At 40.1% G+C, this 60,700-nt stretch overlaps 2 protein-coding genes across 2 annotated transcripts; one reads left to right on the top strand and one right to left on the bottom strand.

The window, feature by feature from the left end:
* The first annotated feature begins 6,584 nt into the window (after positions 1 to 6,584).
* LOC134646711 (plexin-C1-like) lies at positions 6,585 to 41,513 on the top strand. Its single transcript, XM_063500567.2, has 25 exons — positions 6,585 to 7,589; positions 7,988 to 8,110; positions 11,436 to 11,570; positions 11,645 to 11,745; positions 11,822 to 11,927; positions 12,008 to 12,170; positions 12,314 to 12,416; positions 12,605 to 12,680; positions 13,068 to 13,109; positions 13,229 to 13,362; positions 13,879 to 14,058; positions 14,812 to 14,920; positions 15,535 to 15,714; positions 15,799 to 15,966; positions 21,104 to 21,200; positions 21,812 to 21,860; positions 30,164 to 30,270; positions 30,369 to 30,439; positions 30,602 to 30,623; positions 30,717 to 30,793; positions 31,048 to 31,162; positions 31,300 to 31,408; positions 39,858 to 39,985; positions 40,060 to 40,137; positions 41,506 to 41,513. The coding sequence occupies exons 1-25, from the start codon at positions 6,585 to 6,587 to the stop codon at positions 41,511 to 41,513; spliced, it is 3,486 nt and encodes a 1,161-aa protein (XP_063356637.1).
* Positions 41,514 to 50,963: 9,450 nt separating this feature from the next.
* On the bottom strand, positions 50,964 to 56,179 carry LOC134646713 (NXPE family member 3-like). The gene is made up of 5 exons (XM_063500568.1): positions 55,793 to 56,179; positions 54,081 to 54,373; positions 53,735 to 53,805; positions 51,608 to 51,814; positions 50,964 to 51,520 (listed from the first exon to the last, which is right to left on the bottom strand). Exons 1-5 carry the CDS (start codon positions 56,177 to 56,179, stop codon positions 50,964 to 50,966), a joined length of 1,515 nt encoding a protein of 504 aa, XP_063356638.1.
* Positions 56,180 to 60,700: the final 4,521 nt, after the last annotated feature.

Here is a 60,700-nt window from a genome sequence, read left to right on the forward strand (position 1 = left end):
CTCTAAGTGTGTCCTTAGCTGAGAGTTTCCATTACATTCCTAAACTCAGGACTGAATGGCTTTTGTGTCCGAATTATTTCTCATTTCATCAAGGGCGTAGATTTGGTTTTGGCATTGGTGGGGACGGATGATTCAACCACCGAACCAAGCCCTGTTTCTTTTTTTTCCCCTTTTTGTCTTTGCTTCTTGATAACAAAAGGAGAAATATACTTGCCTGCATATGCTATTCTACATGCTTTTAAACTATTTAAAATCACAATTCATAGTTTTATATGTGAATTATATAATGTTAAATTACTATCAAACAAATGACTGACTAAAGTATTTTAGACTTTAGTTTACTTCAGCCATATTCCATATAAATCAGGTATCATACAAAAATAAAAATAGTTTCAAATAGAGACATGACAATAAAAGAATATGACTTTAAGGATTTAACCACATTACTTCAGTTATAGTACACCAACATCTCTTATACATTAGCACTAAGGGAACACTCAGTGACCTGGTGGTTTTTGTCCATAAAACTACTCATCTAAGATTACCACAAAGTAAAAGATCTCTCAGCAAAATTCTGCAACATTTTAGGCACCCTATTGCCCCGATCAAATCAGTCAGCTGGGATTTTTTATTCTAAACATGAACTACTGTTACAGTAACAGACATGAACTACTGGTGCCCCACACAATAACTTAATGTCCGGTATGTGAAGCAGCCAAACACATGCCTTCTCCTCTTGTTAACCGAGATAAACTGCTGGCATATTTGTTTTACATCTATACTGTCCAGTCTCTCCTTGTGGACATAGCAACACGTTGTTCATGGTTACATACAATTTGTGACAAAAAGTGATTGTCTGCCAAAAACTGATTGCTTGTATTTAAACTGCTATAAATAACTTGTTGGTCTATAATATGTGAAACATTTGTCAAATGTGTCCCTCGTGAATGATATCAAGTCATCTTGTGCAACAAACAACATTCCTGTAACAAGGTAGAAGCCGCAATCAGTTTTTGGCAGTGACTTTTATGTATCCTTTATTTATGCAGTTAAAAAAAAATTTCTTGTTGACTTTAAAAATGTCTCTCTTAAGAGTAATCTGGCCAAGATGACAGCTGAAATTGCAACCAATGCAAAAATAGTTCTGTAAACATATTTTAAGTGGACAAAAGGAAGCTGATTGATTATAATGTAGGTACAATAAAACAGTTACAAAGATACTTGAGAAACAGGTAATTTTTTAATTTTATATATAACCCCTTTGTAATACCTGTTCACAGAAGTCTATTTAGCATCACACGTAACAATATTACACATAAAAAACACACGGAAACATTGGAAATCACTTTTTGGCACAACACCGGCTCAGATATTTGAAGTTTACACAGCTACATTCTCGCCTGAAAATATGTTTAAAGTTTATTTTGCGACCCAGAAAGAGTAATAAGAGTAATATTAAAACTAAGTAGCTGCAGTGGTAGCTAGTAGTCATTGTTGGAAACTGGAATTGGTTGGGCCAAGCTGGGATATGGTTTTTCAATTTTGTTGTCCGGGTGGAAAATCGGGAGAAATTGGGGAGAATGGTGGCTCCGGGAGATTTTTGGGAGGGCCACTGAAATTCGGGATTCTCCCGGAAAAATCGGGAGTGTTGGCATGTATGGCGTAGCATAGCCTGTAACGTTATTTTGACGGACACATTTTATGAGTGGACTTGACTTTAAGTGACTTACAGGCAATGTTCCCTCTAAGCTGCGCACGTGCGCAATTGCGCACTGCTGGCACGGTCTCTGCGCACAGAAAATCTGCATTGCGCACAAAAAAAATCTAACCTGAATTGAAATTAAAATTAAAACTTTAACAATTCTGTTTTGCAGTGTTAGTCAGTAAGTGACTGGCTGCTCCCGTATGGGATTAGAACGATGCCACCTTATCCCATAGTCCAGCCAATAATGTGATTCACATTCGTATATACACAGCTAATCAACGTGGTTGACAGGCTCTGACAGCGTCCTTATGTGCCGACACCGGTCTTTTAGCTAGCAAAGCGGCGTGGCTGATGTGGAGTGAAGCCACGTTAATGACACCGTGTACAACCATTGGAGATGTGAGCAGGACAGACGGAACAACTGATGGGAAAAGTGTGGACTTTATACCAGTTTTTCAATTGTGTTGATAGGCCACGTAAAACCAGAGTTGTGATAAAAAAATATGCAATGTTTGGTTTTCTTCCTGAATACCAACGTTGTTTATATTTACTGCGGGAAGAAACGATAAAAAACGGCGTTTTAAGGAAAACGCTCGAAAGCACTCTCCGTCTGTGAGCAAAAAAGGCTCGAAAGCCTGTGAGCAAAAACAAACTCCACCCACCTCTCCCTTTCCCATTCGTCCAAAAAAGTACCATGCCGACCAATCAAAAAATGATATGGCAACGTGGCATCTAGTTGTTAAGAAACGGGGGGAAGTTTTAGGAGTGACGCGGTGTTTTGACATGTGAGAGATTTGCGACGTTTAGCGCAAATCTTGTGTAGTTAGTGTGTAGTCAGTAGTTTTGTTGTGTGTGTCAGAACAATGAGGCGACTGCTGAATGTTACAGGTGTTACAGGAGTGATACTTCTCCTGTTGTCAGGCCTGCAGGTATCAGGCTGTTGTTCTCCTTTATCTCATAGTGGACAGAAATGATTTTTTGGAGTGGCACAAATAATTTGTGTGGCATCAAATTTGATGCAGAACAGCTGATTGTTCTGTAAATAGTTTGAAATGTTTGTTTTAAAAAAAAACACATTGGCTGCATTTTTAGGTAAACAGCTGCAAAAAACTTTATTGTTTGCAAAACTCAGTTACTTTTTTGAAGAACTATATAATTAATTGCCCAACATTGGTCATTATATACTATATTTCGCAGACAGAGAGTTTCAGGACTCTCTCCCAGACCACAGACTCATAATACAAGTCAGAGCTTAATAATAAATAAATAAATAAAGTTGTGTTTTCAAAATTGGAGTTCAAGTTATTTTTACTTCCAATAGTGTTAACTGGATTTCGGGTGAACCACAGCACAGAGACCGCTCTCCTAAAGGTTTTAAATGATATTAGATGTAACTGGGACTCCCAAAAGCTCACAGTCCTGGTACTACTGGATCTAAGCGCAGCTTTTGATACAGTAGACCACGCTATACTTTTAAACAGACTGAAACACATGGTGGGCCTCTCTGGTACTGTACACAACTGGTTCACTTCCTATCTCTCAGACAGAACTTTTATGGTGAGTATGGATACATGCTCCTCTAAGATCCATAAAATGACATGTGGTGTGCCTCAAGGGTCGGTTTTAGGCCCTGTACTTTTTAATTTATATATGCTCCCTCTTGGCGGCGTCATCAGGAGGCATGGAGTGAACTTCCACAGTTACGCTGATGATACTCAGCTGTATATCTCCGTGTCTCCTGATGACACCAGACCAATGGATGCCCTTTTTAACTGTATTGTAGATATAAAATCTTGGATGGCAGAAAACTTTTTACAGCTTAACCAGGACAAAACTGAAGTTTTAATCATCGGTCCTGAGGCTCAGAGAGAGAAACTCTTGTCTAAATTACAGGCATTTTCACTATGCCCTTCACTACAAGTGAAAAACCTGGGTGTTATTTTTGACTCTGAGCTTGGTTTTATCCCACATATTAAACATGTAACCAAAATTGGATTTTATCATCTAAAAAATATAGCCAGAGTCCGCCCTATTCTCTCTCGGGCCAACACGGAGATGCTGATGCATGCTTTTATTACCAGTCGCATTTATTACTGTAATGCCCTGCTCTCTGGTCTCCCCAAAAAGAATATTTCACCTTTGCAACTTTTGCAAAACTCTGCAGCTCGTGTGCTGACGAAGACCAGAGGGCGGGCCCACATTACACCGGTTTTACAATCGCTGCATTGGCTCCCCGTGTGTTTCAGGATCGATTTTAAAGTTCTTTTATTGGTTTTTAAATGTCTTAATGGTCTTGGGCCTTCTTATCTTTCAGATCTGCTTTTACCATATGAACCCTCGCGGACCCTGAGGTCCTCTGGTACTGGCCTTTTGATTGTCCCTAAAGTCAGGACACATACTCACGGAGAGGCAGCTTTTCAGTGGTATGGTCCTCGACTGTGGAACAGCCTGCCGGAGGAGCTCAGGGCCGCAGAGAACGTTCATGTTTTTAAGAACAGGCTCAAGACCCACCTTTTTAATTTAGCTTTTAACTAACGTTATTTATTTTATGCTTATTTATTCTATCCTGTTATTCTATTTATATTATTCATTTAGTTTTACCTAATATTTACTGATTTTATTCTTATTCATTTTTTATCTTCTTACTCTGTTTATACTTATATTTATATTATATCCCACTCTTATTTATTTTATCTTTTTATCCTGTTTATATTCTTATTAGGTCATATCTCCAGTGTTTCCTCGGAGGGGGTTCTCTGCACCGGGGCTGTGATCGACCGTGGCTGCTGGGGCCCTGTGGGTCCTCTGAGCCTGGCTGGGGGGCTTCTTAGCCTCCCTCCTGCTGTGTGCCCAGCCTGGAGGCTGCGGTCTGTGACCGGCTCCCGGTGCAGACAGCTCCCTGTGATAGTGTTTCCTCACTTGGCTAATACGTACCCAGCCCAATTTTACTCTTTAGGTGTGTGTGTGTGTATGTGTGTACGTGTGTGTGTGGGGGTGGGGGGGTGGGGGGATGTGTGTATCATGACCGCTTCTGTTAATGACAGTGCGGGGAATGAGTGGGAGGGTGAGGTGGGCTGCTTTTAACCATGTAAAGCACTTTGTGCTACAGTTTGTATGAAAAGTGCTTTATAAATAAAGATTGATTGATTGATTGATTGATTGAACATACTACACAGGTCATGAACAAGATTTGTTTTAATTTTCATTGTAAGTGGGCTAAAGCAGTTAATTAAAAGTAGTCTAACATAAATGTAAATGCTGTAATTTGATTATTTTAATAAACCATGTAACTTGGATGGATTAGATGCCGGCGCGACCACAGTGCACACGTCTGATGTTACTCACAGTGGTCCAAGGGACCGCTCAGGGAGTTTGTGTGTTCGCTCAGACACGTGAAAAATTAGAGGGAACATTGCTTACAGGTTTCTTTGAAAAATACTTTCTTATATCCAGGTTCTTCCTTTTTGCTGCCGTCCTCCTCTCCTCCTTGCAGGTCCTCGCAGCGCAGGCTTGCCGCTGCTAAAACTAAACAGAGCTCCCTGAAAGGCACAGCCAATCACATTGGCCATATTTGTCACACGAGTAGGACTCCAGTAGAAAACATAATTTAACTCTTTCTGCACCGCGGGGCGAATGAGATGTTGACGGACCTTTTTTTTCTTTTTTTCGGTTTTGTTTTTCTTTACTCGAAGAGATCAAATTATTGGTGGGGACAATTCAATAATCGCTGGATATTGGTGGGGACATGTCCCTTCCGTCCATGCCAAATCTATGCCCTTGCATTTCATATATTTCCATTGATTTAGGTCAAATCTGGCTTTACACTAACACCAAATCGCCTCTTATGACATCCCACATATATTTATGTCCACAGTTCAATTTCCTTATTTGTTAAAGGGGAAAGGAAAATACATCAAACTCAGTTTCACTGTTTGTTTTTATTTGATATTCACTGACAGACAGATGTTAATAAGTACAGCATTAAACAGATTGTAACAAACATGTTATCGATTAGTGAATTGCTTCATGACTTTTGATTGAATAGTACCCATACTACATGACATGGACTGGGAATTCAGTTGAGAAATGATTGTAATTGAAATGCTTCCATACACTCTGGATTCTGTTTCTTGTTGAGATGGATATCATCGTATGACTTGCAAGGTTGTTATAGTTAACTAAAGCTAAACTAAAAACTAAAATGTGATAAAAAAAGAAGAAGAACAAAACAAAACAAACAAAAACATTTTAGTTAACTAAAACAAAACTTGACCAAACTGAAAACTAACTGAATCAATCTTACGATGCTAGAAAACTAACAAACTAAAATGAACATATGAAAATATGCACTTAGTGTTTGTTAGTTTGGTACATTTGTATCTGAACTTGCTTTATGAGGCTTTGATGCACATATTTTTTGAGATTTCTACAACAACTATTTCAACAGTGTGTGCTTTTATTGTAATACTGTACTGATTTTGCTGATTGTTGCCTCTAACATAAGACCTCCATACAATAATAACTAAAAAATTACCAAAACTAAGACTGAAACTAAAACTAAACATGTTTTGAACAGTAAGAACTAAACCGTAGTGAGCAAACTTGCTGCAGAAAGTAACTGACTAAGGGACACATCTGGGTTCCTTTGGCCTGTACAGAGGTACGGGGTGGAAATGAGACGAAAGCAGCTGAGTGAAAATGTTCAAATATTTTCACTTTCGCTTGGCACGCTCCAGCCCTCCTGCTTCCAGCAGTTCTCTTTTCAGCTGTGCGCGCTGCGCTTTACACACAAGTATAGAGACACAGTGTCAGAGAGCAGAGTGCCACGCAGAGCATCGCTGTGTGAGCGTGTCCCAGTTAGAATTATTGTTATTCTAAGATGATCCTGCTGCTCACTCTGCTTTCTGCTCTCTCTGGAGAACTGGGTCTGTGCCAGAAGGAGGATGGAGGCTTCACCTTTGATGGAGACATCCTCCAATTTGCCATGACCTCAAACACGCTTTACATCGCCACAGAGGAGAGGCTGTACCAGCTGAGCCACGACCTGACTCTGATCAACAGTCTGACCCAGAGAGGAATCTTAAAGACCGAAAACCAGCAGGATGATGTGCAGTTTTATCGGGTTTCTGACACAGCTGAGTGGAACGCAACTTTCAGCATCAACGTGTTGTTGCCTTTCACAAGGAATGACTCTCTGATCAGCTGCGGTGTGACTGACGATGACTGCGGCCACTGCGAGATTCTGGACCTGAAGAACATCTCCAAGCTTCTGCACAGAGAACAGATCCAGGTGGGGCCTCTGAAAAGCAGCAGCAGGTCAGTCAGCTTTCTGGTGGATGTAAAGAAGAAAACTCAGGCTGACACTTACATTCTGACCGCGATCCAACAAAACAAAGAAAAGTATGAAAACGACAAGTGTGGTATTAATCAGCAGACTGTCAACCTTCAAGATACAGATGACAAACAGGGTGGAGGTATATTTTCTCTAACTGATGGAGCTTCAGGCACACCTGGGATCAAAAGTAAAGGTGATGTGGAGTTTGTTGACGCGTTTCAGATTAAATCAACCATCTATCTGTTCTCCAACATGCTCTCAGCTCAAACAAACAGAGTCCGTCTCATTTGGCTCGAAGGCGAAAAAAGCAAAACTGACACACTCAAGTCTCTGCGGGGCGCGACTCTCAGTGTCTCTGACAGTGAAAGCAGCAGACTCGTGGCCTCCTCGGTCATCCCGGGGGAGCAGCCGGTGCTTTGGAGCGGCGTGTTCAGTGTGGATGGAGGAGACACCGACACCCAGCTGATGGTGTTTGACATCAGCCCTGATTACAGCAGGAACACCGACAGAGATCCAGACTTCTACACCTCTGTGCCATCAGAAGTGATGGTGAGAGCTTTTTAAACTCTGATTTAATGGTTGTACTGTTGATATCGTTCCCACCTGTGGCTCCAGTATCTTCTCTGGTCAGTGATGCAAGTAAAAATTTAACATAAAGATATATCCCCTTAAAAGAGGATTGAAACAACTATAACGGAAATTAACAGCAACTATATACACACACACACACACACACATATATATATTATGTATATATATATATAGCAGCACTTCATTGTTGAACCTTAGATTTTTAAGATAACATCAATGAACTTGGGTCAGTTTGATAATAATGCAGCAAAATGCTTCAATAAGGCTTTAAGTAGTATGATGCAAATTCTTTTTTAGGTTCGTTCAGTACCTCTAGCGTTCAGGTCTTCTGGTTTCTCATGTTTTGTTTGCGTCAGCCAAAGATCCTGAAACCAAAGGCAGTCCTCTTCAGGCAAAGCTACATGACCTCAGTGCTGGCAGTGAGGCAGAATGCCTGGATGGTTTTCTACATTTGGACAGAAGATGGGCTGCTCATTAAGGTTTGTATCAACTAATATACATCAGGTACTCGTCATAGAAAACATGCTTGTGTTTACTTTTTCCTGTTTCTCACTCACGTTATTGAAGAACATTGCTATTTTGTCTGCATTTCACAATATGTATTTTTCTACTACATTTCATTCATAATACTAGCTTCAATGTGTGTGTGTGTGTGTATATATATGTATATATATAAAAACACCCATCTCGCCCCTGCGGGCGGTTTATCCTTCAAGCTCGGGTCCTCTACCAGAGGCCTGGGAGCTTGAGGGTCCTGCGCAGTATCTTAGCTGTTCCCAGGACTGCGCTCTTCTGGACAGAGATCTCCGATGTTGTTCCCGGGATCTGCTGGAGCCACTCGCCTAGCTTGGGAGTCACCACACCTAGTGCTCCGATTACCACGGGGACCACCGTTACCTTCACCCTCCACATCCTCTCGAGCTCTTCTCTGAGCCCTTGGTATTTCTCCAGCTTCTCGTGTTCCTTCCTCCTGATGTTGCTGTCATTCGGAACCGCTACATCGATCACTACAGCCGTCTTCTTCTGTTTGTCTACCACCACTATGTCCGGTTGGTTAGCCACCACCATTTTGTCCGTCTGTATCTGGAAGTCCCACAGGATCTTAGCTCGGTCATTCTCCATCACCCTTGGGGGCATCTCCCATTTTGACCTCGGGACTTCCAGGTTATACTCGGCACAGATGTTCCTGTACACTATGCCGGCCACTTGGTTATGGCGTTCCATGTATGCCTTGCCTGCTAGCATCTTGTACCCTGCTGTTATGTGCTGGATTGTCTCTGGGGCATCTTTACACAGCCTGCACCTGGGGTCTTGCCTGGTGTGATAGACCCCAGCCTCTATGGATCTTGTACTCAGAGCTTGTTCTTGTGCTGCCATGATTAGTGCCTCTGTGCTGTCTTTCAGTCCAGCTTTGTCCAGCCACTGGTAGGATTTCTGGATATCAGCCACCTCCTCTATCTGCCGGTGGTACATACCGTGCAGGGGCCTGTCCTTCCATGATGGTTCCTCGCCTTCCTCCTCTTTCTTGGGTTTCTGCTGCCTGAGGTATTCACTGAGCACGCTGTCAGTTGGGGCCATCTTCGTGATGTATTTGTGGATGTTTCTTGTCTCATCCTGGACTGTGGTGCTGACTTCCTTCCACTTAGCGTACAGCCTCAGGGTGCTGGACTTGGGGTGAAACCCTCCATGCATGGTCAGGAGCTTTCTTGTCTTTATGTCAGTGGCTTCTATCTCCTCCTTTGGCCAGCCTACTACCCCAGCAGGGTACCTGATCACGGGCAGGGCGTAGGTGTTGATGGCCCGGATCTTGTTCTTACCGTTCAGCTGACTCCTCAGGACTTGCCTGACCCTCTGCAGGTACTTGGTGGTTGCAGCTTTCCTAGCGGCCTCTTCATGGTTCCCATTTGCCTGCGGGATCCCCAGGTACTTGTAACTGTCCTCTATGTCTGCAATGTTGCCTTCTGGTAGTTCAATCCATACATATACGTATACATATGTATATATACGTATACATATGTATGTATATATACACATATATATACGTATATATATGTGTATATATACATATATATACATACGTATATATACATATATATACGTATATATATGTATATATTAGGGGTGCAACGATACACAAAATTCACGGTTCGGTTCGATACTTTGGTGTCACGGTTCGATATTTTTTCGATACAAAAAAATGTTCATGCTTTTTTAATTTGTCATTTATTAAAATTATAAATATATATTTTAACTCAAAAGTACAGTTTTTAAATTTAATGTTGCTGAAACGACAAAGTAATAAAAAAATAAATATCTGATGGAGAAATCCCTCATCTTTGGAAAAGAGAGTTTATTACTGAGAAATGGCTCTTTCCAAAATAAAAGCTATACTATACGCTTCTTCTGGGGTATACTCTCAGCAGCATATTAAACATATCAGGTCCCCATAAGGAGAATCATGTGCTAACGGCTGTCTAAATGACACGGGTAAAGTTTGTAGCATGCGTGCTTGTTGTTTTTGTCTGCTTCCACTTGTCTTTGCACTAGGATGATGTCGGAGTAAATGTGCAGTCATATTCGTTGTGTTCCCACTAGTGCTGTCAGCTTTAATCTGAAATGACGTTAACGCCACAACAGGGCAAATCTCCGTTAACGAGCTACCGCGGATCGCCCCGTGCGTGGGGCTGGACGGCGTCAACAGGTTAACAAGCTAACTGCGCTAACGCACTAGTTCCCACCAATTGAGCATTGCGTGGCACATCCGACATACTGTTTTACTTTTGTCCATGACGCGCTTACCATCAGGGTCATACTTCACATGAAGACCAAAATAGTTCCAAAGGCCAGATCTGAATGAGGGTGGGGGAGGTTCAATTTGCCATGTTGCAACGAGCTTAGCTTCTGTCTTGCTAGCTTGCTCAGTGGATCTGGGCTGGACAGTGCAGCCTAGGCGGAGTAGTCGAACGCAGATCCACTGAGCGCTCAACACAGACAGCATCGTCAGAAGAAAAGTTGATTAGTACAGCAAGCTGTTCATACCTGAGTGTTCCAAGCAAAGACTCACAGCTTTGGCCAGCCACTTGAATGAGGTATACCAGAGAGATAGAAGCCAGTCCTGAACCATCAAAGGTGTACTCTCAGAGGCAGGGAAACAGTATAAGAATAATGAGTGGGGAATTCTTTATTTAGCTATTTACTGGAATATATTATAACCTGTTTACTGGAACTCAGCATTTGGTCTCCAAAGAGATGTACGTGCAAGTGAAGAAGGTCATTACAGTGGATAATCTCTGCATTGTTTCATTGGTTAGTCTTGAACTAACCTGTCTTGAACCTCTCTTTATCAAACTCTAAAATCAAGAGATGCCTTCAAGAATGTAAATACAAAAACCATTTTTGCACTTATTGACAGGAAGGACACGAGACCTCAAACAGTTGGCTTTAACCTGAAAAATATTCTTTGGAAAGATGAAACAAAGATTAACTTGATGATGATGGGGATGTAGAAGCTGTATGGTTTTTCTGAATGCAAGTTGTAACATTTAACATTTGATATATTGTCTCTGCATGATTTTTGATTAAATATTGCTCGATACTGTATATCCAATTTGCAGATGATTTAAATTCTGCTTACTGTCCCATGAAACAAGGTATAACCAGATTAATCACTCTTCTGATGCTTCTGATTTGAGAAAAAACAAACAAATAAACAAAGCACATTTTTTTAAAAATAAATGAAGAAAAAACATTGAGTACAGAAACAATAGTACAGTGTCTCAGAAATAATCACCTTCTTGTTGTCAGCTGTCTGTGGACAGGAACTTTCACGCTGCCTGTCCCACGGTGCTCTACAGGACCAGTGATGACCACAAAGTGTTTCTCAATTTACATCTGGATCCAGTGGATCGTAAACATGCGTATGTGCCATTTAGAAACCAGGTACTTATAATATTTACTGATTATCTTAACGTCACATGTACCTGTGCTGCATTTTAAAGTGTTTGTTGTTCTAGATGAAGCGAGTTCCTGTGTCAAACTGCAGCACGTACACAAATGTGCAGGAGTGTTGGTCTGCACAGGATCCATACTGTGGTTGGTGTGGCTCTAAAAGCAGGTGAGAAAAACAACATGTGCAGCTGACGTCTCCAAACAATTCTGAACTTGGTGATCATTTCTTCTTCTTCTCCTAGCTGCACATTTGAAGATGACTGCACAGATTCAGACTGGCTGTCCATTCCTGATGAGTCCCAACACAAAATGATTTCCCACAAAGTTGAAAAGGACACAAATGGACAGGTACAGCTTCACAAACACACTCGGGACTGTAATCATTTCTGGTTTTCATTTATTGTTCAGTTATATCCTTCCGATTTTAGATCTCACTGAAAATCCACACACACCTGACTTTGGGCCAGAAAGTGTCGTCTGACTTCACCTGCCAGTTCTCTGCAATTTCTGGCCACCTTTGTATTGGGAATAACCCTCCACGGTTCCCCCAGTGCACCTGCTACCTGTCTGATCACACACTTCCTCCTGATGGTTTGTCACTTTTGATAAATAATCCCAGGAATGTATTGATTTGAAGCATTTGACAAATTGAGTTTAATCTTTTGTTGTTTATTATTATATATTGGTTGAACTCATTTGACATTTATCATTTAATATATATATTTATTTTACAGGCCTGCATGTCACAGTAAAGTTTAGGTTTGGAAAAATACTCCTGTCAGAACAAGTGAAATTAACCAACTGCTCTGACATCAGTGGACCTCCAACTTCTATCTTGTAAGTCAAGTCAGATTATAAAGATATTAAATAATCATAGACGAAAACCATCATTCCCATGACTTATAAAATAACCATGTCCTAGTCATACAAAATAAATATGATCAAATAAAATAAGTGAATCTTATGAGTAGTTGTATTTAGCACATTCAAAGTCCTCTGATCCTATATGATTGTTTTCTGTTCAGGTGTCAGCAGTGTATCAAGGCTGGTTGTGGTTGGAGCAGAAACAGCTGTTCCTGGGCTAACCAAGGAGAGACTGATGTAATAATGAAACTATCGTATTTTTATAGATTTATGTAGCAGTTTTTCACATTTCATGTTGTACATTTGTTGTATGGAACATTTCCAATCCAACAATATTGCGTTAATTTGTAGAAAGTGAGACTTAAACTCTGCTTAAAAATTCAGATTTTCTTCTGTGTCATTTGCAGTAGGTTATGAGGCTAGACTAGCTGATGAATAGAGTTTAGATTTCCCTCATTGTAAAATGATTCACTTCAGTTTCTAAATGGAAATACTCAAGTTAGTTGTTTCCTACCATTTAAACTTTTTGAACAAAGCTAATGTTAGCCACAACATGTCTGAGATCAGCTCTAATAGCATCTGCACAGTCTTGTGATCCAAGGCTAAATTCATTCTCTGCTACAGGAAAGTGTTTGCCAAACGTTGGAGTCTGGGAAGAACTTTTCTGTGAGTGTAATGCTCTTTTTTATTGTTCTTCTGATACTTTATCTACATCCGGTAGAGATTTTAATGGCAAAAGAAGGAAATTATTTTAATCTGATTATTTTTTTTTGTTTCACTGTCAGATCCCAGAGATCTTCTCCATCACTCCCAATGTGGTGTCGTTGTATGGCACAAACCATGCTGTGTTATTAGGTCATAACCTTGGTGATGTGTCAGGAGTGAGGATCCAGACGCACACTGACTGTGCTCCAAAAGAGTGAGTCACTTTACAGATAACTAAGATGATTCCTGGACTAGAAAGAATTTATTAAAGTGTAGAAACAATTCCAAACAGGGACACGTATTTAAAACTGAATATTCTACAATTTAATTTTGACAGTTGAAAAAAAAACTTTAGCTTTACAGCTTTTAGCTTTGGAAAAGGCTGCAGAAAGTTCAGGTACAAGTGATGCACTATTTGCCTCTCAGTGTCGGTGCTCAGAGAGACTGTTTGGTATCAGAGTGTAAAACTGAAACTCAGGCCGTGTTTCCTGTGCTTTTGGTTTGAAGAAGTCCATTGCTGTCAGTTGCTGTGTTAAAAGGATTCCTCAGGATATTTTATAATCACAGTAGATGCGTTAAGTTTGGAAAACACATTTCTTCATACAAACAAATCTTTAATTATACTGTGGAAGATTTTACTGATCAGTTTTTGTCTGTGTTCAGTTTTTCTGCATAATATGATGATCTTAGTGATGACTTTTCTCGCTCTGTGTGTGTGTGTTCTGGTCAGGTCTCCTGTTTGGGACAACACTGGGGTCAGTGTGACGTTCCACATTCCCAGCACAGATATCAAAGGTGTGGTCAATGTATGTGTTCTCCTCCCAGATGGTAGTTGCCACGGCGAAGCTAACATCACATACTTGTCATCACCATCCTGTACAAACGCTACTCCAAGCAGCAGCTGGATAAGGTACACTTAATTTAACTGAAACCACCTAACAAAGCCGAGATGTTATGAAAACAGATAATGTTAATTTCTTCGAATGATTAAGAGGAACTCGTGTTGAACTTGTGTTTTTGGGAAACAGGTCACCTGAAAAAATACCCAAGTTCACTTTAGTTATTAGTACCAAACTATGAAGCAGAGGAACTGAAACTTTCACAGAAGCTGTAGCACACCTAAAGTGACACAAGCAGTGCACCGCCTGTAACATATTGTCTTCTGAAACTAGAACTTGTTTGTTTATCACAAATATACCACTGTGATAAAGAAAAGGGATCTAAAATCTGCTCTTTTTTCTCAGCTTTTTTCTCAAACACTAAACCTTCTCGTTCTACAGAGGTCACACATACTGGTATTGCATAGGAAGTCTTCTTTTTTATCTTGCATTTTCTTCTTCCATTAAGAAATGATCCACCACGTTGGTTTGGTACTTAAACTCCCCAATAATACTACTGTGATCTATTAATGCTTTGTTTCAGTCCATCAGACACTTTGGTCTGCAGCACAATATCTAAACACCTACGCAGTCCCAACATTTGCTCTGAAAATTCATTATCCTCAGGTTGCTCTTATATATACTCAAATACATATAAGAGTAACCTACTTGAGTCTATATAATATATAGACTATTGTTTTGCTGTCAAATTAGAGTCACTGTAATCAAAATTCTTTTGAAAGGTTCTCTGCTGTGACTAAAATGCTGCTCTCTGTGTCCTGCAGTGGGAACAGGAAGATCACAGTCAGGGGGTCCCACTTGAAGTTTGTTGAAGGCATTGTACACAGCCATGCCATGCAGGAAGTTACACTTCCCAAAAACAGCAGCTACCAGGTGGGTCTGTACACACACACACACAGTGTCCAGTACAGTTATTATGACATACACGCTCTCACTGCATGCCAAAGCTCTTAAGTAATCTTCTTACAGTATGTCATCTGTACATATGCACAGACTTGCAGCTTGAAGCTTACCCTTAACCGATAACACAACAATAAAAGTACCATCCTCTTTTTGTGCCACCAAAACAGCTCTGAACCCCACACTCTATGCTGTGTTAGCATGTACTGTCTAAAAATCAAATGAAAAAAACAACAACAATAAACATATTGTAGTTTTCCTGTAGTGTATCAAGTTGAATTGTTTCAGAATACAACGATATTACAAAAATGCAGTAATCAGAAAAATCACTTACATTTTGTTGGGAGTCAAATTAAAATAAAAAGGCAAGGTTAAAATAAACACCTTGTTGAAGACTGAGGGTAACCGGTAAGATTATTTGGCACAAAACAAGTTCTGGAGAGAAGCTGAATCATTGGAAATAAAGATGTTGAGGCGCTTCTGAGTCTGTGATTGACATTACTAAGTTTATCATGTCACCATCATGACCATACCATGCTAGCTATATAAAGAGTCTATGATTTATATAAAAATTCAATTTATTGCAGACTCTCACCTATGACTCACCTTCAGCTGAAAACAGTCCTGGGATTTCTAGCAGCACTGTGTTTTTGAAAGTAGCTAATCAAACCTTGGCCTGCTCCACAAACATGTCCTACTATCCAGACCCTGAGTTTATCAGCTTCACAGCCACAAGGACAGGAAACAGTGTTCGCATCACTATACGGGTAATGCATGTTTTTAATCGCACATTCAAAAACATGTGACATCAGCTCGTAGAGCATCAGTCTTTGTTTGTGTTGTTGTTTTAGAAAAAGGCAGACAAACTGGAGATGACAACAGCAGAGTTATCAGTGTGGGGCGTTCAAGACAGTAAGGAATACCGCTGCGTCATGGAAACAAACAAAACCAGTGATGAGACTCACTCTTTCACTTGTGAGGTTAAAAACCCACCCAACGTGGAATTTCAGCTGTTGTTGGTAAATCTTTCTTTCATACTAACACGAGGCACTGTTTATGAACAGACAAACACCTATCCGGTCTTTAAGTCTGACATCATTAGCCATTTCCAGGTCCAAACTCTGCTTCAGGTCCCAAAGTCAAACATAACACTGCGGCATCACTGAGAGTTAAAAGCTGTCTAAAATCTTTCATCGTTAATAAAATGATCAGCGTTGCTGCTTTACCAGGTGTAAAAAATTAAGTTTAACATCCAGGCATCCATGAAAACAGAATTTGTGAAATTTAACAGAGTTAGACGTTAGCATGAAGTTAGCTCGCTAGTTTCCATCTAAAGATAGTATGTTCTAACTGAAAGATTTCTGAAAAAATAAAAACGTACAGCTCTGCTATCACTTCCAACATCAATGAAGACAGAAAGTAAACGGTGACATTTGGAGGGTTACTGAAGTTGTACAAGCAGGTTATACAGTGATGTGCTACGTGACCGTTAGCGACATAGCTATGTTAGCATAACACAAACACATTAGCACAGTGAAGCTGGAGGATGAATGCTTTTTTCCACTCAATAAAAGTTAATATGAGAGTTCCCGATGGTTAGGGACAAATGCAATCGCATGGCAGGATGCTGTAAACGGACCAAACTTAAGTCAGAAGAACAACTGAGATAATCCATCCAAAATACGAGGTTAGTCATTAATGTACTGCTGCATGGGCTGGGCTGTAGTTACATGGTAACGTTTTGAAAACTGACCTTTAAAATGAATAGTGGTAACAAAAACCGAGAGAGGCCGACAGTGATCACTGAATGTTTTTAGAAGCTTGTTCAGATTAAGTAGAACAAGATTTCAACTACTCCCCACTTAAAAAAGATATTATGGTAGATGTTAGCAGATGGTCATTAACTCCTTATCTAAGCATCTCTCCTAGAGTAGACACCATAAAAATGAATATGCTCCCAAGGATATTGTACTTGTTCCAGTCTGTTTCTATAGAAAGCCCTGATAGATACTTTGCAGAATGGCATAGGATCCTCTCCAGATTTATATGGGTGGGTGAAAAGCCAAGAGTTAAGTTTAAAACACTTCAGCTTCCCAAGGATAAAGGAGGACTAGGCCTCCCTTGCCTACATGACTATTATAGGGCAACCCAAATAAAGACTCTGGTGGGCTGGTGTAAACCTGGATATTGTTCAAGGTGGAAGTGTCATGATTCGGCTGTGTGGCAGGCAGGAAGTGGACCCAAACGCAAGCTCACGGAGGCAGGAATGAACTCAAAACACAGCTTTATTGCTGGAGAGAAATGGCGAAACAAACTGATAAGAAACTAAACTGGGAAACAATACACTAGTACACAGAGAAACACACGGCCATGAATGAGGGATAACGCGACACCGAACAGAGGGAGACTCGGACATAAATACACAGAGGGTTAACGAGGGAAGAGGGGGCACACAGGGAACACAGGTGACACTAATAATAATAACAACGAGACACGGCAGGAAAAACACAACACTGACAGGAGACTGTCAAAGTAAAAACAGGAAGTACACAGAGGAGCAGACAGGAGGAGAGAGAGAGAGCACGGGGAGAGCACAGACATAACGGGCTGGGGAAAACATTGAATAAAACACAAGGAGGGGAGACGAGGGGTTACATATACACAGAGGGGCGCACAGAGGGTAAAGTCACAAAGGGATATCAAAAGCAACATATAACTAGGGATGGATATCGAAAACCGGTTCTTGTTGAGAACCGGTTCCCACTGTTTCAATTCCTTGGAATTGTTTGCCATTTTTGCAAACGATTCCCTTATCGATTCCAGTCGCCCCGAATGACGTCACCACGTTGCGGAGCGTCATTTACCTGGCAGGAAACATGGCGCCTAAGCGGGTCAAACGCTCAAAAGTTTGGTCATACTTTACGAGAACGGATGACAACAGGGCAACTTGCAATACTTGCAAAGTACAGGGCTCGCAAAATCGCTAGCCCGACGTCCCGGAGCTAGCAGATCGCGCTAATACAATATGCACTGTTAGTTGATTATTTACCTGCCGCATTAACGGGAGAGGACGGGCAAACGTTACCACTGCTGCTAGGTTGAGATTCACGAGTCCGGAGCGGAATTAAAAACACGACATTCATTTAAGGTTATCGCGTGTTTTGTGAGCAAATGCTTTTGCATATTCGTAGTTTTTCCTTCATTTAAGGGAGGAAACACTACTAATACACTAATACACTACTAATACACACTAATAATTAACTAAAACACGCGATAACCTTAAATGAATGTCGTGTTTTTAATTCCGCTCCGGACTCGTGAATCTCAACCCAGCAGCAGCGGTAACGTTTGCCCGTCCTCTCCCGTTAATGCGGCAGGTAAATAATTAACTAACAGTGCATATTATGTGAGCGCGATCTGCTTTATTACAAAACCTGCCATTACTGTGCGCTGCATTTAGGTGACCATGATGAGAGAGACAGACCGAGTCTGGCTGGCTCAGATGCTGGCAGTTGTCGCTGCAGTCTACCGGTAGCGTCTCCTTTTAGGCCAGGATAGACGAATGTCACCGAGCAGTGACTAAGTTTGTGGTCAAAGGCTTGCACCCATTTGCCATAGCAGATGCCCCCAATTTTCGGTAAGTGAATGTGTTCAATTGTAGGCAGGGACATTACTGGATATTCTTGTGTAATTGCTACAGAATAATTTATGTTATACTACAGAATGCTACAGAAGAATATTTATTTTATTATTTTACATTCACAATTTTTTTTCCCGGGGACCCTGTGACACCCCATTGAAAAGCCGTAGGCTGTGGATCTCTTAAGATCTCACTGTTGGGTTTGTAAGGCCATGTTACTCCTAAATTTCTATCTTGTTCAAAGAGAAGATATAAAACAAAGTTCTAAGCTAATCGACCTTAGTGTTCTCCTTTTTTAAAAAGAATCGATAAGAGAATCGATAAAGAATCGAATCGTTAAACAGGATCGAAAATGGAATCGGAATCGTGAAAATCTTATCAATACCCATCCCTACATATAACAGAACAACCTAGGAACCGTGGCATAAATAAAGAACAAAATACAAAACACACGAAAACTAAGAATGCTGGGCCAACATGGCCCAGGATCATGACAGGAAGGAAGTGGAATTTTCCTTGGGAGGTAACTTCCCTGTCGGGGCACTGATAGGAGATCCCTCAAAGTTACGTCTCCTGGGAGACCCGGGCAACCCTTGGATAGTAAGCTCAATAAAGACATAGAAAAGAGTACTTAAAAAGTATCAATTAAATCAGAGGGCCGGATTCCTTAGGTGGTTTGCATATGACCCAGAATTTTTGCCTAGTAAGACCGACTCAACATTTAAAACATGGGCTAATAAAAGTCTCACCACATACAGTACCTTGTTGAAAGACGGAAAAGTGATGAGTTTCCAGGACCTTAAGAATAAGTTTTGTGTTGCAAAATCAAGACTTTTTTTAGATATTTGTGATGGGTCTGTCTAGCACAGACCCGCCGCTGGAATGAGAGAATTTTAATACAACAGCAAAAAGCATTAGACACCAAGCTGGCAAGGTTCTTTGTGTTACTCGTATACGAGGGAGGACCGAGCCAAGTGTCGTTCCTTCCACTTGACTGCAGTTGCTCTCATCTGCTCCCTCGTAACACTGCTCTTTTATTGAGGTTACATGAATATGCATAGGCCCGTTAACACATGACGTCTTACATAGGTATACATGTGAACAAAGAGTACCGTCTGTGTGTGTGTGTAGGTATGTGTGTGTGTGTGTGTGTGTGTGTGTGTGTGTGGGGGGGGGGGGGGGGGGGGGGGGGGGGGGGGTCAGAATGTGACCCCATAAACGACTTCCCTAAACCTGCTGGTCTGGAAGTCCAGCAGTTCATCTAAAGGCATTTAGACTAAAACAGATATAGATGTGTTTGCTATACCATATATCAGTAAGAGAAGATATAACCTCTTCCCATGACCCAAGGATCTGAGTGTGTATGCCAGAACACTCTGGAATGCACACAAAGTCTTTGCAGACTGCTAAGGATCACACATCCTATCACTACACAATCGATTATACACCTCTAAGCATATATGGTTAAATATTTCTAAGCATAAATGACAATCAACAATCTAAACCTGACAATTTGCAACTGAGGGACTTCTTGAATAAAAAGCTAAAACAATCCCCAGTTATCGACTGGGAATGAAGAAATTATTTACATATTTGAGAAAGCATATAGAGATGCACCCTATCAAAAAATTATTCCCAAATTATATCGTTCACTGACCAACCTAAGGGGTCATGATACAAGATATGTTAAAGCAAGATGGGAAACAGAGGGTAATCTATCCCTAAAAGAAGAGGAATGGGATGGGATCTGTAGGCAGCAGTGGTCGGTAACAAGCTCCCCCTCATGGAGGGAATTGAGTTGGAAGAATCTAATTTGTTATTTTAATACCCCGGCTCAAAAATCCAATTATTCCCATAAGACAACATACTGGAGGCAGTGTGGACATGCAGCAGCAAATCATTTCCACATCTTTTGGGAATGTCCTTGTGTGGCTCCATTTTTGAAGGAAATACATAAGGTCCTGGAAACAATCTTCCAAAAGAAAATACAATTTCATTTTGCAGTATTGTACCTAGGTAACTTGGAGAGTCTTAATCTATGTAAACCGGATAAAAAAAAACGGATAAAAAATAAATAAATAAATAAGCAGAACAAGATACAAAGCATTAAAACACTTTAAAAATACAACAGCCTTAATAAACATGGAGTAGTTTGGACCCAGGCACAGGGTTCATACATCATCACTTAAAGACCGGATCATTGTGATAAGAGCTCCACAGTGCAGTACTCTGCTAATGGTTTAGGCACTGAAATGATATCTTTCTGATATAATATCAAATGATTAGGTTCAAAGACAAATAATGCTATAAATATTCTTATTCACTGAGCTTCACGCAAAGCACAATCAATCAGAATGGATGCATGATGTAACTGTCCTTTGCTTTTAACATAACGTCAACTATCCTTGTACAACTTTATTTACAGCATGTTTCACATTATGATATTTACTGTATGAATAATATTTTGAAAATCTCTGACCTGCTGCTCTATTGAGACTTTCCTTAATGTTTTCTAGATAAAGTATGGTAGCAGGACCGTAAGCCTCAGTAAGCCTCGGCCTTCATCACACCTTCTATTGCTGCTTTTGCTGTTGATACCCTGTGTTATTGCTGGTAAGTGATTTTGATACATCAGCTTTTTATTTTATGACTAGGATTTTTTTTCTTAGTTTCAGTGTCGCTGTTCGCATGCATTGTATCAGAAATACTTTGTAGAGCTGACACTAATGCTAGCGTTATAGTTAGTTTAGCTGTTAGCTATAGATTCCTTTTAGGGAATCAGGCTCCAGAGGAACAATGGCCTTTCAATGGTTTATTTTGCATAGTCAGTTAAGTGTGTCTGATACATGGTTAATTGTCCTTAACTGCTTGTTAAAAGTCCTAAACAAAAGAGCTATAAAAATAATAATTAACCTCCTTGGCACAAGCTATCAGTCCTTTGAAACTGGGCTTTCTAACATGCTATATAGCCTTTTTTAAAGCTACGTTCACACGTAACAAGTCTCCAAAGTGGTTAGTGAGACAAATTTTATTTGTTTTTATGCCATTTGAAGCCCCATTTGTGCCTACTTTCAGAATGAAACCAAGGACCTTTTGTTTATTAGGCAAGTGTGTAAACCCCTACACTATAGAGCCACAGACTGATGAAAACCTTTTCTACTCCACTTTAGTGACAGTTCTCTAGTTTTCTGCTTGATTTAAATCAGTTACCATTTGTCTTTCAGTGCTGGTGTTTATGTATCTGTGGAGGAAGAGACGTGCCACAGAAATAACGTTTAAAGTTTCTTTCCTGTCTCTGCTGGCTGAATGAAAATCTTCACGGAGTTGCTGTACTAAAAGTTGATTTTTCCAGTTGTTATATATTTTTTGTATTTTCATATATTTTTCATGAGTCATATAAACATAAAACTAATTTAGGCTTTTTTGAAATGTTGAATTATTTTGTTCAAGCACCAAAAGATTTTTCTGATATCTACTTTTGTGATAGTTCTCTGACTGAACCAATTGTTGGAATTGTATATTTAAGACAAAATTACAACATACATATATCTTACATTGTATGTTAAACCTTTTGCATCTTTAGAACAATAAGAGTTATTGTAATAGATAGTATGTTACTTCTCTTTCTCTTAAGTGAAAGTGACATATGTACTTTTTGGCTCTAAAGCCATATAAAGCCTTTCTACATGCTATCTATCTATTTGGAGATAGATGGAGTACTGGATTGGGCTCCCTTTTGGCCTCAGAACTGCTTTAATTCTTCATGATACAGATGCAACAAGATGCTGGAAACATTTCTCTGAGATTTTGCTCCATGATATCATTGCAAGGTTACTGCAGTGGACATGAAGGGTTGGACATGGTCAGCATGAATACTGTGTTTAAAGGTTTTTAGACAATGCCCAGGTTTAAAGTTTGCCAAAGAAATATTCCCAACACCATTACACTGTCACCACCATCCTAAACCACTCCTACAGGATGGCAGGATGGATGGATGCTTTCATGTTATTTACATGTTATTTACACTAAATTCGGAATCTACCATCTGAATGTTCCAGCAGAAACTGAGACTCGTCAAAACACTTAAAGTTTTTCCAATCTTGGCAAAGGAGTGGGTCTTCTGCTCCTATAGAGCCATCTGCTTCAAATTGCTGTACATTCAAATATGGGCGTCCGCACACCCTGGTTGTAACATCTGCTTGAGCTACTGTTGCCTTCCTGTTAGCATGAAGCAGTCTAGCCATTCTCCTCTGACCTCTGGCATCAACAAGACATTTTCACCAAGAGAACTGTCGCTCACTAGATGTTTTCTCTCTTTCAGAACATTCTCTGTAAACCTTAGAAATGGCTATGTGGGAAAAATCCCAGCAGATCAGCAGTTTTTGAAATACTCAGATGTCTGGCACCAACAACCATGCCACATTCAGTCACTTTGAATTTAAGTGACTTTTTGCTCAGTTTGAAATTTAGGCTGGATTGACCATGTCTACATGCCTAAATGATTTGCCATGTGACTTGCTGAGTAGCTAGTTATATTTATTTAACAAATGCAAGTTAAAAAAAAAAAAGCATAGCTAGGATAAAAAATATATATCTGTCATTACTGTACTACTGAGATTTACTGGTTGTCACTAGACAGCGGGTAAGCTCATGGATGCCCTCTGGCCACCACTTTCAATAAATTAGAACTTCTATGTTCTCATATTTTGTGCATGGGAGAAAATAAGAGAAAAGAACTTCCCAGAACTGAAACTAGATGTCGCCTTTGCTGCACTCCATTAGAACATGTATCACTTGGGAGAATGGTAGACAACATGATATACAGATTATATTCAATAATGATTACGGTCAAAATAGAGACAATTCAAACTAATATCGAGAGATTTGGAAAGTACTGTGTGTATACTATCTTAGAGCAGCAGTGTACAGTCTCCAGGGACAGCCACTCGCCAACAGAGAACACCTGAGCAGCCAACAACAGCAGCCCGCTCCAGGCAGGGGGAAGAAAAGTGAAAATGCACTTTTACAATCAAATTATGACACTTTAAATAAAAAGCAAACTAAACTACTAAAATGCCTACACACTGCTGTGGACATACTTATAGTATAGTAATGGTCAGTAACTGCTGTGCCATACACATTGAGGAATAAAAAATGAATCTGTTTTTCACATTTAGTATACCATACACACGTTGGTCTACATTATACATACATTATTACAATATTTTATTGGGTGAAAATTATAATGAGAATAGGACTGTGTGGAAAAACCAGTAATTAAACATTTCATTCATTTAGTTTTCTTTAAACACGTCATATTTTGGGCTTTGAAGCACAAGCTAAGTGGTCCTGCCTGCATGTGGCCCTTTCCTGCTGGAATTGTGTACGTGCAGAATGGGATGAAGGCCCACAGAAACTGGTTTCCTGTGTAAAAATGTGTAGCCGACGAACCATCCCGATGACGCCTCCCACAGCTCCTCCCACGGACCGTGACGGCACCAACAGAACAAGCTGAAAAAAGTAGACAGGTTGTGAACATTGCCTGGTTTTCAGTCCTGAACAGAGATGGGCAGTTACTGTAATCCGATTACTTTTTTCAAGTAACGAGTAAAGTAAGGGAGTACTATGGCATATAAGGTAATTAGATTACCGTTACTTTTTTGTAAGCATACTGCGTTACTAAAACCGTGATTCTTTTGTGAGTGTCTCATCACAATGAGGTAATAATTTCATTTTTGCTTGATCCATAAAGTTAAAAGATTAAAACTAATAAAACAAAATTTTAAAAGAGACTTTCCATTTGATTACATTTTATATGATGGATTAGGCAGAAAGTAGAATTGGGCTGAAAGAGCTATCGCTTTATCACCTATTCAGGTTGTAAATCATGTTTTTAAAAAGTAACTAAGAAACTAATTATTTTTGAAAATAAGTAATCAGTAAAGTAACCGGATTACTTTTTGGGGGAAGTAATCAGTAATTAGTTACTGAATACTTTTTTCAAGTAACTTGACCAACACTGGTCCTGAATATCACTTAAAGTCATGGTACATGCGGGATTCAGGATTTATTGGGCTAATTTAATAGTAGCTCACTGCTGCCTCTGTTTGGTCGAACGTACTTTAACATTTGTTAAAGTTTGAACGAGCAGGCAGTTCGCTCAAAGAAAGGTGGTTTATTGGTCTGTGTGCCAACTGGGTTATCATCTTATTTGGTACCTCTAATAATACAAACAGTAAATGTGGAAAGGCTCCTTCTCTTGTACTATTTTTGTAGTGGCTTAACAGGGTTCATACCCCTTTTTCAAAGACAAATTCAAGCACTTTTTTTCGGGAGCGCCGACGGTCCGGGCTGATTAGCTCTCCCGCTGGCGGCGAGAGTAGGTACGGCCGGATGGCTCTCCGGCCTCAGTCAGGTGATGGAGGGGTTATGTGGCGGGTGCCATGGAGGGGTTATGTGGCGGGTGCCGTGCAGGGAAGGCAGACGCACCTGCACGGCATCTGCAGTCATGCCCCGCCAACTTAAATATGATACTGGGTCCTGCATTGTGGGTGTTGTTGGTTATTGTTATGCTGGGCTGCAGCTCTGTGTTGCCAGCAATCGTCCTGAATAAAGAGATGCTTAAAAGCATGAATGAGTCGTTGGGTCTGCCCTGGTCATTCACAGTGACATTCAGTAGTGCCCTCACTGATACACAAAACAACAACTACACAACACAATAGCTATACACTCCACGCTAAACGTCACAAATCTCTCACAAATCAAAACTCGCTCTCTGTCTCGCTGCTGTCACTGCTCGAGATCCGAATTTTGCTTTTAGTCCTTGTGACTCATTTTATTTCTCTATCTGATAAGAAAACTATTCAGTCAGATAGTTATTTGTGGTGAATGAAATACCCTTTTCTTTTCTCTAAAAAAAAAGTATGTGGACGTATCTAAAACTTAAACTAGTGTTTGAATCCTGAAAATGATCACACATTTAATTTCCATGTCTAAGAACTACAAGTGTCCAGAGTCAGAACAGACTGAGAAACTCACTACTGCAGATCATCTGTGGCATCTTTAAGGGAAAAATGATGGGACAGAGCCTTTCCACCCCTGCTGACACAGCAGGACAAACGTGTGTGAGGAAGAGGAGGAAGAAGAGAAAGCGCCATCTAAGAGATGGAGAGAATAGTCGGGCTGTTCTCTCTTTGTCAAAGACTGATAGAAAAGTTTAAAATAAGTAATTATCTGTCCTAAATAAAGCTTATTAGGTCGTTTAAATAATTTTACCATGAAATTATTTTGAATGAGGGAAAAAGTACTCAAGTACTTCGTGGTAAAAACTATGAAAGGCATTCTAGAAATCAGTGACGATACCCAGCCCTAGTTGGGACAGTGTTTAATGCTGTCACTGTTTTACATGGTTACCATACTGTAATGATCATAACGTATATGTATGTTTGTATGTTCCCTCTCTACTCCTAGATGAGTAAAACAATTGTAATGAAACTTTGCATAAACACTACCTTGGATACCATGGCTGCCAACATGGCAGTTGCATCCTGTGGTTAATACCAGTAATTTATACAAATCCCAAAATCATTTAGTTTTTTACAGTGATTGAGAAAACAATCAAAAATTACTCCTTTAAAAAATTCAAAAATAGTCCACACAACAATACATATATGTATATAGTAATATGAAATTCTATTCAATGAGGGAAAAAGTACTCAAGTACTTTGAGGTGAAAACTATGAATGGCAGTAAAAAGTTCTATATTCAGAAACTTAAAGTATCAGCACGAAAATCGATGTCAGTTTTTTTTTTCCTTCAGTTGTCTGAAACATGGAGTATTTTGACACAAGGACACATACATATACACCAAACACACAGAGAGGGACACACAGGACAAACACACAAGGGGAACCTAAATGTGCAAGAAACTAACATGGAATAAACTTGGGACTAACTAAATGAAGCATAAAAAATAAACCATAATCCACGGGGCGATCGTGGCTCAAGAGTTGTCAGCTCGTCTTGTAATCGGAAGGTTGCCGGTTCCAGCCCGATAGTCTCGGTTGTTGTGTCCTTGGACACGACACTTCACCCGTTGCCTAGTGGTGGTGGTCAGTGCGCCCTGTCAGGACAGCTGTGGCTACAACGTAGCTTGCCATCACCAGTGTGTGAATGTGTGTGTGAACGGGTGGATGACTGAATGCAGTGTAAAGCGCTTTGGGGTCCGCTAAGTAAAGCGCTATACAAATACAGGCCATTTACCATTTACCATAATACAAAATGTCACCAAAATGCTTGCTCAAAATGACCCAGAACCATGAGAGAGTGTGGAAACACAGGCGCAAGACCAAAGACTGTAGAAAACATGGATAACTAAAAGGTAAATATACTGGATAGTGTGTTAGTATATAACGCTTTGGGTTTCTTAACAAAACACAAAGCTTTATGTATTGAGAACTGCCAATCAACATTAATAAAAAAGGTATACTTTAATAAATAAGGAATATTTTTTTGTATTTGTTCTAGATTTATTAAAAATGATTTTAAAAAATAATAAAATGTATCAGCCTTCTCCCATGCTGTATTTTCTGCTGTAATTTTTTTTTCTCTTAAACATAAATTGACCTATTTTCAATAGGCCAATTTATGTTTAAGAAAACCCCAACAATCAAATGATCCCTTCTGAGCAAGCACTAACTTAATTCAGATAAAACTGAGGTTATTGTACTCGGCCCTGAAAATCTTAGAAATATGGTATCTAACCAGATTCTTACTCTGGATGGCATTACCTTGGCCTCCAGTAACACTGTGAGGAACCTTGGAGTCATGTCCTTCAACGCACATATTAAACAAATATGTAAGACTGCTTTCTTCCATTTGCGCAACATCTCTAAATTTAGAAATATCCTGTCTCAGAGTGACGCTGAAAAACTAGTTCATGCATTTATTACTTCCAGGCTGGACTACTGTAATTCATTATTATCAGGATGTCCAAAAAACTCGCTGAAAAGCCTTCAGTTAATCCAAAATGCTGCAGCAAGAGTCCTGACAGGGACTAGAAAGAGAGAGCATATTTCTCCTGTATTGGCTTCCCTTCATTGGCTTCCTGTTAAATCTAGAATTGAATTCAAAATCCTGCTCCTCACATACAAGGTCTTAAATAATCAGGCCCCATCTTATCTTAATGACCTTGTAGTGCCATATCACCCTATTAGAGCACTTCACTCTCACACTGCAGGCGTACTTGTTGTTCCTAGAGTATTTAAATGTAGAATGGGAGGGAGAGCCTTCAGTTTTCTGGCTCCTCTTCTGTGGAACCAGCTTCCAGTTTGAATTCGGGAGACAGACACTATCTCTACTTTTAAGATTAGGCTAAAACTTTCCTTTTTGCTAAAGCATATAGTTAGGGCTGGACCAGGTGACCCTGGATCCTCCCTTAGTTATGCTGCAATAGACGTAGGCTGCCGGGGATTCCCATGATGCATTGAGTTTTTCCTTTCCAGTCACCTTTCTCACTCACTATGTGTTAATAGACCTCTCTGCATTGAATCATATCTGTTATTAATCTCTGTCTCTCTTCCACAGCATGTCTTTATCCTGTCTTCCTTCTCTCACCCCAACCGGTCGCAGCAGATGGCCGCCCCTCCCTGAGCCTGGTTCTGCCGGAGGTTTCTTCCTGTTAAAAGGGAGTTTTTCCTTCCCCCTGTCGCCAAAGTGCTTGCTCATAGGCGGTCATATGATTGTTGGGTTTTTCTCTGTATCTATGAAGCGCCTTGAGGCGACTTTTGTTGTGATTTGGTGCTATATAAATAAAATTGAATTGAATTGAACCCTTTTTAGTACTTATCTGTATTTGTTTGTGATTGTGTGACACTGAACCACAGTGCTATGTATATCCTCTGTAACACTCAGATGTTTCCAGATCAATGTTTTCCCCCTCCGCTGTTTCTCACTATAGAGTCTTACCTCAGTAACAATGAGGCCAATGAGGCACCAGCAGAGCATATCTGGCTCTCAGTCTGTGAATGATAGTGCCCCCTGCTGTTAATAACAGAAACAGTGTAACCTTGTATAGAGCTCGTAGCGATGGTCTTAAGATTGCTGCTGCAAGGCAGTAATTTGTATCCATGTGTGCTGTATATTCTGAGCATATGCAGTTATGTGAGCTCTCAGGTTTTATGTATCAGGACATAATAAAAAAAATCAGGTCCTTATTAGGTCTTAATATGAGGTAAATGCAACCTCAGATGAACAACACAGAACACATTATACCATGTCATTATTTATTTAACAAACACTGAGCCGAAATTCAGATGTTTAAAAAACTAAGTACATCCAAGACTATTTCCATGATTAGTTAAGGGGGTAAATATTAGCCAAGTGCTAATCAAATGCACTAGATCATCAGTAAGTGTAACCACTACTGTCAGTTTGCTGGTGTGGCGTATTCAGGTAAGTTGTAACATACTGTGGAGGAGAGAAGCAGTTGTTGATACCCATGAATCTGGGAAGGCTTTGAAGTGGATCATTTTACAGCAAGAAAGATTATTCGCAAGTTAAAAAAAATCAAAGACTGTTTCCAATCTTACCAGGAGTGGACGTCCCACAAAATTCAGCCCAGACATCTGAGGCTCTACAGGCCACAGTTAGCATGCTAAATGTTGGAGTTCATGACAGTGCAATTAGAAAAAGACTCAACAAGTATGGCCTGTTTGGAAAGGCTTCCAGGAGAAACCATTTTCCCTCTAAATACAACATGGCAGCATTTGTTAGGTTTGCAAAGTTGAAAACCTAAGCCCTAATGCACAGCTTCAACATTGGTGAAAACCAAACGCACAGCATATCAGCACAAACACGTCATACCAACGGTTTTGCACGGGTGATGATTATTTGGGCTTTTTTTGTTGTCAAAGAACCTGCAAAGTGTCCAGGTCATGTGAGCCATGAATTACTCTAGAGCCAAATGAGATCATCATTGGGTCAGTGACTCCAGAGCGCAGCAGCAAAGCAACAACAGAGTGGTGCTGCAGTGGCTCAAAGTTGAGACTTCAACATGATTAATGGGCCAGAAATCCGTCCACACTGCTGTGAAACACTAATAAAAAATGATTACCTCAAGTTTTTGCTGCTAAAGTTGGTTCTATCAGCTGCTGAATGACAGGATGTACTTGGTTATAGTCATATGTGCATTTTGGGTTGATTTAAATAAATAATTATGTGTTGTAATAATCCAGATCTAGAACCTTAAACTGATTTTTCAGGTGTCTGTAAATGAATTTCTTTCTTATCATTGTCCCGATTGGTGTCGGCTGACACTTGACACTCTGTGGCTCCTGATTTATCTGTTGTCTCACCTCAGTGCGATTCCTCACGTTTTGTCATGATTAAAGGATGAATGTGAACACCACTTCAGTCACTGTGTTCACTTCCTGATATGTCAGAACTGTGCTCACGCCACTCACTTTTTTTAACAACATGACACACTGCTGTAAACAGAGACCCTGTAATGTTAGCACCAAGTACTTCATAAAAAATAATGCTGTCAAGCTAACTTTTCCTCTTTATGTCTTTTTCAGGACTTTGTATCGCTTTGAGGCAGTGTGGGACAGCTCCCTGCACAACTCCCTCCTGCTCAACCGCGTCACTCCCTATGGAGAGAAGATCTACATGACCTTATCTGGAGGTCAGCCGCTGCTCCGCCGTGTTGTACCTGTTTGTACGTGTTTTTAAGTCTCTTGATGTCATCGTGTCTAACACACACCCTTTATCTCCTCTCTACAGCTGGACCATTGTTCCAGACTGCCATTATCACCAAAGACATCTGCACGGTCTTTTACTCCCGAGACGCCAAGGTTTCCCCCACCCTGTTCTCTCAAGAACCTCTTTGGGACTGGATACTCCAAAACTCCTGACTGGTAAATCTGGGCTGCAGTACTGTGGCCATCTCTGTTTCACAATCAAAGATATCTGGCCTGTTACAAAGTTTCCTTGTTCATAACTTCTGCTTCATTCAGATGTCTGACACTGAAAGCCCAGGTGAGCGGACATGAAACATGTTTAAAGAACGAAACTGTTTTATCATAATTCTGTGGAGAGCTTCATCCTAATGAGGGCTCATGTCCTGAGCAGGGATGCAGAGGAGGAGGAGGAAGGTCCTGGACACATCAGTGGCTTATGTGCGTGGAGAGGAGAACCTGGCTGGCTGGGTGCCCAGAGGAGATAGCCTCATCCTAAAGCACCAATGGGAGCTAGAGTAGATGGAGCAGCTGCAGGAGGTGGGCCTTAAAAGATTTATAAAGAAATAAATCTCTGTTTAATATCGTAGAGGGAAAAATGACTTTTCAAGTGAAAGACCAAAGTGCTATTCTAAAAAGTTTTTTCTTCGAGTATAGACTGTACATGACTAACCCTTCCCTCCCCTCTTCTCCCCACCTCACGTTCGCCCCCATCTTTCGTCCAGGTGGAAAAGACCCATCACCTTCTGGCGCTGAGAGAGAAGCCGGGAGAGGCGGCTCCCGTGGGAACAGCTCTCCGTGACAAGCTTCAGCAGTGCAGCAGTTACTTCTGGGCCAGAAGTAAACATATTTTTAGGAACATTGACCTCGATCTGCAAACGGTTATTGACAGGTTATCTATTTGATTCTAACTTGGTGTTATTTGTGTTAAACGACCCCTGAGAACAGCTCACGTGCCTCCAGTCCCTCATGCTCAGACTATGAAAACTTCCCGATGGTTCCCACTCTGGAGACCTCCTACATTGCGCGGGCTGCAAAGAACGAGTTCCTCAACTTTGTGCCTGATATTGAAGAAATGCAACCAGGGTGAGTAATGCCATATTAACCCAAATACTGTCACTATGACATGTGTCTCACAGACCAAATGTAAGTCGATACTCATGTTCTCTAGTTCAAGCAGAAATGATGTGAATGTGTGAATCTCTGAAGTGAAGTACTCGTGTTCAGCAGCACCACCATGTGTTCATTTTTCTATTCTTATTCTGGAATCAAAACCTCATCTAACTCTCATTGTGTTCATTTTTTTTTTAACATTGTTATTTTTTTTCTTATGCTTTTAATCATTCCACCATGAAGGTTTCTATGAAATGTAATAGAGGGCATTTATTTCTTAATTGTTTTAACCTTATTTTGCACATTAACAAATATCTATAGCAAGGACAGAGACACAACCACATATGTTGAGTCCAGGATTGTATTTGAGCATCAGGAACAAATGATAAGAGCACATATCAGGAGTACACTGGATAGCTGTTTCTCAAAGGGTTTAATAGAAGGAAATAAGTTAAAGGGACAACATATTCAAAGGTCTTATTTCTGATACTGCCCCATGAAAATATTTGCTATGTGTGCCGTGGTGCAGCTGCTGCATTCGGCTCCGGATTCACTTTTTGGCGCCTACGCCTCTCGAGATGTGTTAATGCAGACAGGCATTAAAAAACTCTGGTCAACCAACCAGCAGTATGCCTTAAAGGTAATGCATTAAAGGAGCGCTACCAACTGTCTGTTACATATAGTTAAAAAATAAAGCTCTGACGTGACCTCGGGTCAGCCAGCCTGACAGTCAGAGAAACAGAAACGTGCTGGATTGTGGATCTCTGAGCTGCATATCAAAGATGCAGCTATGCACAGATCAAATCTCAAAAGTGCAATGTACCTCATATACATGTTGATGTGAAGCGCTGCCAGAGCAAACGTTTTCACTTCATTTGCAGAGGTGTTTTTATTTTGGATTGTGTATTTATTGTTTGCAATGTATATATATTAGTTTGCAGCTCTTTGCACATATTAATAAAAGGCTCAACTAACTGATCAAATAAAGTCTGTGCGGTTTAGTTGTTCCACTCATATTAATCCAAACGATGGTGTTTGGATTAACGATCGATGTTCTAGTGTGAACTAAGAGAGGGTTTGAATGTAAGAGAGAGGGGGGAAAAAGGAAAAGGAGACCTAAAATGTAACCCCTGCACCTCGACTGAGGAGGTGAGTTACATTAGTGCTTCCTCTTTATTAGAAAGCGGTTTGAGTGAATGATGTTTGGTAATGTTGCACCATTGAACTGTTAGTGAATGAGGCAACAATAAAAGTGTGAAACGTGCATTAGCAGATCAAGTGGTGCCTGCTTATTTCCTGCTTTATGTGAGCTTCTGCTGTAGTTTATTATGTGCTTTTAGTCCCAAGAAACCACCCTTTTACTGTGGCGCACAATAAGATGTTTGGTGTCATCTTCCTGTGATCTCCTGTGAACAGGTGGATTAATTCACTTCAAGTTTATGTATGCAGCACCAAATCACAGCAGTCGCTGAACACTGTACTCTAGAATAATTATTGAGGCACAACATTTAAAGCTCCTATCCTTCTATCCCACATACCTAAAAGTTAGTTATATGATAAATAGCCCCGTGTTTGTTTACTTGATTTGTAAAATGCAAAGTGGTGACTTTTTCTTTTCAAGTACGTCCTCATATGGAGACAGTTGTTTTTTAATGGCATAAAACAAGTCATTGTTTACAAAAATGTACATTTTATTGGGCAGAATGAGGTAAACAGTGAAGAAAAGTATGAGAAAACAGAGCATAGGATCTCCGGAGACTATGGCAACTAGAATTATTGTACACATGTGTGTGTATTAAGGACTGACACAGACAAAGAATTAATCATACAATGAAGCAATGTCATTTTTAAATGTTTATTTATAAACAGGATAAAACCATTCAAGTATTGAGTCATGAATAAAATAGCAACCTCTAAACTGCAAATTGAGAAACAGAAGTGGTCAGTGTATTTTTCAGTGCTAGTTGTCCAAATTGAGTAAGGACTTTACATTTGAATAGATTTGATTACAAGTTATATTTAGTTACAATTGAATGCAGTTCAATTTGATTTAAATCAAGCCAATTCACAACATATAAACTTGCAATATATGATAAGATAAAGGTTGTGCAATAATACAGAGAAAGCAGTGGGAAGGAAACCTCCATTTTCGGCAGAACCAGGCTCAGGGAGGGGCGGCCATCTGGGGTAAGAAAATGAAACTAAACTATAGGAAGACAAAGAGGAAAGATGTTCATGATATATATGAAACTTTACGCTAGCACTGACTAAAATATTGTTTTTGAAAAGAAAGTATTGTTTCATTCATCCATTTAGAGACAATCTGAACCATTTAAGGTGAAGGATTAAGCCTCAACCTAACCCGATTTAGTACTTTGATTAGCAAAGTACTTTTCAACTCTAATAATTGCTAAGTGTATATTTCTTATCATCTATTGGTCATCTGAGCTGATAAACTTCAGTTAACATTATGACACAGAAGTAACTGTCTGATCAGAAACTGTTTATTCCACGAGGTGGACAGCAGGAATAAAACAAACGAGATACTAAGAAAAAAAGTATCCAATAAAATTTTCTCAATATGCTAAAATTTCCATTCTCTTCATGCACAAAAATCCCACCCAGTCCCACAACCCAGGACGAATATTCCTTGTGTGTTCTTGAGCTGGACAGAAATTCCTCTTGCTGAGCGGGGTCCATGCCAACCTCGTGCCAGGCAGACGAGGAGCCTCCTGTCCCAGTCTCGTCCATCCACTGGGCCCATCACATCCCAGCCCAGTTCGCATTCTGCATTGGAGTCCGTCACTCGATACCACAGTGGCTGCCTTCACGTCATCACCTGTAAGTAAAAACAAATAGGAGCTAGAACCGTCATCCCGGCAGCTGCCGTAGCTTATAGCCATGGCGACCCTCTCCCAACACGGCTGCACCCAGTGAACAACAATGAGACACTACTCACAAATGCAGGCAGTGGTATACATCTGCCCTGATGTCGATCACACGGGTTGTCTCCTACTGTCGCCATTCCTGCTGTCGGGACTGGGTCACCACATCACGCTGACCAGTCTCCAGATGAGGCGTCGCACGCCCCACAATCACGCAGCGGCTCCCTCTTTTCCACCTGGCCTTCATGCGTTTCTCTTCCAATCTGGGGCCTCTCTCCTTCCAGTGCTCAGCTTGTTTCCTTTTAATAAGTCCTTTAAACAGCTGAAAGGTACCTCTGGACACCCCATGCCTCAGCATGGTGATCACTATAGGCTAATTTGTCCCATGCCCAGCCAATCCACAGTGGATTAAAACAATGTAAAATTACACACTAAAAATATGTGATACAAACAGAGTAAAATCATGCAAATAAAAACTATACTCACAAATAAACACTAAAATCAGATTTCTACAAATTTCTACTGTGTGAAACTTACATGCATAACCAGCTGAACCTTTTATGTTAACGTTTGAAGTTGCAGCCTAACCTCATTTAATTTTGCTTAGCAAAGTACTTTTCAACTCTAATAATTAGTAAGAGTATATTTCTTATCATCTATTGGTCATCTGACCTGATAAACCTCAATGAACATTATAACACAGGAGTGATTGTCTCTAAAAATGGGCTCCTGCACACTTGCAGACATTTTTCCATCACAACTTATGGATGATGAATGATTTGATCAAAGCTGTGAAAACATTACTGATAACCTTCATGTGATATTACATTAAAGCCAAATTTCTATTACAATCAGGGACTTTTCTAACTGACCTCCAACCTTTGAGCAGTAGTGTGTACTGTATGTTTGTATGTAACTGTGTCTGACCTGGATTTTATCACCAGTTTCAAATAAGAATTTTCTTTAAAGTCTGTCTTTAAATACAAATGAAGTTCAACTTTAGCAAGGCTGGTGGTAAACTGGCCCTAACAAGTCCACTTTATTGCGTGCTCATTGACTTTCTCCTATCAGAGCTGTTTAACAAGTCCACTTTATACATGCTTATTAATCTATCACGCTTATCAGTGGCTCATGGTTGCTTAAAACCTATGTCTGAACTTGACCACAGAGCCAGAGCATCATTCAATCCTACCTGCTGCCTATCTTGGCAGCAGCTCAAGGATGACAAACTCCACTTTCTCTGCACCAAGACAGCTCATAACTTTCTAACAGTCTCTCCTGATAGTCTCATATCATCTGCTCTAATCAATAACCATACACTATAATTACAATGTAGACTACAGCTCAAAAGTCTGAGGTCAATTAGAAATGTCTTGTTTCCTGAATAGACTCAAATTTGATTTCATGTTGAATCACAGCAATTAATCAAAAGAGTAAATAATCATATAAATGCTTAATATTAACACTGATCACAAATCATGAATGATTTTTATTAGAATATCTACAGAGGTGTTCAGAGACCCATTTTCAGCAATAATCCCTCCTGGGTTCAGTGGTACATTGTCTTATCTAATGCAGGTTTAACGCATTAAAAGCCTAACTTATCACTCAAAACAGCTTTTTAAAAGAGATTTTTAGCACAAACTGAAACTATTGTGGTGATTAAAGAAACAATAAATGTGTCTGGATCATCCCAGTTTGATACATGGGATATTTTTTGTTTCATATAATAAAAGTTATCCAATAGGTTTTTGTAATGAAATGCTGTTTAAATAACATTAATTTTGCCACATTAGTTTTGGGATTAAATCCATAATGTGTATATCTATATTCTCCAAACCTGTGCCATACCCAGCTGTGCCATCCAAGAAAACTAAAGTAATTTTAAAGATTCTGTTCATCAGCAGAATAGTTTTCAGTCTTATGCTAATGTCATACCTGAAAAGTTGATTTTAACGTAGATTATCCTTTTGACAGGAGTGTGTAATGTGTTTTTGTACTCACAGGTTTTGCCTTCTGCCTTCTGCCTTCTGGTACCTTTGTTTGATACACCCTTTGCTCTGCCCCATCTTGTGTCCTCTCCTCTGGTTTCTGCTGACATAATGGAACCAGCTCCTTCCCTGTTTCTGCCTTGAGTTGAAATCGAAATCATTATAGAGGTAAGACGAATCAGGAAACGTCTTCAAGCTGTAACTACTGTTAATATTTTCAGACTTATTCTAGCCCTTTAAATTTACTTGATTTGAGGAGAAGGTATATTTGGTGTGACAACATAACACAGTATTAGTTTTATCCAAGATTAAATCACAGAGTCAAATCAAAGTTTGTTACCAAAACTATTATAAAACACAGTTATGTATCACATCTTAAACTTTCTAAATGTTTCATATTACATTCAGAAAATGCATTTTGAAAAATGCATTTTGAAAAATGCAAATCCGTTTGGCAGCATCAACTAGTTTAGTCAAAATACTAGCATTTTGTTACTACAAAATAAAGTCAAACTCTTTCACTGAATTATTGACACATCATTTTACTAAAAAAAATTACAAATGAAAATTATTCAGTACAAAATGAAAATACATTTAAAGAGTCTGATTACAGCAAAAAGAGTGACATACCATCATAACTGTTTTTCCAGTGTAGCTAAATAAAAAAGTAGTTTACTTGGAAAAACAATGCTGAGGAAATAATTTTAGCCATTTCCTAACACTGTACAGGAAATCTGAAAAGAAAAAGAGTAGATTGGTCTTACCTCTTCAAAGGTGTCCTCAGAAGTGTGATCAGACCTGCTCTCCTGCAGATATGGTGCTGTTATGCAGTAATGTCATAGCAACCGGAATTCCAAAATCCTAGTGATGTTTACTAGACAGGACCACTCTCTGGTCCTGTAACAGCAGGAATTTAACTACAAACCCTCATCGCTCTCATCAGTGTTGGTCCTTCTGCACTGCAGCAGGGGAGGATTAAAGTAGTTTAAGCACTTTTTATTCCCAAACTGCTGATTTGTGGACCCCTGGGATAAATATTTAGACCTTCATATGTTTTAGTTTGCAGGAGTGTGCTGATTAAAATGTTTAAAACCTTTATCTCCATCTCATCCTAAACATTTTACCAATATGTATAAGCAGGAACAAAAGACAATTATGAAGCCACATATTAACATACACTAGACTTCAGTGAACATGTTTATGTATAAATTCACACAGTTCTAGTTTTTTATTCACTTGACAGGCAGCTAAGTATCTTGAATGACCATCCCTCAATATGCACTTTATAAAAGCCTAAATGTTGATTCTGATTATCTGGACATAATGTTTTCAATGAGAAAAGTTTCTGATCCAAGTGACTTGTTCAGTCTCTGATTTACTTACCTGGATGACTGAGAACGCATCAAGACACTTTATAAAAGCTTGCATAACATGGGTGTTTTTCCTTCTTTAACTTTTTGTGAGGGTGGGTACTTTTGCCTTTATTGGATAGTGCAGCAGTAAAGGAAGTGGAGGGGACATGTAGCCAAGGGCCAGGGTCAGACTGGAACACAGGCTGCTGGATTGTGCCATATGACCACTTGTTCAAACAGTGAGCTAGCTTTACAGTAACATAAAAATTCTGATTGTATTTCCCTCCTACACACACAAACTGAAGTCAAAGTCAAGCATGTGTTACTTTGTCTTTTTGATGATCTTTAATGTGTACTTGCTGTTGTGCATATTAATTTTGACATTTCCCAAAACAGAAACACAAACAACTTTTATTCTGAATAAATATGTGTGATGGCCCTTAGTCCTCTATATCCACTTACAGGTTATTGTGACTATTTAGATTAGGGGAGTGGCTTATTTAGAGTAATATTTGTCACTGTGCTTAATTGTTTAACTGAAGGTAAATAAGGAGCTCAGCAATCAATGTCTACACCATCAATATCCTCACTTTAACTGTCTGTAATGTATTGAGCTAGTTAGCAACAGGAAAATTGACTGCATATGCACTGAAATTATTACTGACTGTGCTGTTGCATAATCTACTAAAAATATATAGGTAATTTTTCTTCTAGAAAACTTGCTGAGCTCATTATACTGAAATCATAAAAATTAGATGTTGTGATAAGAAAGACATTTGTGCCACGCACAGCTAAACAATGGGCATATCTTCTGCATTTGTGATTAAAAGAGAGAGAAACAGAGAAGGGACATGTTTTTGTTTTTTTAAATAAGAATTGAATTTGCTCATGTGCATACACATGAAGTGATTTCACAGTGAAAGTAACAGGGGAGGGCAGAATGAAGGCGAGCGTTACCAGAAAGAGGACAGCAGCATCAGTTGCAAACGTTGACAGTCAGTGTGACCTCAGCCTCAAGATCCCAGGTGAGATAGGCAGGAACTGTTATGTAACTATACATCTGTGCTCAAGGGTCAAAGGGGTGAGGTTACCAGCCTTCTAGTGGAACTGTTCTCTTGTGCAGCTGATGCTAGATGATTTTTAGACTTGATGTTTGTATCTCTACATCTCTGTATCCTCAGAGATCAGCATAGCGGAAGGGACCGCTCAGGTGACCAGACCCTCTGGACAGGTTAACAACATCTAGCAGCCGAGGTGGACTCGGCTTGCTTTTAATGGAGAAAATCTTGGGGGATGGCTGTTATGAGGAAAAGCAGCCCAGAAACTTTACCAGCGGCACACATCGTTGTGTGCCTTAACTTTCGTTCTTTTACACAAGCATCTGCCATTTTTCCTTGGTTAGGTTTAGGGATTAGGGATTTCTCAATTGTGAGAATTTTAATTGGATTCTCTGTGGTATAACTGGCCTGTAACAAGAGGAGTCACATACTGCTGCCCATTACAAAGGAAGAGGTTTTAGGACTTCCAAACCGTCTTCACTGTTCCCATCAGCAGGCATCCATTTCTTTGTTACAGTCTATGCTTTGAGAAATGCATTATTATCACACCACAGTGAGCCAGTTGCATGAACAGCAGCCTAATCAGACTAATGCAGAATCTCAAAGTTTTTTTGGAGTCTGCTTCTTGTGTCCAACAGGAAGAATTCTGTCCATAAACAAAGGATTTTAAAATGTATCATTTCTTCTTTTTTTTCTTTTTTCTTTTGTAACATAACCTAAAATTATTATTGCCTCAAAGGGATTTGTACTCTGAGCTATGTTTTTTTGTTTGTTTGTTTTTTAAAAGTTGTTCTAAGCGGCCAATGAATTGTTAATGCATGATTAAAGTGAATTGTTAATTTACCGTTTCTGGTTTTACTATAAACAGACTGGGGACGCTTGTGTTTTCTTTTTTCCTCAAATGATCAGATAAGACTTGATTAAAAGAAATAATGCAAAGGCATTTTGCTGTGTTCACAGAGGGTCTTGAGGGTCCGTGTAAACGGAAAGATCTTGGCAATGGTGTGTATGGATTTGAGTATTACCCCACCACACCTGGCACATATTCCACGCAGCTACACATGGGCATGCAAACAATACAATAACTGGAATACTCCAACTTGCCATTGTGACTGATCATTCTATGCTCTGTTTAGTCCCATGGAGGCTAAGATTGGCACTGAGGCTGGCCAGCAGAAGGTGAGGGCCTGGGGTCCTGGACTGGAAGGAGGCGTTATTGGTAAATCTGCTGACTTTGTGGTGGAGGTTGTTGGAGACAATGTTGGTACAAGGGGGGTCCTGAAAGCATGTGCTGATTAGCTTCAGTTTCTGCTCTGAAGTTGCTCTATTTCTCTTCAGGTTTCTCTCAGAACAAGATTGAATGTGATGACAAGGGTGATGGATGGTGTGACATGCGCTGCTGGCCCACAGAACCAGGTGAGTATGCTGTCTGTGTGCTCTGCAACAATGAGGACATCCAACACTCTCAGTTAAGATTAGTTTTCATGATTGTTGCCTCAAGGCCTGAGATCATGGTGGTGGGCTTGTGATGGACACTTTTTATGGCTAAAACCTCTCCTGTAGAGGCTAAGCCTAGGCTTGAAGCCACTGGGGTGTTCGTTGGCGGGGGTGATACGATACGATGTCACTGGTATGCATGAACTTATTAAACTTGATACTGTCCAATAACTCCAGCCTTACTCATCTTGTCCTTCAGATTCTTTATTTCCAGGATTTAACATAGCAGCGCAGCGGTCACAAACTGTTTGCTTCCTCCCGATCAACAGCACACCTGCCGCTAATTACGTGTGTCTACCTTAAATATCTTCACAAACTCAAAACGCTTGCTGCAGTTCTTGGTGTCAGAGGTGATACACAAGTTATCGGGTTTTCGGTGCAATTACTTTTTCATATAGGACCAAGTGTGTTTGGATAGCTTTTTCTCCTTGACAACTGCCGTTTAATATTAGACATTCTTGTCTAATATTAAAAATGGATTGATCTGAAACGTGTAAGTGTGACAAATATGGAAAAAGATACGAAATCAGAAAGGAGGCAAACATTTTTCCACAGTGCTATAGTCTGTAAATGGTCTTCTTTTGGCTATAGTAGATCTTTTACTTGTTCCTTTTTGAATTGTTTGTTTAAAATTGTTTTCTGTAGGTTAAGGCGTACGGTCCAGGCCTTCAGAGCAGTGGTCTGGCTGTTGGAAAACCCACTGAATTCACAGTTGATGCCAAGCAAGGAGGAAAAGCTCCTCTGAAAATTATAGCGCAGGTATATCTGGCTTTGTATATGACCACAAATATGTTAAATATATTGCATTTACCATATTTTTCCGACTATAAGGCACACTTAAAATCCTTTCATTTTCTCCAAAATCGACAGTGACGTTATAATCTGACGCGCCTTATGTATGAATTCATGTTGTGCGTACGCATTACGGCTACCATAGTCAGGAGCCTCGCGGAGTAATGCGTACTGTGCTTCAACATAATATTACCGCATTGTGTGTGGATAAGGACCCCAAAATGGCACCTGTTAAGAGACATGCTTACGAAGCAGATTTCAAACTCAAGGCTACCAGTCACGCAGTACGTATGAGAATAGAGCAGCTGCGAGAGAATTCAACATTAATGAATCAATGGTACGGAAGTGGAGGAAGCAAGAAGAAAGAGTTGAGTAAAGTTTGACTTATCTGACTGTTTTGTTTCGCTTAATGCATTTTATAATCCGGTGCGCCTTATGGTCCGAAAAATACAGTGTGTTAAATCTGATTGAACTAATTCCCTGTTTTCTGCACAGGATGGTGAAGGCAATTCTGTGGATGTCCAGGTTAAGGATAATGGCAACAGCACATACACCTGCACTTACACCCCACGTAAGCCTGTGAAGCACACTGGGACGTTAACATCCCCGAGAGTCCATTCAGGGTGAGTATGCACACACACACGCTCTCACTTTCACTCTGGCATGCAGGGTTTGCCTTTTCTTCTCACTGAGAAGTCTCTTGAGTTTTGGTGTTTGTGCCCACAGATGAATATCGGAGCAGGCTGTCATCCAAACAAGGTCTCTGACCCTGGAGTGGCAAAGACGGGCCTCAAAGCCTTCGAGCCAACATACTTCACTGTTGACCGCTCAGAGTCTGGTCAAGGTAAAGCTCCATAAAACTGTGTGTGTGAGAGTAAAGAGCGCAAATATATGATCATGTCAAAGAAATATTCCAAACAACAGTAACATGTTTATAAACAGATATTACAGGAAAACTTATTTAACCCACCTGCTGTTTGAGGCTAAAAATGGCTGAAGAGCATTACTTGCAAAGGTAACATGCTAACACAGACTTTGTCCTCTGCCATCAGGACAAAGGCAGTTTGCGTTTAGGCTATTCCAATGACACCCTTCAGGGTCAAAGTGGATCCTTCTCAAGGCAGAGGGACCAGGACTCAGCCGCAGTGGTAAGAATACCTGTACTGCCTCACAAAGTCAGAGAGTACTAACAAAAACTAGTCTGTTTGTTTAGTTTGTTGGTCTATAATACGGTCGGAATGTTTTCCGTCATACTACATGGAACAACTCTTCATAACACTTTTATGAAAATGTTTGACGAAATTGACAAGATAAAATTAAAATCACAATCGCACGGATTTAAAAAGAAGAATAAACATGAATAAACAGGGTTATAGTTGGTATGCTAATGTAAACAGGTCATTTTGAGCTGTCATTTGAACTGTGTACCAGTCAAAGCAGTAGTAGCAGCAGGCTGTGCAAGACTTTGAAATCATCAACAACCACAACAACACACACACTGTTAAATATACACCTGTGCAACAGGCGAAAAAAGAAATACTCACACATGCGGGCGTGGATTGTAGTTACTTTGTAGTTACTTTGTATTATGTGGGTTCTTATAAGACGAGGACGCGTTCTTCTGGCTGTTATGCATCATATTAAATGGGAGGATGTGGATCGCTTCCCTTTCCCGTGACAGGGTCCCCTGGGAGTTGCGTGACCTACGGTGGAGATCACATTCCCAAGAGCCCTTTCAGTGTCGTCGTGGCAGCCACACTGGACCTTAGCAAGGTCAAGGTGACAGGCCTGGGAGACAGTATGTACCTCTATCATTGTTCTTGTACATCCACACCTTCTGACACCAAACCTCAGGCTACATAAAGAATACGTTGAGTAAAGAATGATTTTATGTGTTTTTTCATTTCTTCCCCTGAGTCTGACCCCTCTGTCTTGATCCCTTGCTCTGCTGTTTTTAACCAGTTTGAGCCTGTGTCTCTTTCTTATTTAGAGGATGTGGTCGGCCACCTGAGGCCCTCTGGTTCCCCAAATGATCCTGTCCCACTACAACTTTTTAAGGAGATTTTTCCTAGCATAGGCCAGGCTGTTCTTACTGTTATAAACAGCAGTTTAATATCTGGTGTAGTCCCTGCTAATTTTAAGCATGCGGTAGTACAACCCTTGCTTAAGAAACCTGACCTGGACCACACTGTATTGGCTAACTACAGACCTATCTCCAAGTTGTCTTTTATGTCTAAAATCTTAGAGAAAATTGTACATTGCCAATTGATGGATTTTTAAAATGAGAATGGTATCCTGGAGGTCTTTCAATCAGGTTTTAAAAACTTTCATAGCACGGAGTCAGCACTCTAAAAGGTTTTTAATGATATCCTCCTTACCTGTGACTCTGGTAATCATGTTGTTCTTGTCCTCCTTGACCTAACAGCTGCCTTTGACACTGTAGACCACAACATTTTACTGTCTCACTTGCACCATCTTGCAGGCATTCGTGGTACTGCTTTGAAATGGTTTAGGTCTTATCTTTGTGACAGAACTTTTAGTGTTAACTTTTTAGGGTATGAGTCTTCCTCTGCCACTTTTCAGTCTGGGGTCCCGCAGGGCTCAATTTTAGGGCCTCTGCTTTTTTCATTATATTTACAGCCCCTGGGAACCATCCTCAGAAGGCATGGAATATCCTTCCACTGCTATGCTGATGACTGTCAGATTTATCTGCCTCTGAAGCAGAAAGAGGCCTTCTCTATTAAGCCACTTCTAGCATGTCTAGAAGACATTAAATCTTGGATGTCCCTAAACTTTCTAAGGTGTAATTCAAGCAAAACTGAGGTGATTCTGTTTGGTCCTAGTGGACCTTGTGAACCCTCTGCTATTGATTTGGGACCCCTGGCAGAGTATTTTAAATCTGTTGTTACAAACCTGGGTTTTAAGATGGACAGTGATTTTAAATTAGACAGTCAAATTAGGGCTACTGTCAAGTCCAGTTTTTATCATTTAAGGCGCTTGGCAAAGATAAGACCTATTTTATCCAGGCCGCATCTTGAAACGGTAATCCATGCTTTTATTTCATGTCGTCTAGATTACTGTAATGCTCTGTATTGTGGAGTTAGTCAGCATCTTCTCTCTCGTCTGCAGGTGGTCCAGAATTCTGCTGCACGACTTTTAACCAGAACTCGTAAAAGAGAGCACATAACTCCCATCCTGGCTTCACTCCATTGGCTGCCTGTATGTCTTAGAGTTCATTTTAAAATTCTCATGTTTGTGTTTAAATGTTTAAACGGTCTTGCCCCAACTTACCTCTCTGAGCTTCTGCATCCTTACTCACCCCCCAGGTCTCTCAGGTCAGCTGACAAGCTGCTCCTGGAGGTACCCAGGTCCAAGAGGAAGCTCAGAGGGGACAGGGCCTTCTTTATTGCTGCTCCTAATCTGTGGAACAATCTTTCCCAGCACATTAGAGAGGCCCCTTCACTGTCCACTTTTAAAACACGTCTTAAAACCCATTTTTACTCCTTGGCATATGACACAGTCTGACCCTGATTTTATTGATTTTATTGTTTTGATCTAATGTGCTGATTTTATTGTTTTAAATGTAATTCTCATCATCATTTTTTATACTATTTTATTATTGTTTTTGCTATTTGTGCTAATTTTATTATTTTAATGTCATTTTAATAATCATTTATATATATATATTATTTATTTTATATTATTATTTTTCTTATTTTTTAACATGTTCAATGTATCATTTTGGCATGTCACGTGTACAGCACTTTGTGTTCAGCTGGGGGCTGATCTGAAAGTGCTATATAAATAAATTGCTTGCTTGCTTGCTTGCTAAAGCCCAGTGATAGCCTATGAAACCATTATTTGCTTTTAAATGTTTTCCTAAGCATTAATGTTTTTACGATGGCTTTTTCCCCCTTGTACAGTTGCCAGTATATTGATGTTTTCATTTAATTTTTTTAAATGAATCTAAGCTTTTCAAGCAGATCAGAGGTGTCAGTGTATTTTCTTTGGTCTTTGTTCTCATCATAGTGCTCATATACAGGTAAACATGTTCAATTCACGGAGCATCAGTTTCTTATTTGATCAACATATTGGTTGGTTTTGACCTTAATATTGCCTCTTCATAATGGCTTTTGGGTCAGGAGAAAGCAAATAGGCCATGAGGGACTATCAGAAAGTTCAGATCCAGCTGGAGAACCTGGAGACGAGTGTTTGAGACGGCTGTAAGGAGGAGTTCACAGGTAACTTCCTCTTTTTCTTCTGAATCGAGCTTTCGCTGTTGTGGCCGCCAGATTATGGAATAAGCTGCCCATCCATATTAGGCTGGCCCCAACACTTGAAATGTTCAAATCACTTTTAAAAACACCTTTTTTTCCAAAGGCTTTTTAGGAGTAGCAGCAGAGTCAGCTTGTAGTCAGTTTTAGTCAGTTGTTGGTCACTCTTAATCTTTTTATTTTGTTAATTTTATTCATTGTATATTTTAATGTCTATTTTACTCATGTCACGGTTGTTATAGAGTGGACTCAGGCGCGGAGCTCAGAAGTAAGGACAGTCATTTATTTACAGTGCAGCAAGGTGACAACAGTTCAAATGTGCAACAATGGTTATTAGTGCATCCTTCCTCCCGTGCTTAGCCCGTGTGTGATAGTGAGTGCCCGTCTCTCCTCCAAGTGCTTCCTTGTGTCCGTGAATCCTCCGTCTCAATCCCTAGGTGAACACACACGACAGCAAGACGAGTACGTTAATCACACAATACTTCGATAACGCTAGCGGCTCGAAACACTACCAGGCTTAGTGCAATACTCCAGTGCTGTCTGTCGCTCAGCCGCACCATTAAGTAGGCCTGCCCAAGATGGTAGGCGATTGGCAGCAGCTAGTGGATTGATTACAGGTGCGGCAGCTCCGGGCGACAGCACTTCCGGGTCGGAGGTAGCCAGTTGCTCCTAATACATGACAGCGGAGCCGGAGGAAAAGACAGAGCGAGAGGAGAGACACACATAGACACGCACACAAATATACACACTGACAGGCCGACCGGTCAGGGCGCCGTCAGATCCTGACAACTCATGTTTTATTATTTGATATATACTGATTTATTTTTTATCTTCTTTTTTTCATTTATGTATTTATTTTATTGTTACCATGAAGTCCAAAGAACACACCAGACAGGTCAGGGATAAAGTTATTGAGAAAATTAAAGCAGGCTTAGGCTACAAAAAGATTTCCCAAGCCTTGAACATCCCACGGAGCACTGTTCAAGCCATCATTCAGAAATGGAAGGAGTATGGCACAACTGTAAACCTACCAAGACAAGGCCGTCCACCTAAACTCACAGGCCGAACAAGGAGAGCGCTGATCAGAAATGCAGCCAAGAGGCCCATGGTGACTCTGGACGAGCTGCAGAGATCTACAGCTCAGATGGGTGAATCTGTTCATAGGACAACTATTAGTCGTGCGCTGCACAAAGTTGGCCTTTATGGAAGAGTGGCAAGAAGAAAGCCATTGTTAAAAGAAAACCATAAGAAGTCCCGTTTGCAGTTTGCCACAAGACAAGCAAACATGTGGAAGAAGGTGCTCTGGTCAGATAAGACCAAAATGGAACTTTTTGGCCAAAATGCAAAATGCTATGTGTGGTGGAAAACTAACACTGCACACACACCATCCCCACTGTCAAATATGGTGGTGGCAGCATCATGCTCTGGGGGTGCTTCTCTTCAGCAGGGACAGGGAAGCTGGTCAGAGTTGAAGGGAAGATGGATGGAACCAAATACAGGGCAGTCTTGGAAGAAAACCTCTTGGAGTCTGCAAAAGACTTGAGACTGGGGCGGAGGTTCACCATCCAGCAGGACAACGACCCTAAACATAAAGCCAGGGCAACAATGGAATGGTTTAAAACAAAACACATCCATGTGTTAGAATGGCCCAGTCAAAGTCCAGATCTAAATCCAATCGAGAATCTGTGGCAAGATCTGAAAACTGATCCATCTAATCTGACTGAGCTGGAGCTGTTTTGCAAAGAAGAATGGGCAAGGATTTCAGTCTGTAGATGTGCAAAGCTGGTAGAGACATACCCTAAAAGACTGGCAGCTGTAATTGCAGCAAAAGGTGGTTCTACAAAGTATTGACTCCGGGGGCTGAATAATTACGCACACCCCACTTTTCAGTTATTTATTTGTAAAAAATGTTTGGAATCATGTATGATTTTCGTTGCACTTCTCATGTGTACATCACTTTGTATTGGTCTTTCACGTGGAATTCCAATAAAATTGATTCATGTTCGTGGCTGTAATGTGACAAAATGTGGAAAAGTTCAAGGAGGCCGAATTCTTTTGCAAGCCACTGTATATCGTTTATCATGACTCTGGTTTTACGTAGCCTATCAACACAATTTAAAAACTGGTATATATCACCTTGTTGCTTTGTCGTCTTGAAGTGGTCATGTGATTGGCTTGATATAAGGTACAGTAGGCTGAAGACAGCTTCAACCGTCTGTTTGTTGAAAAATAGTAACGCGACCGCACCAAATTTTCTTGCTAGTAACGTTAACAGCATTGTAACGATAGAAATAGTAATTAGTTAGATTTCTCGTTACTGGAAAAAGTAACATTAGTAATGCCGTTATTCCCATCACTGCTAACTAGGCAGCTCGTTCTCTTTCTATGAAGATATAACACATCTCGAGTTCACCTTAAATATGTATAAACCAAATTCTAATGGATTGTTAACACAATCCCAATCCTACACTCCTACATAGTTTTATCAGAATTAATTCAAAACGTTTCGAGCCGCCATGTTTACAGACAGATTGACACAGATGTATGTAAACATGTCCCAAAACATAACTGCCCTTAAATACAGTATTTACAGATTCAGATGAAACCTGAAAGGCATTTCACGCTGGGAGTTAAATTTTGTGCTAACCTTTGTTTTTGTCCCTTTAACTTCCTGTGTTTAAGCTGACCATGTTTAAAGCACAAATCAGCTTAGATTTTTAGGTGATGCAGTGGGAAACAACATTATTTAACAAATCAAATAGGGACTGTGGTTAAAAACAAAAAATGGATTAAATATATGGATACACCGTAATAAAATGGGAATGGTTGGTGATATTAAAGTCCTGTTTGTGGCACATTAGTATATGTGAGGGGGCAAACTCCTCAAGATGGGTGGTGACCATGGTGGCCATTTAGAAGTCGGCCATCTTGGATGCAACTTTTGTTTTTTCAATAGGAAGAGGGCCATGTGACACATCAAACTTATTGGTAATGTCACAAGAAAAACAATGATGTGTTTGGTTTCAACGTAACTTTATTCTTTCATGAGTTATTTACAAGTTTCTCTTTGTTCACAGCCATTGACATGTCGAAGAGGTTAACACATGAGGAGCGGATCGAAATTGTGTTGATATCTGGTGAACGCAGTAACCGGGTCATTGCAGCAGATTTCAATGCAAGACACCCTACGAGACCACCCATCTCCCATGCTACAGTTAGCAAACTGCTTGGTAAGTTTCGTGAAACTGGTTCAGTGTTGGATTTGCCAAAATGTGGACGCAAGAAAACTGTCACTAATGAAGAAACATCAGTGGCTGTCCTAGCTTTATTCAGCAAGAGCCCACAGCGTAGCACTCGCCGCATGTCACTGGAGAGTGGCATTAGTCGAACATCCCTTCGGCGGATATTAGCTACTCACAAATGGCACCCTTACAAACTCCAGCTACTGCAGCATCTCAACGAGGATGACCCAGATCGGCGCACAGAATTTGCAGAATGGGCAAAACAAAAATTGGAACAGGACCCTAGGGCTGGGCGATATGACCCAAAATTCATATCTCGATATTTTTTAGCTGGATGCCGATATAAGATATATATCTCGATATATTTTTTTTAAAGCCATAAGGTAAGAACAAAAAGAGAGTTCTTAGTCAAAGCTATGTCCCAGATGTCACACAGGCACTTTTATTAACATACAGCGTAGATGTACATGAAGAAATTACTCAAAAATAAATTATCAGCATTTATTAAATAATAATGCTCCATAAATAAAAGAAAACAATGTTGTTTTTGTGCATAACAAAAAGCTCACAATTGTGCAGTCAAAATGTAAACTAAAAGACGCTGAGCATAATAACAAAGACAGACAGATTTCACAGCTGCTCTATTCCCAAGTTCTACTGCGTGACTGACAGCCTTGAGTTTGAAATCCTCTTTGTAACCATGTCTCTTAACAGGTGCCATTTATGGTCCTTATACACACAAAATATGGTAATATTACGTTGAAGCACAGTACGTATCGCTCCGCGAGGCTCCACTACGGTAGCCGTAATGCTCCGACAATCCATCAAGCGGTGCAGCTCCGTAGCTTACCAAAGTTGTACTAAAACATTTTTTGACAGATTGCTGAGCGCCGTGTACCTCATAAAATCGGTTCGGGGTCAGTAAGCACAACCAGAATTCATACATAAGGCGCACTGTCGATTTTTGAGAAAATGAAAGGATTTTAGGCCATGCAGCCCCTGCGCGGTAAGCTCGTTAGTGCGGTTAGCTCGCTAATACGTTGACGCGGTCCAGCCCCACGCACGGGGCGATCCGCGGTAACTCGTTAACGGAGATTTGCCGTGTTCATCTTGTCGTTGCCTGCAGGTGAAGCTATGGGGGAGGGGGAGTTGTGTTCAGTGAAGTAGAGGCGAGGCCGAGTAACGTGGACGAAAGAGAGAGGCAAACTTGCGGCTCCACAAGTATAATTATAACGTAACATATACTATATCGATATAAACGATATTGTCACATCTTATATCTCATATGAAAATATATCGATATTTTTAAAAAACTCGATATATCGCCCAGCCCTACAGGACCCTCAGTTCACGCAGAAGATTTTGTTCAGTGATGAGGCAAACTTTTATGTGAATGGTGAAGTTAACAAACAAAACCACCGCTATTGGTCTGACACTAACCCACATTGGATGGATCCCTCCAAGACTGTTGGAACAACAAAAGTGATGGTTTGATGTGGTATATGGGGTACAACGATAGTGGGTCCATTCTTCATCAATGGAAACCTCAAGGCCACTGGATATTTGAAATTGCTACATGATGATGTGTTTCCCTCTTTATGCACTGAAGCTGGCACGTTCCCTGAGTTTTTCCAGCAAGATGGTGCACCACCACATTATGGTGGCCAGGTCCGAGCATTCCTAGATGAACAGTTTCCTGGAAAGTGGATTGGTCATCGTGGGCCAGTTGAATGGCCCCCAAGGTCTCCCGATCTGACCCCCTTAGACTTTTATCTGTGGGGTCATCTGAAGGTAATTGTCTATGGTGTGAAGATACGAGATGTGCAGCACCTGAAACTACGGATACTGGATGCTTGTGCTGGCATTTCTCCTGCGGTGTTGCTATCAGTGTGTGAAGAGTGGGAGAAGAGGGTTGCATTGACAATCCAACACAATGGGCAGCACATTGAACACATTTTATAAGTGGTGAGAAACTTGTAAATAACTCATGAAAGAATAAAGTTACGTTGAAACCAAGCACACCATTGTTTTTCTTGTGACATTACCAATAAGTTTGATGTGTCACATGGCCCTCTTCCTATTGAAAAAACAAAAGTTGTATCCAAGATGGCCGACTTCTAAATGGCCACCATAGTCACCACCCATCTTGAGGAGTTTGCCCCCTCACATATACTAATGTGCCACAAACAGGACTTTAATATCACCAACCATTCCCATGTTATTACGGTGTATCCATACACCATACCATACTGAATAAGGCTGATTAAGATGGTTACAAGCTTTCACTGGAGCTACTCTGAACATTTATAATAGTTACTTTTACTGTTTACTGTAATTAATTTAGTTCAAATAGATGGTAAATAAATGTGTGTTCATAGACTGCTGAACACCCCCCACCGCCCCACCCACCCACACACACACACACACACACACACATCTAACCATCCTTTTCAGGGCATATATACGACAAGAGAACATTAATCATGTTCTTAATAATGGGAGGTTGTGGATGGAGTTCTTGGGGCAGGTGGTGGGCAATGACCATCTCCCAGGCATTCACCAGATGGACATTCAGTCCTTTGAATATGGCCTTGAGCACTTTGAGTTGCTGCAGCGTGTACCAGTCACTGTTAGTAGATGAGTGAAGGAAACATGTTAAAGATTTGGGGTTTCCGGTCCGAATAACCACCAGTGTGTCTGGAGCCCTGGACAGCAGCCGCACCACTGCCCTGCGGATGGACAACATCCGCCGGATGTAGAACTCCAAGGGAAAAGTGCCAAAGTGTGCCCAGATTCCAAGTACTACAACGGTTTTGCTGCCTCCAACCATGCTGTCTAACTCGTTGGCAATATAATGCAATTCAATGGCTGGGACAGTAGTGCTCCGGAGAGGAGGACCGTGGCAGCGGTACTTCACCATGATGTTGTTTGTAAAGTTCAGGGCCATGAAAGGTCCAGCTTGTTTCTCACTATTCAGGTCAAACTCCTTGAGATCTGAAAGTATTACAGAGGAAATAATAGTTGTGTTAAAGTGTCTAAAGAAAATCAGAGGGGTGCCTAAAAGGGTTGTGGGGTAGTTACCTGGTAGTGTTGCTGTAAGGTGTTCAAACCACTGCCTAATGGTGGAGTCTCCATACATATGAACCACCTTGCCTTTCAGGCACTGAGCGATGGCCGAGGAAGTGTTGAACTGACGAATTTTTGTGCCACCTAGTCCTCGCCAAACATCTTGGTAGTAATAGCCCGAGGGTCCAGACTCCTCACTGCTGCTCTTCTCCTCTGACTGTCCTGAGAACAAGTCAACAGACACGCTATATGACTATTTTTGAGTTATTAACAAGAAAAGACCCAAACAAAATCTTTCCTTAACTGTATGGGTGAATCAAATCTAATATTACTTATAATTTTAATTTTATAAGACAGCTGGTTGCTGTAGTTTTCTAACCTCACTCAAGTTGAAGTGACTTTTTTTAGTCCCAAAAAATATAAGTGTAGTACACTGGTGATTACCTAATTTAAATGTTTACCATCCGCTGTTAAAGATCATCTTATCATGCATTTATGCACCACTATGACTACTGCTGCTGTTATTAGATCACTTCCTGGAAGTCCCATCACTTTCATGTGCAATCTTAGAAACGTGGCGTCAAACCAGATACTTATTCTGGATGGCATTATTTTGACCTCCAGTGACACTGTAAGGAATCTTGGAGTCATGTCCTTCAATGCACATATTAAACAAATATGTATAACTGCTTTCTTGCATTAGCGCAGTATCTCAAAAATGAGAAATCCTGTCTCAGACTGATATGGAAGAATTAGTTAATGCATTCATGAATTCTAGACTGGAGTACTGAGATTCATTAATATCAGGATTGCCTAAAAATCCCCGAAAAGCCTTCAGTTGATCCAAAATACTGCAGTGAGAGTACTGACAGATACTTAAAAAGAGAACATATTTCTCCCATATTGACTTCTCTTTATTGGCTCCGGTTACAGCCTTAATCAAATTTAAAGCCCTTCTCCTCACATACACGGTCTGGAATTATCAGGTCTTCTCTTATCTTAAAAACTTCATATTACCATATCACCACAATAGAGCACTTCATTCTCAGACTGCTGGTTTACTTGTGGTTCCTAGGGTAGAACAAATTACAAAAACAATTGCCTCAAGCCACTTTGAATTGTAATATAAAGACCCTCCAATAATACAGAGAAAACCCCAACAAACATACGACCCAATATGAGCGAGCACTTGCTGACAGTGGGAAGGAAAAACTCCCTTTTAACAGGAAGAAACATCCAGCAGAACCAGGCTCAGGGAGGGGCAGACATCTGCTGCGACCAGATGGGGGTGAGAGGATGAAGACAGTATAAAATACATGCTGTGGAAGAGATTTAGAGATTAATAATAACTAATGATTAAATGCAGGTGAGTCAAAAAGAAAATAGTGCATCATGGGAAGCCCCCAACAGCCTAGACCTATTGTAGAATAACTAAGGAGGGGTTGAGGGTCACCTCATCCAGTGCTAACTATATGCTTTAGCAAAAAGGAAGGAAAAAAGCTTTCAGGACCCACCTTTGTGGAATCAACTCCCAGTTTGTATTTTGGAGACAGACCCCCTGTTAAGATCCAGCCGTGACCCAAAACTTTTCAGTTAAAGTCTCTGTAGTTTCTAAGCCCTCCCCCCAAAATTGTAGACAAGGTGGGAGGTCAACCAGGAGTTGTACAATAATCTCCTGAAGCGCCCCTGAGAACATTTGGCAGACACAACCTAAACCGTGGTCCTTGACGGCACACTAACATGACCTAGAATGGAGGGCATTGAAAACACAGGAAATTTTTTTAACTACATGGACACATCTGACCCAAAATAAGTGCAAAGAAACAGAATGGGATATCCAGGGAGCAATCTATAACTATATATAATTTTGAAAATGGGCTTAAGATGCAGAAAAAGACAACACTCAAGACGGATCAGCCTAATATAAATTAGTTGAGGTCAGTTCGCAGAACTTTCTGATCATGCCTCACATTCTTATAATAAACATCTTTATTCTGGGAATAAGAACTGTTGAAGTTCATTTCATCCACATGTTATGAACTATCCGGAATAGTTACACTGTTAGTAGTGAATTCAACATCCATAAACTATTAAATGTTCTACAAATGTTTATTTAATATAGGTGTTAACATCAGGCTTTACCTTTCATTTTTGGAAAAATGGTGACACCTGCAGGTCCTGAAGCTCGAATGGAGACTTTCAAGTTGACACCACTGAGGCAAAGCACACACAATAAAAGTTCTTAAGAAAAATGTGAAAGAATGTCAAAGTTTTTTAAACTAGAAATTTATTAGAGACGGCAGGCAGCAAAAACAGATTAAATCATATTAAACATTAAACAGTTGAAAGGGAAACTGGCTAACACACAACAGTGAAGCATTTTCCAACTGGAGAAAAAGATAGTTCCCTCTTTTTGCTGTGGAGAGTAAAACAAAGAAAAAAATTGACGTTTATACTTTTACACTAAGGACATAAAAGAAATCCTCACCTGTGAAAAAGCTTCTCCATGGTTGTGATGTTTTGTTGATATCCTCCATTGAAGTAATTCATCCTGGCATCACAACTCAGATTATCTGGCTTGTAGCAGAACCAGGGCTCGCCTGTACGGAGGTCAGTGTAGTTGCACAGAGGCTTCTGGGTCGGACGCAAACATATGTTACAGGTGGTAGTTTCAGTGACTGAGCCTGACTGGAAGACGCTCTTAAAGAAAATCCTGTCAGGGTGTTCTCTGTTCAGCCTGCGCAGCTCCGTGACTGCCTCACTGGGGTGAACCAGTGTCACCTGTAGAAAATAGACTCAGAGTTTTGCATCCAGATTTCAGAGAAATGTGTATAATTACTACAACCTTTGAATACAGCATTTTGATTCATGCGCAATCATCCCAGTAAGGAAATCCCAGAAAGTTGATTCAGTTCATCAGGATGTTTTCAGTGGGAGAAATGTTTCGTCACTCACCCAAGTGACTTCTTCAGTCTCAGCTGACTGCAGGTTTCCCCAACCTTATAAAAAGGGCATCTCCATGAAACTGAAGAAGTCACTTGGGTGAGTGACAAAACATTTCTCCCCCTGAAAACGCTACGTACAGACGAACGGAATCAACTTTTGGGGAATTTGCATTTCTGGTTGGTGGTAAGTAATTCATTCAGATTATATGCTGGCAAAAAGAAACAGTGCCAATGGAAAGAAAACTTTAACTTTTGTCAGGGTCAGCATTCCATTCCCCTGGTTCAAGTAGCGTTAAAGACTAACTATTTAGTAAGGGCTATTTACAGTGGGTGGAGATACACAGCAAACGACCTTGGGCTGGAATTTAAACCATCTGTTCTATTTAACTGGTGCCTAAATTTCTTATCATTTTATTAGAATTGTCTAACAGCTATGGTTCAGTGAAAAGATGAGTTGGCTCTATTTCATAAGCAAGCTATGATCATTAAATATTTGCAGCAAAGGTCTGTTGGGGAAGCAGCAAAATAATTTGTTTTGTAACAGATAAAGAATTCTTGTTTCTGTTTTGTCATCCAGCCCAAACCCAAGCTAGTGGAGACTCTGGATGAAATAATTTGTTTTTAAAGCTTCAGCTTTTGGCCATTGAGGTCATGATCATACCTTGCTAGTTAGCAAGGAGCACCATACTTTGCATTCATTACATGGGCTTACTACAAACATGCTAACTTTAGTGCTAACAGTTTTTTCCTACTGCAGAAACTGAACACGATCTTGAAGTTTAACCCAAAACCACATTCCCCCTCCATTACAGTTGCCATTAACACAAAAATAAGCAATATAAACATCACAATCTATGAGAACTTTGGAAGTCAGTCTCAGTTCCTTTTGGGGAAGACATTTTTGCGGCACCTCTTCATTAGTTTCTTTTTTCACTCCCAGATTGCTGCTCAGTATTGCATAAGAATAAAGTGACTGTTTGGTCTTAGCATTTGTCCTAATATCAATAGCTAAAAGTAGGGGTAACAGACTTTATGTGCAAATTTGCGAGGTAGGTTTCTTTATGCCAACGCCAACAGGAAGCTAACATTTTACATCAGCTTGAAACATTACTTTACTATGAAGTCTTTGTCTAGAGAAATGGGAAGATGTATTTTTCTAAACATTCCAGTGATTGAAAAAAAGAAAGAAGGGATGTTGACGTTTAGGCTTACAATGCCTTCAACCACATGTAAAATGATACATTTTCTTAATCACCTGGACTTGTGCACTTCCTTTCCAGAGTAAAAAGAATACAGCTGTGTAAGAGCCATTGAGATGATCCACCACTTCCCCTGCAACACCTGCACCGATAGTTGGGCTGTGCAGCCGGGCAAGTAAAACATCTCCTCCAAACTTTTTTGGACGGCCCTGAAAGTCCTTCATGTTAATCATAACCTCCAGCTTATCTCCTATTCGCCACTGGCCCCCTCCCCTCTTTGGAAGAATGGTGAAGGTGCTGTGGGCTGGATCACTGGTCTTTTCCAGGGAAAGAGGAAATGATAAAGGTGGCGTTTCAGGCCAAGTAATAGACTCTAGCAGGAGGTCTTCTTCTTGAGCCTCCTTAGGGGACAGCGTTTTTAACTTGCAGAAGTCATAATGCATGTCAGTAGACAGGGTAACAGCGGCAGGCCTTGAGAATATGCTGATGGTCTTCATTTTATTCTGAAACTGCAATATTAATCATTGAATTAAGACATGCAATACAATTCAGTACACCTAAGAATCAACATGTTCCATTATCCAGTTTAAGAAAATGAAATCTGAATAGGGCTCTGAGAGTTGGAAACAAAAACATTTCATACAAAGCAAAAGTTGCGGATTTTGAAGCTGCTTAGTTGCCATGGTAAATTTTAAAAAGAGGTAAATACTAAACATAGTTCAAAACTGTTAAAAATTCTTCTCATGTGATAAGACAACAAAGCTATTCTTTGTACATAAATGAATAAATAAAAATCCTTAAAATGTATGCATTACCAATTTAACTAAGCTAAAAAATATACAGATACAGATTACACTCAGCTCTCTATGATAAGGCAAACTAAATGCAGTTGTAACAAATGCAAAATGTGGTTGCCGGCAGAAATTTTGCCTTTCAGAAAATCACCAGGATTTGAATCTTATAATACCAATGTTTATAATGTGAGATACAAAATTGATTTAAATTTGGAGGGACTAATCAGCACTCTCCAATGAGTTGATTTTACCATAAACCTCACATACAAGGCTGCATTAATTACTAGCTTACAACAGGGTTGCCACGTCAGGGTGACACATTCTTCCTAATTGAATAGAAGTAAATAAAAAAGTAAGTTTAAAAAGTAAAAAAGTTATCTCGTGTTGCAGATTAAATATTAGTATATTTAGTATTTTTGCACCACCAGCAAGATGATTGTCAAAGGGCTACATCCAAAAACATGACTATTGTGGGGAGTGGTTTGTGGCTCCGCTGCAGGGGAGGGGTAGAACAGTGGGTTTTCAGGGTGTGGTGAAAGATGGAGGCTGATTCACACACCTGACCTCATCATCTAATCATGTCTCCCTTTTAAGGATGTTTCCGGGAGAGCGGTGTGTGCTACTTTAAAACTGGAAAATAAAGGATCTTTAAAAACTACAACGCTGTGGTCATCGGATCGCTCATTGTCACATTTACCTATTTAATCTAAAACCTATATAGCAGATAAAAGTGATGTGAAAGCACTGTATGACCTGAGAATTGCATCTGGCTCTTCATATGGACATCTGACACATCATACCTACATTATTCATTTAATCTGTTTTTCAACACAAAAACTGTAGTCACTAATTAGAAAAACACAAGTTCTTACCTCCAGGGTGTTCATGATAAATAACACCAGGATAAAAAGAATGAAGAACAGGAAAATCCAGGCATATTTTGGGAGTCTAATAAAGGCCTGTCGTTTACAAACTTGGAACTTCATGATTGGTAAACAGTCCACATCTCTGGCTGCAGTGTTGCACTATGACCAGTTCACCAGATACTAGATTTTATGAATGAAATTAAAAGAAAAATAATAACAAAGTATATTCAAAGTATATGTTAAAAAACCCCAAAATGCAGTTGCAAATCCTCTCTCAGTTACAAACTGTTTAATTACTGAAACTAATATATTCTGTTAAACTGACATTATTTTTTTTTATTGACTCATCAGAATATGATGCTGTGGAGGACAAAGGTCTTGATGTAAGTAGCAGTTAATGTGTAAAGAGTTGTAAAGACCAAAACATTTTTTGATTTATCAAACAATTGGAAAAGAAAAGTCTGGTAGAGATCGTAGAAATAAATGCTTCCTAATAAATGTCCTCGGTTCAGACGTGTCAAAGATATAGACGTCTACAGTTTAAGGAACAAATGAGTAAGACACAAGCAGAAGTGAAAACGGCAATATTTTTCTGTAGAAAAATGTCACACAGCGTAAAATCGCACAAAATCCCCTACAAAGCACACAAGTACATTAATAATGTATTGTAATGCTAAATGAAACTCATTTTGACATTTACTTCTCAAGTCTATAGCACATCTTACCTCGACGGAGGAGATTCTTTTGGTGAGGACCAGCGCTAAGGCTGATTGCATTGATTTGCTGTTTGCTCAGTTGTGACACAATTAGTCAAATACATACCAAAAGTTAATTATTATCCAAGAGCGACTGTGCTCTGTCCACTGCAAATCAATGCAAAGGGGAAAATGCAAATCTTCCCCTGAGTCCCTGGTAGTCTTTTTCTTGGCCCACCCTGTTAAATTTACTGAAGTATGATGTTTATACTAACCTTACACTTTGTAAATTTATTACAAATGTGACAAATGAACAAAAAAAAATCAGAGTGAAGTCATACTTTTTCACAGCACTGTAGTTGTGTTCAATCCTGCTCTGATTCTTTCTCCTCACTCAAATGATTCTGGTAAAAATCTGTGTGTTGGTGTGCGCACATTGGACTTCTGAAAAACACATCTTGTCATGGTTTTAATTGAATATGTAGGAAAAGAGTTCATTAATCCTGGTCTTAATAGTGGGTGGTGGTGGCCGGATGCTGTGGGCCAAGCTCATCTGCCAGGCGTCCACCAGATGGACATTTAGTCACAGTTAGTAATTGCCTCATCAAAGCTTTTTGGTTTACAGTCCGAATGACTACCAGTGCGCCTGGAGCCGTGGATAGCTGCTGCACCATCGCCCTGTGGATCCTCTGCAGCAGCTGAACAAAGACCTCAGCAGGGAAAGCTCACAGCAGTACATCACAAAGATATTGTTTGCATAGTCCAGAGCCGTAAAGGTCCAGCTTGTTTCAGACTTTGCCTGTCAAACTTGTTGAGATCAAAAAGTATAGCAGAGTGTGGAAAATATATTCTATAGAAATATATTAGCAAATGTCATATTAATCCAGCAGCTAATAAAATGTGCATAATCATATGTTATTATTATAAGTGATCTGCTTGTAACAGCATACGTGCCTGCACAGAACTGGATGTACTCAGGATGTGCTATATACATCGTGAGCCCCATAGTGAGAACAACAGGAAACAGTTGGGATGAGAGACAGTTGAGATAGCTTTCTAAGTGTTATAGAAGAAAAAAGAATTACATCTAACTGTAACTGATGCATGTTATGTTATCTGCCTACACAAGAAGGGGCGTGAACCCTGACATATAAAACTGTGTATCTAAGTGCTTCCTCTTTGAGATTGACACGGAAGGTGGTATTGTGTACATCTCCACGGGCATGTGCTTAATAAATGATTGTTGATTGACTGGACCTGCTCTGAGTATTGGTTGTTTGTTCTCAGCCCAACATCAAAGAATTTGGGACATGAGGGAAAAGGTTAAGCTGCAGTGTGTGAATAAAAATCTAATTGGTGTTAGAAAGATTTAAAGGTAGTTCTGCTTTAAGGTGTTCAAACCACTGCCTGATGGTAGAGTGCTGAACTGACGAGCTGTGCCACCTAGTGGTCTCTGCAGAGACTGGTTACTGGAGAACCAACAAGCCAGGTGTTTTAACACAGGTGCACGTCATTGAACGATCTTCTCATGCAAAATGGCATGTATTACAACTGAGCAAGCCCAGCTGACTGGTGTTTTATTGGAAACGGGGGCTAAAGTGCTGTCATACAGATTCTTAGAAAAGATCTCACTAACCACATTGGAAATTGCAACATCCCTAAAAAAGAAAAAGTACAAGAGCAGCTCATCGTCATGCTGCTGAAAATGTCAGCGCAGGATGTGATCAGACTCAAGAATATTCTGTCAGTGATTACAGAGAGAAGGATATGGAGTCAGTCCATAAACCACGAGAGCGAATGTACATTTGTCAGTTGTGTGCTGCAAAAAGAGCCAGACACTTATAAAAAATAATAGTTTGGTTATCCTTCATCATATTATTGAATGACAGCCAAGTACGTGTGCCTACAAAGGGCAGAGGTCTGACCCTTACTGTATCCGATTAGTCCTCATCTCTGGTTGATTTTTGTGGTTGAGTAAAAGGAAAAAAAAACAAAGCAAAAATTCATTAAGTTACATAAACAAACCGACAAGTCTTTGAGTAGGTATAACAGAAATTCTGTCCACTAAGAAATTCTCTAAAATAGATCAGCTATTAACTGAGGCCCCAACAAGAGTTTGGACCTTTTCTAACATAATGTCAATATTTGAATAGATTTTGACTCCACTGTCTGGCACCACAGTTACCCTTAAAATGAGCACATATGTGTTTTCAGTCTTAGGGCACATGTCTCTCTGCTGATGGTAAAACTTTGCTGCCCTAATTTAACCAGCTGCATTTTTACGATAGCTGCCTGTTTGGATCTAGCTCATGTGAATGTTGTTCAGCCAGTCCACTGATCCATTTGTTGGGCCATGAGTCAATGCTGACATCACAGTTTAAATTAATTGCATAGTTTATTTTAAAATTGTAATTGGCAGCAAAGTTGTTTTTTTTTCTTTTTTTCTTTTTTTGTTGCTGTTTTTAAAAATTGCAGCTGTTAAATTTGAATGTTTGGATTTTAAAAAATCGATGGATGGATGGAATTTAAGGTAGTTCAAACAGCAGACAGTGTTCACAGTGCTTGCTCTGACAGCAGATTTGAACATTGTGTAAAATATAAATAAAAGC

The sequence above is a fragment of the Pelmatolapia mariae genome, linkage group LG17, assembly GCF_036321145.2.
Source record: "Pelmatolapia mariae isolate MD_Pm_ZW linkage group LG17, Pm_UMD_F_2, whole genome shotgun sequence".
NCBI lineage: Eukaryota > Metazoa > Chordata > Actinopteri > Cichliformes > Cichlidae > Pelmatolapia > Pelmatolapia mariae.

Coding starts and splice junctions, on each gene's coding strand:
- LOC134646711 (XM_063500567.2), top strand. CDS start 6,585: ATGATCCTGCTGCTCACTCTGCTTTCTGCTCTCTCTGGAGAACTGGGT. Junction 14,059..14,811: donor CCAAGCAGCAGCTGGATAAG/GTACACTTAATT, acceptor TGTGTCCTGCAG/TGGGAACAGGAAGATCACAG. Junction 30,271..30,368: donor CTACATGACCTTATCTGGAG/GTCAGCCGCTGC, acceptor TCCTCTCTACAG/CTGGACCATTGTTCCAGACT.
- LOC134646713 (XM_063500568.1), bottom strand. CDS start 56,179: ATGCATTATGACTTCTGCAAGTTAAAAACGCTGTCCCCTAAGGAGGCT. Junction 53,806..54,080: donor ATGGAGAAGCTTTTTCACAG/GTGAGGATTTCT, acceptor GCTTTGCCTCAG/TGGTGTCAACTTGAAAGTCT. Junction 51,521..51,607: donor CCTTACAGCAACACTACCAG/GTAACTACCCCA, acceptor TAATACTTTCAG/ATCTCAAGGAGTTTGACCTG.